General features: G+C 43.5%; 3 protein-coding genes across 3 annotated transcripts; all 3 read right to left on the bottom strand.

Moving 5' to 3' along the window:
* Nucleotides 1-8747: 8747 nt before the first annotated feature.
* On the bottom strand, nt 8748-10017 carry LOC123041291 (peroxidase 1-like). Its single transcript, XM_044463933.1, has 2 exons — nt 9506-10017; nt 8748-9414 (listed from the first exon to the last, which is right to left on the bottom strand). Exons 1-2 carry the CDS (start codon nt 9935-9937, stop codon nt 8842-8844), a joined length of 1005 nt encoding a protein of 334 aa, XP_044319868.1. The 5' UTR covers nt 9938-10017; the 3' UTR covers nt 8748-8841.
* Nucleotides 10018-42288: 32271 nt separating this feature from the next.
* Nucleotides 42289-43559, bottom strand: LOC123041290 (peroxidase 1). The gene is made up of 2 exons (XM_044463932.1): nt 43047-43559; nt 42289-42955 (listed from the first exon to the last, which is right to left on the bottom strand). The coding sequence occupies exons 1-2, from the start codon at nt 43476-43478 to the stop codon at nt 42383-42385; spliced, it is 1005 nt and encodes a 334-aa protein (XP_044319867.1). The 5' UTR covers nt 43479-43559; the 3' UTR covers nt 42289-42382.
* Nucleotides 43560-48879: 5320 nt separating this feature from the next.
* LOC123045148 (peroxidase 1) lies at nt 48880-50264 on the bottom strand. The gene has a single exon (XM_044468090.1). The coding sequence runs from the start codon at nt 50202-50204 to the stop codon at nt 49191-49193; it is 1014 nt and encodes a 337-aa protein (XP_044324025.1). The 5' UTR covers nt 50205-50264; the 3' UTR covers nt 48880-49190.
* Between the last annotated feature and the right edge of the window lie 4136 nt (nt 50265-54400).

Here is a 54400-nt window from a genome sequence, read left to right as displayed (position 1 = left end):
TTCCTTCCTCCCCTCTCTCCCTTCCTTCCCCCTCTCCTACTTGGACAAGGAAAGGAGGGAGTCCTACTCCCGGTGGGAGTAGGACTCCTCCTGGCGCGCCCCCTCCTGGCCGGCCGCCCACTCCCCCTTGCTCCTTTATATACGGGGGCACCTCTAGACACAACAACAATTGATCCTTGAGATCTATTAGCCGTGTGTGGTGCCCCCCTCCACTATATTCCACCTCGATAATATCGTAGCGGTGCTTAGGCGAAGCCCTGCGTCGGTAGAACATCATCATCGTCATGATGCCGTCGTGCTGACGAAACCCTCGCTCGACACTTGGCTGGATCGGAGTTCGAGGGACGTCATCGAGCTGAACGTGTGCAAGAACCTGGAGGTGTCGTGCTTTCGGTGCTTGATCGGTCGGGCTGTGAAGACGTACGACTACATCAACCACGTTGTGCTAACGCTTCTGTTTTCGGTCTACAAGGGTACTTGGACAACACTCTCCCCTCTCGTTGCTATGCATCACCATGATCTTGCGTGTGCGTAGGAATTTTTTTGAAATTACTACGTTCCCCAACAAAAAGGAGGCCTTAATATCCCTTAGTTACCTTATGGACCCCGCTACCACGGGAGGGTAGGACAAAAGATGTCATACAAGTTCTTTCTATAAGCACGTATGACTATTTACAGAATACATGCCTACATTATATTTATGAACTGGAGCTAGTTTTGCATCGCCCTAGGTTATGACTTTTATATGATGAATATCATCCAATGATTCACCGATCCAATGCCTACGAGTTTTTCACATATTGCTTTTGCTAAGTTACTATTGTTATTGCTACTTTCACAACCGCTACAAAATCAATGCTATCACTGTTACCATTACTATTACTGTTACCACTGCTACCAAAATTATCATATTGTCGTGCTACTGATTATCTTGCTGCAGATATTTAATCTCAAGGTGTGGTTGAATTGACAACTCAACTGCTAATACTTGCAAATATTCTTTGGCTCCCCTTGTGTTGAATCAATAAATTTGGGTTGAATACTCTACCCTCGAAAACGGTTGCGATCCCCTATACTTGCGGGTTATCAATGGTGTCTAGATTGGATCTCGTGGTTCTGGAACTTGCGGCGGCTAGAATTGTGTTTCGTTGACTCCCCTAGGGGTTTTGAAATATTTGGGGATTTATAGGGCAAAGAGGTGGTGCGGGAGGCCACCAAGGTGGCCACAACCCACCAGGGCGCGCCTGGCCCCCTGGGCGTGGTACTTCTTTGGCCCATGTTAAAAACTCTCTAAAAAATTTCGTTGCGTTTGGACTCCATTTGGTACTGATATTCTGCGAAGTAAAAAACAAGCAAAAAAACAACAACGGGCACTAGGCACTATGTCAATAGGTTAGTCCCAAAAAATGATATAAAGTTGCTATAAAATGATTGTAAAACATCCAAGAAAGATAATATAACATCATGGAACAATAAAAATTTATAGATACATTGGAGACGTATCAACATCCCCAAGCTTAATTCCTGCTCGTCCTCGAGTGGGTAAATGATACAAACAGAAATTTTGATGTGGAATGCTGCCTAACATGTTCATCACATATTCTTTTGTTTTGTAGCAGGGACATATGGACTTTTATATGGTTCAAAGCAATAGTATAGTTTTTACATGAAATTTCAATACTCAAGCATATCAAAAAGCAACCATGTCTTTCAAAATATCAACACTAAAGAAAGTTATCACTATCCCATCATGTTCAATCATTGATCCATTCATGAAACACACTCGCATATTAGCTACATCCAATGCTCAAGTACGATCTTAGTGCCCCTTAGTTGTGCTTTATATGATAAGATGGAGACTCAAATAAAAAATAAAAATGGCATAAAGTAAATAGATAGGCCCTTCGCAGAGGGAAGTAGGGATTTGTAGAGGTGCCATGGCTCAAAGCCTAAATTGAGAGATTTTTTTTTGAGAGGCATACTTTTCCCGTCAACGAAAACGACTGAGTAATACCCAACACTTTCCATGCTAGATATATCATAGGCGGTTCCCAAACAGAAAATAAAGTTTATTCCTTTTTCCACCATTCTTTCACAATCCATGGCTAGCCGCGGGTGCCTTCCATACCAACACTTTCTAAGGAATTTATTATTTGACAACATAAAGTAAATTCTTTTTTCATTTCGGGACTGGGCATCCCTAATACCTTTGCCACACTCTTGGGCAATGACAAATGGATAAACACTCATCTTGAGAATAACACATCTAGCATGGAAAATATTGGCCACCCCTGCCGCTTCATGAGAGGTACGAGCACACAAAAAGGAACTTTATTTTGAAAATTAGAGATGGCACATACAAATTTGCTTAGAACAGCATGGGAATACCGCATATAGGTAGGTATGGTGGACTCATATGGCAAAACTGGTTTTAAGGATTTTGGATGCACAAATAGTATTTCTCCTTAATGCAAGTGGAGGATAGCAAATAGATTGAGAAGCAACCAACCAAGAAACGAGAAATCACATAAGCGAGCATTAAGCATAACTAACACCGAATAATGCACCACAAGTAGGATGTAATTTCATTGCATAACTATTATCTTTCGTGCTTGCATATGGAATCACAAACCTTAACACCAATATTCTTACTAAAGTATAATTATTCACCAACATGACTCACACATCACTATCATCATATCTCAAAACTATTACAAAGAATCAAGTTTATTTTGTCCAATGATCTTCATAAAAGTTTTTATTATATCCTTCTTGAATATCTATCACTTTGGGACTATTTTCATATATTGCAATTTCTTTTGACAAGGTCAAACAAATTTAAGTGAAGAACACGATCATAAATTTTTTCGTCTCTCAAAGTAATATAAGTGAAGCATGAGAGAATTTCTTCAAAAATTTACTAATTCTCAAATAAATCTAAGTGAAGCCTGAAAGCATTTATTCAAAAATATTAAATCACACCATGCTCAAAAAGATATAAGTGAAGCACTAGAGCAATTCCATAGCTCAAAAAATTTAAGTGAAGCATAAAGAGCAATTTTAACAAATCATAGCATAATTTTGGCTCTCTCAAATAGGTGTGTCCAGCAAGGATACTTATGATAAACTAAAAAGCAAAATAAGCAAAGACTCATATAATACAAGACGCTCCAATAAAAACTCATGATATGTGATGAATAAAAATATAGCTCCAAGTAAAATACCGATGGTCGTTAGAAGAAAGAGGGGATGCCACTCGGGGCATCCCCAAGCTTAGTTTCTTGATTCTCCTTGAATAATAACTTTGTGTGCCATGGGGCATCCCCAAGCTTAGGCTCTTCTCACTCCTTATTCCTTCATCCATCGTGATCTCACCCAAAACTTGAAAACTTCAATCACACAAAACTTAACAAAACTTTCGTGAGATCCGTTAGTATAACAAAGCAAATCACCACTCTAAGTATTGTTGCAAACCCATTCATATTTTCTTTTTGCATTATATCTACTATATTCCAACTTTACCATGGCTTATACCCTCCAATACAAACCATAGATTTATCAAAATAAGCACACAATGCAAAGAAAACAGAATCTGTCAAAAACAGAACAGTTGGAAGTAATCCGGAAAATTCATATACTTCTGTAATATCATAAATTCTGAAAAATTAGGACAAGTTGGGAAATTTGCATATCAACCGTGTGTAAAACACTCGGAATTTTATCGTGCTTCTGTGATTTTACAAAATTCTGCTACTGGTCGCAAAACTTTCTATTTTTCAACAAGATCAAGTCAACTATCACCCAACATGATCCCAAAGGCTTTGCTTGGCACAAACACTAATCAAAACATAAATAACACAATCATATCAGTAGCATAATTTTGCAAATACTCAAGAACAGAAAGAAAAAGGCAGAAATAAATTTTATTCATTGTGTTGCCTCCCAACAAGCGCTATCGTTTTATGACCTTAACTAGGTATAAGATTTCAATGATGCTCACATGAAAGACAAGAATTGAAGCACAAAGAGAGCATCATGTAGCATGTGAAAATCACATTTAAGTCTAACGTACTTCCTATGTCTAGGCACTTTATAAGAAAACAAATTATCAAGGCAAACAAAAATTAGCATATGCAAGGAAGAAGAAAGAAACAATAGCAATTTCAACATAATGAGAGGTAATTTAGCAACATGAAAATTTCTACAACCATATTTTCCTTTATCATAATAATTATATGTAGGATCATATTCAAATTCAACAATATAGCTATCACATAACATTTTCTCTTCATGATCCACATGCATAAAAGTTGTAAAATCTTCCAAATAGTGGGATCAACATCAACTAAAGTCATCACCTCTCCAAACCCACTTTTATCAAAAATTTCACAAGATTGAACACTCTCCAAATATGTGGGATTATTTTTACCTAGAGTTGACACTCTTTCGAACCCACTTTTAATATTATTGCAAGCATATTCATCATGAGATTTACATAAATTTTCAAGATCATAAGAATCATTATCACCCCAATCATGATCATTGCAATAAGTTGTGGACATAGCAAAACAAGCATCCCCAAGCTTGGAGTTTTGCATATCATTAACACAATTGACATTAATAGAATTTATAATAACACCATTGCAATCATGCTTTTAATTTCAGGAGCTATCATGAATCACTTTATAAGTTTCTTCGTTACACTTCATCACAATTTTCAGATTCATGAATCTCCAGCAAAACTTCATAAAGATAATATAGTGAACTCAATTCACTAGCGATTTGTTCATCATATAAGATTAGCAAGTGGATGGGGATCCATATCAATAGATTTTTAGCAAGCGAAGATGCAAGCAAATAGAAGAAACACAGCAACACAAGCAAACAAAAGATCAAACAAAAAAAAAGGTAAATATATTTTTGTGAAGTGGGGGAGATGAAAACGAGAGGCAATTGGCAAATGATGTAAATTGAAAGGAGATAATATTTGTGATTAGGAACCTGATAGATGTTGATGATGTCTCCCCGGCAACGGCGCCAGAAATTCCTTTTGATGTCGCTTGAACTACGTCGGTATTTCCCCAAAGGGGAAGGATGATGCAGCACAACTACGTAGGTATTTCCCTTAGTTATGAAACCAAGGTATCAATACAGTAGGAGAGCCAAGCAACACTATGTAAACGGTACCTACACACAAAGAACAAATACTTGCAACCCGACGCTTATAAGGGGTTGTCAATCCCTTTTTTCGGGTAACGGCGTGAGATAATGTCAAGTTGACAGGATAAAATTGTGATAGATTGGATAAATAGATCTCGATAAAGTGCAGAATAAAATAAATAACAAAAAAATGCAGCAAGGTATTTTTGGGTTTTTGGAATAATAGTTCTGAAAACAAAAGCAATTAAAAATAGATCTCAAAGCAAATATGATAAAGAATAGACTCGGGGGCCGTAGATTTCACTAGTGGCTCCTCTCGAGAAATAGCAGATGGTGGGTAAATAAATTACTGTTGGGCAATTGATAGAAAATTAGATAGTTATGATGATATCCAGGCAATGATCATTATATAGGCATCACGTGCAAGATTAGTAGACCGACTCCTGCCTGCATCTACTACTATTACTCTACACATTGACCGCTATCCAGCATGCATCTAGTGTATTAAGATCATGAAGAAATGGAGTAATGCAATAAGAATGATGACACGATGTAGACAAGATCTATTCATGTAGGTATAGCCCCCATCTTGTTATCCTTAATAGCAACGATACATGCATGTCTTGTTGCCCTTTTTATCATTGGGAAAGAACACCGCAAGATGAAACCCATCACAAAGCACCTCTTCTCATGGCAAGAATATTCGATCTAGTTGGCCTAACTAAACCAAAGATTTGAAGAAGAAACACGAGGCCATAAGTAATCATGCATATAAGAGATCAAAAGAAGACTCTAATAATATTCATGGATATAGATCTGATCATAAACTCAAAGTTCATCGGATCCCAACAAACACACCGCCAAGAGAGTTACATCAAATAGATATCCAAGAGACCATTGTATTGAAAATCAAAAGAGAGAGAGCAAGCCATCTGGCTACTGTCTATGGACTCGTAGGTCTATGATGAACTACTCACGCATCATCAAAGGGCACCAATGAGGATGATGAACCCCTCCGTGACGGTGTCTAGATTGGATCTCGTGGTTCTGGAACTCGCGGCGGCTAGAATTGTGTATTTATAGGGCGAAGAGGCAGTGCGGGAGGCCACCGAGGTGGGCACAACCCACCTGCGCGTGCCCTGGTGGGTTGTGCTCCCCTCGGAGCCCCCTCTGGTACTTTTTGGCCCACTGGATGTCTTCTGGTCCAAAAAAATCTCCAAAAAGTTTCGCTGCGTTTGGACTCCGTTTGGTACTTATGTTCTGTGAAGTAAAAAACAAGCAAAAACAACAACTAGCACTTGGCACTATGTCAATAGGTTAGTCCCAAAAAGTGATGTAAAGTTGCTATAAAATGATTGTAAAACATCCAAGAATGATAATATAACAGCATGGAACAAGCAAAAGTTATAGATACGTTGGAGACGTATCAACAGCTTTTTCAAAAACGCGGTCATGGCGGCAATTTTAGAAAATGGTTCCATGGCGACCGTTTCAAAAACATTATCGTGACACCAAATTTACAAAACAGACTGTGACACGGAATTGTTAGCGCATCCTCCTGGGCCTTGTACACCTCCTCCATGTCGGGGTTCTCCGTGTACACTTGCCACCATCACCTGTAACCTGTAGGCTCTATCTACATCTATTTCCTTAAAAGTGGCATTCTCGTGGCTCGAGCCATCATACCATGACACACATGCCACTTAACATTACAACATATAACCATCTCATACAAAAACTCATTATCATGACGATGGCTATACCACATCATATGCAAATCTGCAAAACCAAGTTAGACGTCCTCTAATCAGTTTGGCAAATTTCAATTACGTGGATTCTAGGCTTTCTATATAACACTAGCTACCTACATACACAATCAAGGTGATACTTCTTGTTGCTAGATTAACTTTCTAGGTGTGTGAGCGAAGATACCTAATTGTAAAATCTCTAACCCCACACTAATCTTTGTCAAATACACATGACCCCCCAGAAGATCGTTCATCTTCATCACCCTCTTGTGTTTGCGACGATTCACTATTCTTGACTATGATGAAGCCCAAAGAACTGTTAGCCGATCGTCGACAGTCAGAGGCAACCGATTATCAGAACTTTATACAAAGCTACTCATGATGTCATTGAACTGAACCGAAGCAACACTCAAGGGAAGCATAGCAAGAACATCAAATCCTCACATCCACATGCGATTCTTAAGTGCAAAATTTTCGCATGGCTGGCCGTTCAGTACCACATTTGGATATCCGATCACAGGGCATATGGCATGGCCTCCAAGAGCAGTCGTCCGCTCGCTACTCATGCCTGCAAGACGAAGACACAGTTGATCACATTATCGTTCAGTGTGTGTACGCAAGGGAAGTTTGGCATCGTTGCATTGTGGCCCCGGATGAAAACCTCTCACTCATCAGGTGGTGGGACAAAGCGAGGAGCGGCTTCCTTGACGCCAACAAGAGAGGTTTCGACATCCTGTTCGTTGCCATCACTTGGTCTTGATGAACAACGCAAAGCGAGAGTGTTTGGGAGAATGACCAATCATAGATGTCCAAGACTTTTGGTTGATCAAATCCTCGATGAAATCAAGGAATGGTCCAATACCGGTGTAGAAAGTTTACATCGTTTTGTGAGAGAGTAGTTTTTTCTTCTCTAGGTGTGGGTGTGGGTGGATCTACCACTGCTAGCAATGTTTGATCCATCTTGTATATATTTTGCTCCCTTCTACAAAATATTGTTCGTGTACTCTTGAAAATACAACGCAACAAACTAACGAAGCAAATTAACATCAATATGTATATAGCTAGCTCATGATAATAAACAAAGGACAACGCTAACGCCCACATGTGTGGTGGGAGTCAAACCCACCTACACGCCCTATACTATACAGACTACGCCATGTCACCGCATGCATGCATGTGAAAATCTTTTTGGATTTTTAGTTTTTAAAATCTTTTATCTCTTAAATGAAAATTCGATTGAAGATCCGTTTTCACCATTAAATCCCTCGCGACGAGATCTTCAAAACTAGATCTCATATCAATATATTTTGACAAAATCTTTTTTTGGTTAAAAGTTGCCATGTCTATTGCACATGAATTACCATGATGTTTACACTAAAGTTGACATGTTATGTTTCAGCTATTTTCTTCTATATTAAAAAGTAATTTTTGACATATTATAAAATGGAGAATTAAGAAACTAGACTTGTCATGCACCATAAACTAAAATTGCCATGATACATGCACTTAAAATTGCCATGGTTCATGCAAAAAAATATTTTCATAGTCAAAGTATTCGAATTGCCATTATCAAAAACTAAAATTGTCATGGTCTACAAACTAAAATTGCCACGTGGCAACTTTAGTTTAAGCATCATGGCAACTACACTGCAAACATCATGATAACTTTTGGTCAAAAAAAATTCGTCGAAACATATCAACATGGGGTCTAGTTTTGAAGATCTCGTCGAGACGGATTTAATGGTGAAAACGAATTTTTAATTAGGAAATAAAATATTTTTAAGCCAAAAACCAAAAAGATTTTTGCTGATGTCATCTATTCATACGTGGCAAAATGAATGGTGATGAAGGCGTGTGGGCGCGTGAAGAGTAAAATATATCGTGGCACAACCTAGTTCGTGACAATGCAATCATGCGTGAGCCTAGAGTACATTCAGTTGACAAGGTTGCACTTGGTCCTGATCTTCCCTTGGTTGCCGGTGAGCACGCCGATGGCGCCCATCTTGGCCATGGAGACGCGGAAGTCCCGGAAGAATTCCCCGTCGTACCTGCCAGTGGCGGCGCGGCGGACGTAGGCACCGGCGAAGGGATGCTCCATGAGGCCGGCGTCCGACCGGAGCAGCCCGCGCCTCCTGGCCACCTGCCGATAGTAGCTCGTGTCGAATGTCCCGCAGCTACCGGCGTCCATCTCTGCTGCCGCGCTGCTATCGCTGGGGCCGCGGCAGCGCATTCTCAGCCTATCGGCGTACCTTCCGTCCAGGGTCGGGTCGGTGCTGCGGATGCTGCCATTGTAGAGGCGGTCGGCGAAGGATGAGCAGTGCGCCTTCCCAAGCGTGTGCCCGGCCGAGAGCACGACGAGGTCCTTGACATCGAGGCCCTTGGCCGCGAACACCTCGATCATGACCGTGATGTTTCCGTAGAGCGGCGGCAGCTCGCCGCAGTTTTCGGCGCGGGACGTCCGGCCGTCCCTCCGGCCGAGCGCCACGGGCCAGGATGGGCCTTTGCTCTGGGGTCGACGGATCAGATCCAGAGTTTCAGATACAGAAAGACAAGTTGGCAGTACGCGATGAGACAAGAGGCAAGTTCTTGTGATGTACCAGAACGACGGCGTCTCGTGCCATGAGCACGAGGAGGTCGGCGCAGGAGACGGTGGCCGGGCACGCCTTCTCGAGCTTGTCCTTGACCCGCGCGACGGCGTCGAAGCCTCGGAGACTCTCGTTGGGTATGGCATCCTTCTCCGTGGGGCTCCCGTCTGCGGAGTCGAGCAGCACAGATGCATCGCAGCCCTGCACGAAGCAATCGTGGTAGTGCAGCCGGAGCAGGGACGCGGCCAGGTCCGGCGACGCCCTGACGATCCTCGTCGTCTCCCTGAACACGATCCTTTCCGCTCCCGGGCACGTCTTGTCGTAGTAACCGAACCTGATGCCCGGCTGCGCCGCGCATCCAGACAGGAGCGCAGCTAGAGCAAGTGACAGCCTTGTCACCAGTGCGGCCATCTCTCGAGCCTCCACTCGCTGGCGGCGAGCCATTGCCGGCACTACTGGTAGGCTACAGTGAAACTGGACACTTGCTCTATGTCTGCGTGGCTGCTGCCTTCAGTATTTATGGCTGATCTGCTCTGCATCTGCAGTTAAAATGGTTTTCGTTTCAGCCCCGACGAAAGGCTTCCATTTGACTATAGATTAAGAGCTTCGATTCTTGCATAGGGCGAGTTGACTTTGCCATTACGATATGCATATGCAGCAGATTCGTTGCGTTTCCGTTGCGTGCGGCGCCGTCCACTGTTTTAACTAGCTGTACACCGGTGCCGTAGCTGTGTCCATGCACGCGGCAAGCCTACAGCGTGACCCTAGCCCGAATCTTTGGTTTGAACGCAGATTCAGAAGAAATGAAATGACGGCAATATGCTACTCCTACTCCCGATCACGATGCCCTTATCTCAAGATCCAAAGCCTCAATCTTTAACAGATAATTCCTCGTTCCACAAGACTACATAATTTTCCATCACATTGTAAATCCACAAAACTACATAAGTTTCCATTACATTGTAAGAGAGGCATAAATGTTTCAGTAGGTTAGTCTGTGATTCATTTGCCTATGTTAATTTTTTTTTAGAAAAGGAGGACGACCCCGGCCTCTGCATCTGGGCGATGCATACGGCCATTTTATTAATTATTGACACAAGACCGTACAGAGTCATACAACAATAAGTCTAAAGCCACCAAAACAAGCAACAACTGTCGCTATCCCTATCCAGTTGATGTAGGGGCGCTGAAAGTCTGGGCCTAATACCAAACAGACCACGCAGCCAAACCTAAACATCTAAAGACTTGAGGTCCCACCCAGGACGCCTGCCTGGTATGGGCACCCACCAGTCCGGCGTGCTTCTCAACCAAGACCCCTGCCGGGTATGAGGCCGCCGCAGCCGCCTGCCACCAATCCATCTTCAGAGCTGTACTGTTGCACCGACCTTGCCAGGCCTATCTGCCATCAACGCCACCATGACGCCAGACAGCTTCCACCTCCTGCACGAGTCCATCTCCGCGCATCAGACGCCGAGTCTCCACAGCGCCACGCCGCCGAGATCCGCCACCATCAATGTGTAAGATGAAGCACCGCTCCACCAAAGTCACCGTCCTCTAGTCCCTCGAGCCCGTGTGCACCTCCAAGAATGACGCCCCCAGGGGGGAAACGACACCAGCGAGCCGCCGTCATCCGATCTACTGATCTAGGGTTTCCCCCGGAGGTAGCAGAGAGTGGCCTTGAACTTCTCCACGACGATGCCTTCAGGAAGGAAACGACGCAGACAGCGTCGCCATCGCCGGCCTTGGCAATCGCCAATAGCAGGTTTTCACCTGGATTTGATCGAAGACCTCCATCCCTCGTGCACGGGTCGCCAAACCGCCGGGCACGCACCACCGAAACCACAATCCGTCGGCCAACCCCAAAGCGTTGCCGCCGCGAGGTCAGCTTTGGCTGGGGCGCCGGCAGCCATCCCCGACCCCCGGCCCATCCCACCTCCTCCCCCCCGGATGAAGAAGAGGAGGGGAAGGCCGAGGCCGAGGCCACCACTACTGCGCCGACCCCTCCGCCAGCCGGCCACGGCGGAGGAAGCCGCCCGCAGCCCGCACCGCCAGCAGCCCGCCCCAACCAGATCTGGATCGAGCCGCCGCCGTCACCACACCAGCCGAGCACCACCGAGGAGCAGCCCATCACGCCACCCGCACACCCGCGCGCCAACCTGCGCCGATGAGGGGCCGCGTCGCGGCGCCCCGCGAGAACACCGTGACCAGATACAGGTCGGCCGGCCCGCGCCAGCCCTCCCGAACGAGGCGATGAAGACGCCCCGCCGCCGCCGGCGCCGGCCGGGCTTCGCCCGGTCGCGCCCTCTGGCGGCGGCGGGAGGAGGAGGAGGAGAAGAGAGGTGGAGAGGCGGCCGGCGGCTAGGGTTCCTCCCCTGCCGCCCGCGGGAGCGCCAGAGGAGGAAGATCTGGTTTCTGTAGTAATGCAAATAGGGATGTGGATTGTACCAAGTGTCTACAAACATAGCAACATCAATAACTTTCTTGTAAGCACCTATAGGCTTGTAAGCACTTTCTTGTAATTATATAAAAATGTAATCCCTATGTTAATGTAATTATATAAAAATGGATTTTGTACTATGTAAACACTTTCTTGTAAGCACCTATAGGCTTGTCAAAGAAAACATAATTTTATTTGGTAAATCAATAGAAGATGGGGCAGTTGAATCACCCTGGGATCGGTACTATGCAAATCTAGCGCATATGCTAGCCTCCACATAATAACAATCCCGAGTCATCACTTTCGCACAACATATACGCCATGTGGGTGGAACGGTCGGTATCACAACATAATTCTATACAAACCCGCAACAACAATAAATGAATACATTATGAGGGTCATACGACTAAGATGCAACTCATAAGATGGAAGCAAATATACCCTAGAAAAGTGAAGAACACAAGTGTCCTAAGAAGGCTCAAAATAAAAGTATATGATGTTCATATCGAGAAAAAGGCTTTCGCCCCGCTATATAGATATACTCATAAAAGTATAAGAAAGCAGGGATATGGTGTTCATATCCTTGCCCAGGCCCAGGTTCGACCCTACGTGCGATAACTAGCTAACGTCGTCCAACAACAAACATGTTACCTGAATTGTTGTTGGCTGGATTGCAACACTCTAGGGAAAAGAGTAAATTAAGCAAGATGAGTACGCAGTCGTATTCATAAGACTTGCATCAGATCTACACTAAGTATGAATCATTCTCAAGGAAGAGGATATATGAGTCAAGCCACGGCAAGTGCTAAAGCAACCTAGAGAGACATGCTACAAATTGTGTCAGAGCTAAGAAAAGAGAACATATAAGAGAGCCATCTACACTAATAGCCGTGCGATGCAACCGCACAGGTCCACATCGACGGGTGTCTGCCTGACCATTTCCTATTAGGGGCTTAAGGCGCCAGTTACAAGCTATTCTACTAACTGCCGCCCACGCTCAATCCCCTATCACTAGCAAATGGGTCGGGCCATATATGGATCATAGCAGGAGTTCGTTCTATTCCCAACCGATTTTGGGAAACTTCTAGAACTTGTCTGGTCAGTTTTTTGTTCTGTCTTTTCTAGACTAGGTCTTCTGTCTGTTTTTTTTATTTTTTATTTCCTTTTTGAATGTGTGAGCTTTATAAAAAAATTGAACATTTTCTCAATTTCATTTTTTTCCATTTTTTAATTGTATGTTCTTTTTTTTCAAATTTGTGAATAATCTTTTAATTATGATGAGCTTTTTCAATTTTTATGACTTATTTTAAATCCATGAGTTTTTTTCAAATTAAAGAACTATTTATTTGAACTTTTTCAAAAAGCTGAAGTTCTTCAAATTTGTGAACAATATTTTAATTTTGATGAGATTTTTCAATTTTTATGAACTTATTTTAAATACGTGATTTTTTCAAATTAATGAACTATTTGGAATTTTTTTTGAACTTTAAAAAAATTGAAGTTCTTCAAATTTGTGAACTATTTCCAATTATTGAACCTTTGAATCAAATTTTTATGAATATTGTAGTTTTTCGATGGTGAACAGTCAACCAGTTTTTCGTACCTTTACCAAAACTGCCTGGTTCTTCGACTTTGTTATTTTGTTTTTGATTGCACGAATTATGTTAGTAACACAAGAATAGCGAACAAAAAGAAAAAAACAAAGCTAGCGAGTGAGCAAGAGGGCGGAAGGGTAATTGGGCCATGGCCCATGAATCAGCCTAGCGATTTCGGTGCACCTTTTAGGCGGCATTTCCTATTTGGCGCCACATGCGCCAGTTAACGTGCATTTTGTAAACTGGCGCCTGTGGCATCTGTAAATGGGCCGCCCATCTAGGCGCCGGTTGACCATTTTTTTTAAAAAATCTGTGAACTTTTTTGAGATTGATGAACTTTTTTGAATATTGATGAACATTTTGTATTGAAAATGGATAAACATTTTTTTTAGTTCCATGAACTTTTTCTAAAAATACGTGACATTTTTCAATTTTTATGAACTTTTTTTGAAGAAATTCTCTCATGCTTCACTTAGATTTATTTGGGAGTTAGTAAAATTTTCAGAAATTCTCTCTTGCTTCACTTAGATTATTTTGAGAGAAAGAAAAAATTATGCTCATGTTCTTCACTTAAATTTGTTTGAGCTTATCAAAAGCAACATATGAAAATAGTCCCAAAGTGATAGATATCCAAGAAGGATATAATAAAAACTTTCATGAAGATCATTGGACAAAATAAACTTGATTCTTAGTAATGGTTTTGAGATATGATGATATGATATGTGAGTCATGTTGATGAGTAATTGTGCTTTAGTAAGAATATTGATGTTAAGGTTTGTGATTCACTATGCAATCAGAAAGTCAATAGTTATGCAATGAAATTTATATCCTACTTATGGTGCATTATTCAGTGTTACTTATGCTTAATGCTTGGGTACGATTTTTTTTGCTTTTTGGTTGGACGCTTCTTAATCTTTTTGCTAGCCTTCATTTTGCACTATGTATGATCACTACTTGTGCATCCAAAACCCTTTAAACTAGTTTTGCCTTATGAGTCCACTATACCTACCTATATGCGGTATTTCCATGCCGTTCTAAGAAAATTTGCATGTGCCATCTCTAACTTTCAAAATAAATTTCTCTTTTGTGTGCTCTACAGCTCGCGAGGTGGTGAAGGGTGGCCAATATTTTCCATGCTAGATGTGTTATTCTCACGATGAGTGTTTATTCACTTGTCATTACACGAGAGTACGACAAAGGTATTAGGAATGCCCAGTCCCGAAATGAAAAATGAATTTACTTTATGTTGTCAAATAATAAGTTCCTTGGACAGTGTTGGAATGGAGGGCAATCATGGATTCGATAGCCATGGAAAGTGAAAGTAATGGTGGAAAAAGGAATAAACTTTATTTTCTGTCTGGGAACCGCCTATGATGTATCTAGCATGGAAAGTGTTGGGAGCTCTAAGTCGTTTTCGTTGGTGGGAAAAGTATGCCTCTCAAAAATGTTTTTATCTCTCAATTTAAGCTTTGAGCTCTGGCACCTCTACAAATCCCTACTTCCCTCCACGAAGGGCCTTTCTTTTACTTATGCAATTTTTATTTTTGAATTTGAGTCTCCATCTTCTCTTATAAAGCACCAACTAAGGGGCACTATGATCGTATTTGAGCATTGGGTGTAGCTAATATTTGAGTGTGTTTCATGAATGGATCGATGATTGAGCATAATGGGTTAGAGATAACTTGCTTTAGTGTTGATATTTTGAAAGACATGGTTTCTTGTTGGTACGCTTGAGTATTAAAGTGTTCATGTCAAAACTAGACTATTGCTTTGAATCATATAAAAGTCCAAATGTCCATGCTATAAAGAAAAGAAATGTGAAAAAAAACTGTTTTTATCATTTACCTACTCGAGGACAAGCAGGAATTAAGCTTGGGGATGCTGATACGTCTCCAATGTATCTATAATTTTGATGGTTCCATGCTGTTATATTATCATTCTTGGATGTTTTACAATCATTTTATAGTCATTTTATATCATTTTTTGGTACTAACCTATTGACATAGTCCCAGTGCCAGTTGTTGTTTTCTGCATGTTTTTTACATCACAAGAAATCAATACCAAATGGAGACCGAACGCAGTAAAATTTTTTGAGGATTTTTTTTGGGCCAGAAGACATCTAGTGGGCCAGGGAAGCACCTGGAGGGTGCTATGAGGGGAGAACAATCCACCAGGGCACGCCTGGAGGCCCAGGCGCGCCCAGCTGGGTTGTGCCCACCTCGGGTGCCCCTTGAACCGCCTCTTTGCTCTATAAATACCCCAATATTCCACAAACCCTAAGGGAGTCGACGAAAATCAATTCCAGCCGCCGCAGAGTCCAGAAACACCAGATCCAATCTAGACACCATCTCGGAGGGGTTCATCATGTCCATTGGTGCCTCTCCGATGATGCGTGAGTAGTTCTTTGTAGACCTACGGGTCCGTAGTTAGTAGCTAGATGGCTTCCTCTCTCTCTCTTGATTCTCAATACAATGGTCTATTGGAGATCCATATGATGTAAGTATTTTGCGGTGTGTTTGTTGGGATCGATGAACTTTGAGTTTATGATCGGATCTATGTTTTTATCCATGAAAGTTATTTGAGTGTTCTTTGATCTCTTATGTGTGTGATTTCTTATAGCCTCGTATTTCTTCTCCGATATTCGAGTTTTGTTTGGCTAACTTGATCTATTTATCTTGAAATGGGAAGATGTGCTTTGTCGTGGGTTTGATCTTACGGTGCTTGATCCCAGTGATAGAAGGGGAACCAACACGTATGTATTGTTGCTACTAAGGATAACAAGATGGGATATATATCTACATAAATAGATAAATAGATCTTGTCTACATAATGTCATCGTTCTTATTGCATTACTCCGCTTTCCCATGAACTAAATACACTAGATGCATGTTGGATAGCGGTCGATGTGTGGAGTAATAGTAGTAGATGCAGGCAGGAGTCAGTCTACTAATCTTGGATGTGATGCCTATATAATGATCATTGCCTGGATATCGTCATGATTATTTGAAGTCTATCGATTGGCCAACAGTAATTGTTTTCCCACCGTTTGCTATTTTTATCGAGAGAAGCCACTAGTGAAACCTATGGCCCCCGGGTCTCTTTTCTTCATATTTGCCTTTGCGATCTATTTTCCCTTGCATTTATTTTCAGATCTATTAAACCAAAAATACAAAAGTACCTTGCTGCAATCTATTTATTTCGCGATCTATTTATCCTATCTACCACTTTTATCTCACGCCATTTGCCTATCTTGAGGCGTCGTACCCAAAAGGGACTGACAACCCCTTTAACACGTCGGGTTGCAAGTATTTGTTATTTGTGTGCAGGTGATGTTTACGTGGTGTGATGAGGTTCTCCTACTGGTTCGATAACCTTGGTATCATCATCGAGTGAAATACCTACCGTCGCTATATTGCATCATCCTTTCCTCTTTGGGGAAATACCGACGTAGTTCTAGCAGACATCACTACTTTGAAGCACAAGTGTGGAAAAAGGATAGTAATGTTTCCCCTTCTGTCTTTTTCTCTCATTTTTTATTTGGGTTTCTTTGGCCTCTTTTTTATTCGGGCTTCTTTGGCCTATTTTTTTAATTTCCTCACATGGGACAATGCTCTAATAATGATGATCATCACACTTCTATTTACTTACAACTCAAAAAATTACAACTCAATGCTTAGAACAAAATATGACTCTATGTGAATGCCTCTGGCGGTGTACCGGGATGTGCAATGAATCAAGAGTGACATGTATGAAAGAATTATGAAAGGTGGCTTTGCCACAAATACGATGTCAACTACATGATCATGCAAAGCAATATGACAATGATGAAGCGTGTCATAATAAACGGAACGGTGGAAAGTTGCATGGCAATATATCTCAGAATGGCTATGGAAATGCCATAATAGGTAGGTATGGTGGCTATTTTGAGGAAGGTATATGGTGGGTGTATGGTACCGGCGAAAGTTGTGCGGTACAAGAGAGGCTAGCAATGGTGGAAGGGTGAGAGTGCGTATAATCCATGGACTCAACATTAGTCAAAAAGAACTCACATACTTATTGTAAAAATCTATTAGTCATTGAACGAAGTACTACGCACATGCTCCTAGGGGGATAGATTGGTAGGAAAAGACCATCGCTCGTCCCCGACTGCCACTCATAAGGAAGACAATCAATGAATACCTCATGCTCCAATTTTGTTACACAACGGTTCACCATACGTGCATGCTACGGGACTCACAAACCTCAACACAAGTATTTCTCAAATTCACAACTACTCCACTAGCATGACTCTAATATCACCATCTTCATATCTCAAAACAATCAAACTTCTCATAGTCTTCAATGCACTTTATATGAAAGTTTTTATTATATCCCTCTTGGATGCCCATCATATTAGGACTAATTTTATAACCAAAGAAAATTACCATGCTTTTCTAAAAGACTCTCAAAATAATATAAGTGAAGCATTAGAGTTCATTAATTTCTATAAAATAAAACCACCGTCGTGCTCTAAAAAGGTATAAGTGAAGTACTAGAGCAATATTGCCTAGCTCAAAAGATATAAGTGAAGCCCATAGAGCATTCTAATAAATCACGATTCATGTGTGTGTCTCCCAAAAGGTGTGTACATAAAGTATTATTGTGTTAAACTAAAAAGCAAAGACTCAAATCATACAAGACGCTCCAAGCAAAACACATATCATGTGGTGAATAAAAATATAGCCTCAAGTAAAGTTACCGATAGACGAAGACGAAAGAGGGGATGCCTTCCGGGGCATCCCCAAGCTTAGGCTTTTAGTTGTACTTGAATATTACCTTGGGGTGCCTTGGGCATCCCCAAGCTTAGGCTCTTGCCACTCCTTATTCCATAGTCCATCAAATCCTTACCTAAAACTTGAAAACTTCACAACACAAAACTCAATAGAAAATCTCATGAGCTCCATTAGTATAAGAAAACAAATCACCACTTTAAGATATTGTTGCAAACTCATTCTTTATTTATATTTGTGTAATATCTACTGTATTTCAACTTTTCCATGGTTCATACCCCCCGATACTACCCATAGATTCATCAAAATAAGCAAACAACACGCAAAAACAGAATCCATCAAAAACAGAATAGTCTGTAGTAATCTGTAACTCTTGAATACTTATGTAACTCCAAAAATCCTGGAATATTAGGAAAATCTGAGAATTGTTTGTATCAATTAAGATCAAAAAGAATCAGATCAAAAGCACGTTTCTGTGAATTTTGAAAACTAATTTACTAGGCGCAAAAGTTTCTGATTTTCAGCAGGATTAACACAACTATCACCGTAAGCTATCCTAAAGGTTTAACTTGGCAAAAACACTAATTAAGACATAAAACCACATCTAATCAGAGGCTAGATGAATAATTTATTACTAAACAGGAACAAAAAGCAAAGAACAAAAATAAATTGGGTTGCCTCCCAACAAGCGCTATTGTTTAACGCCCTTAGCTAGGCATAAAAACATGAATAGATCTAGGTATTTTCATCTTTGGTATGCAATCCATAAGTGGCTCTCATAATAGATTCATATGGCAATTTAATTTTCTTTCTAGGAAATTGTTCAATGTTTTTCCTTAACGGAAATTGGAATCTAGTGTTTCTTCTTTCATATCAATAATTGAACCAATCATTCTAAGGAAAGGTCTACCAAGAATAATAGGACATGTAGAATTGCAACCTATATGAAGAACAATGAGATCTATGGGCACATAATTACTATTTGCAACAATAATAACATCATTAGTCCTTCCCATAGGTTTCTTAATAGTGGAATCCGCAAGATGCAAATTTAAAGAACAATCATCAAATTCACGGAAACCCAACACATCACACAAAGTTTTTGGGATCGTGGAAACACTAGCACCCAAATAACAAAAAGCATATCATTCATAATCTTTAATATTAATCTTAATAGTAGGTTCCCACTCATCATAAAGTTTTCTAGGGATATAAACTTCTAATTCAAGCTTTTCTTCAAAATATTGCATCATAGCATCAACGATATGTTTAGTGAAAGCTTTATTTTGATTATAAGTATGAGGAGAATTTAACACGGATTGCAACAAGGAAATACAGTCTATTAAAGAACAATTATCATAATTAAATTCCTTGAAATCCAAAAGAGTGGGTTCATTGCTACTTAAAGTCTTGACCTCTCCAATCCCGCTTTTATCAATTTTGCATCTAGATCTAAAAACTCTGAATCATTGGGACGTCTTTTAACTAAAGTTGACTCAACTCTAGTCCCATCTTTATCAAGATTAATATTGGAAAACAAAGAATCAATAGGTGTTACATTAATAGATTCATCATTATTATTTAGAGCCTCAGGTTTAGCGGCCATCTTATTAACTAAGGTGGCTTGTTTATCAAAAATTTGGCCTACTAAATTTTCAACATGAGCAAACTGAGATTTCAAACCATAAAATTCTTTAGACATATCATCAGGCTCTTTATTCATATACTCCATAAAACTTTTTTATTCTTTAAGCTCATTTCTAAAGAAATTGCTATGATGGCTCCCCCACCTCCCACCTCCCACCTCTCCCTTCCACCTGCTCCACCCTCTCCAATGGCGATTTCCACTAGGGATCTCCATGATGGAAGGCTTGCTACATTGGGATTTTGCTCCTGGCCTAGCCCTGGCCGATCAGGTGAGGAGAAAATTTGGTTCTACGGTTCACTTCTCTCCTTCTCGGGATTCCAAGGAGTTCTTCTTGGTGGTCTCTTTTTCGTCTGCCTCTTTTCCTCTCTCGGTGGAATCGGTGGGCATTGCTCTTCAATGTTGCATTGGTGGAATTGCTGCTGGTTTTAAGGTCTCTCATTTGAGTTCTCGGAGTTTTCGATTTTCGGTGGCCAATAACAAGGTCGGTCATTTTATTTGTGGACTCAAAGATCGTATCTGGCCGGACTTCATCTGCCATTTCCACTTGTTCAATGGTAGATTCAACCGTAGCCATCTTGGCAATTTTGGTTGGCATGCTGATGAAGATCTCACTTGCGTTTCGGCCCGTAAACCGATGGCCATTTCACCTTGTATCTCTAGCCATACTACTGCTGATGTTTTCAGTCATGACTCGATGAAAGAATTAAGCAAATTTGAGTTGTTGCCGATCAAGCAGATGGCATTTTCCAACAAACATTCTAAGGAAGCATCCACGTCTGTGTCTGGTCATCATATTCCTTCGGATCATATCCCTACACATGTTCATCATGAGCCTCGACCTATCAGATTTGGTTCTTTTTCTCAGATATTCAATGCTGACGCGGTAACAGCGCCCCGGGAGGACCGTTTACGGCTCAGGGACATTTATCTCGCCCAGGCAAAATTTGCGGACAATCAACCACGATCATTTTTGATGCTTGGGGCATTTAAATGCCCGTTATGGCTTGCTTATCCACCACTGCCACAGAGCTTTTTATCCTCGGCTTTCAAATATGCTCCTCCGCATAAGTATTGGCCCCCTATTCTATCAGCCCATCATAAAGCTGATTTGGCCCAAGCTGATTACTTCGAGAAAGATATCTCTACGTTAGCGGATTGCTGGGCCGCACTTTGCGCTCGTTGTTTACAATGGGGGCACAACCGATCTTACTGCACCGCCAGGATAATTTGCATTAATTGCTCAGCCCCGGACCATAAGGCTATCAATTGCCCTGCCCGCTACGCTCAGAATCCTCAGCCAGCCCAAAATACTGACAATCAATTTCTGCAGCATGGAAAGTTGATTAATCACTCCGAGATCTTGGCATCGACTTGCCACTCTCCAACACAGCGTTTTATTTCTTGCTCCAATATAAGATGCACTTTTTGTGGGGCTTACAGACACGTGGCTTCTAATTGCCACTCTAGACGGTGGCATGAACAATGGAAATGGGTCCCAAAAAATATCAACCCTTCTAAAAATACCCCGGACGGTCGCCATTCTTCCTCGAGTTTCCAAACGTCCCTGCCCAATGCCATCCTCGCCCCCTTGCCACCACCTTCCCTCCACACATCACTTCCATCGACATTGACTACTCGACCCCCGCTCCACCTCTCCACCATGGCCAACTACCCCCTCAATCTGGTGCCTTTCTTGCCGCCGGGCTTCGCCGTCGAGCCGGGACCTGCTGATCGCTTGGTGCACAGTGGGATGGTGGTCGGACCCATTTCGCCTCTGAACCACGACTTCTTGGCGATTGCCGAGACCAGCGCCTATGTTCCTCTTCACCGACGCGCTGCCGTTCGCACCGTCGTGCAAGGTTTGCTTCATGAGGCCCACCTCTTTACTACTGAAGAAAGTGACCACCCCTTTGGCATTGGAATCTTTGGATTTGCGGACTCTTTTCTTCGTGATTCTGCGGTTGCAACTCCCCTTGAGCTTGAAGATGAGGATTTACTCATTACCTTTGTCCCACATGATGAAGCTCTCAATAGGCGCACTACTACTTTTGGTCCTGTTGTCTGGATTATGTTCTTTGGTTTCCCATATGACTACCAAACTGATTACTATATCACCAAAGCACTGGGGGGTTATGGATCGTTGATTACTTGGTACAATCCGAGGCAAGACAGGAGGTTTATGCTCATTAAAGCTCAAGTTATCCATCTCAGATTGATTCCCAAGAGCTTTGTTGTATGGCAGCTTGGTGGGGCTAGAGACTGCTGGACTGTGCAGGTGACAATCCTCCGCAGCAGGGACTGGAACGCTACGTTGGCTGAAGTTCCTCCGGCGGGAGAAGAACCACCGCCCCCAGATGGCAATCCCTACCCACAGTTTGGACCTAAACTGATAGCTGAGCAGCTCTATCAACAGCAGGTTCACAATTGGCTTGTCCAAAATGCTGCTCCCAACAATGACGCCCCTGCAGGACATGATCAAGCTCCTCCTCATGAGGGCTGGGGTGCCTGGCCCCCTTCCCCACCTGCGCAACCTCTTGCCATGCCTGCACATTTGATGAACTTCCAATCCTGGCTAGCTGCTCAGGGCCTCTCTGTCATGGATGGCATAGTCCCAGAAGACAACGTTACTGATAATGCTGCTGATGCTTGGAACGATTCAATCACTCTGTCTGATAGCTCTAGTATGGCAAGCTCGGGCGACGCCCTGATCATAATGGACAATGCAAATATGTTTGTCAGTCCTGAACTCAGCCAGGAACTTCTGTCGGTCTCTGTGGAATTACACAACCAAGGTATTCGCTTTGCCCTTTCCAACCAAGGTAACCAGCTGTTGTCTCTCCTGTTGTCTGAACCAGTTCCTCGCCAACAACTTAACCTATCAATATACAATGCTCTCCACCCATATTTGGCCTCTATGGGTCCGTGGCGTCAAGCATACGGTGTTCGGACTGAATCTGTGTGTGTGGAGATTCAGATCACTGCAGTCAACAATACACTGCACTTCACTCAGATAGAGGGATCTATGCTTTCAGCCAACACCAACTCTACGATGCTTTCTGCCATAGATGCGGCTGCTGATACTACGGAGGGTCCACTACTACTCACCGATGCGTCCTCCCAGGTGGAACACCTAGATGCTACCTCACCACAACTTGCAGAACAGGTGATCTCTGCCCCAAGTTTCTCTGCACTTTGTGATGGTGCTATTACACCGGATCCACTCCAAGTGCCAGAAGTTTCTGAACAGCTCCCATTGGTGACAGTTTCCGAACCGCCTCAAGTGTATGAAATTACTGAATTTGCACCTGGCCATCAATCTGCTCCCGTTGTTCTGATGGTCCCAGTGGATTTTATGCCAGTGTCTGTGGGCACTGATCCCATGCCCCTTGGCCTTCAGTCAGTGATACCTATGCAGGAGAACCTAGCTCCTTCTTCCTCTATAGATGAAACTAGAGTGCTTGGCCGCAAAGGGAAATCCGTTGCTCCCCTCAGCACTGCTCCTCTTCGTCGAAGCACCAGGCAGAACAAATATGATGGCTTCCGTGTCAATCACAATCAGGATTCTCGCCCTTCCAAGTCCAAGGTGAAGCCACGGGTTACTCCCTGTGTTGTGCCTGACATCACCTCCTCGTCTGATATCTATACTGCGGAGATCCCTCCTCCCACTGCCATATCCACAATGCAGCAAATTGGAGTTCAACTTTGTGCAGTTCCAGATGAGGAGCTCACTGAAGAAGCGCTCAATGGGACCGTCGCGAAGCCGGCTTCACCCACTACCTAAGATTCACACCTTATCTTCGCGCTTTTTATGTCTCTTTTGCATAACTGGAACGTACTGTGTTGGAATGTTCGGGGCTTGAACTCTCCTAAAAAGCTCTTAGCGTTGTCTAATGCGATCAGCTCTTCGGGCTGCTCTATCATTTGTTTGCAAGAATCGAAGATGCAAGACTTTAATGCTAGTGTCCTTAAGACTATTTGTCCACCGCGTTTTGATTCCTTTGTGTTTATTCCCTCAATTGGCGCCTCGGGAGGGATTATAACGATCTGGTGTAGCTCTTTATTCTCGGGTCACATCTTTATCCAAGAACAATTTGCGTTGGGTGTAACCTTCACCTCCACGATGTCATCGCACACTTGGAAATTGGTGAACATATATGGCCCTTGCCAGGGAGAAATGCGCGATAGATTTACCCAATGGCTTTTCGATATTGATATACCCCAAGCAGAAGACTGGCTAATTCTTGGCGACTTCAACTACATTCGCTCACCTGATAACATGAACAAGCCCGGTGGCAATGTTCACGATATGTTCACTTTTAGTGACTTCATCAGAGAGCAAAACCTCACAGAACTACCAATCAAAGGGAGACACTATACTTGGTCTAATATGCAACAAAATCCATTACTTGAGCAACTTGACTGGTTTTTCACCACCCTCAATTGGACCTCCTCTTTTCCGAACACCATGGTTAACCCCCTTGGGCGTCCAGTCTCAGATCATACGCCTTGCTCTGTGGTCATTCAAACCAACATTCCTAAAAGCAAAATTTTCAGGTTTGAAACTTTTTGGATTGCACGCCCTGGTTTCATGGAGGTTGTTTCCAATGCTTGGAGTAGACCACTCAAATTTGGTAAATCTGCTAATGCTGCTACAAGCCTCTGCCAAAAGCTTAAAAATTTGAGACATGCCCTCAGTCAGTGGAGCAAGAAAATTTCAAGGCTTAAGACGGCCATTGCTAATACTAATAAAGCTCTCCTTGAGATAGACCACATTGCTGATCGCCGGGTGTTGACACGACAAGAGCATAACTTTCAATCCATTCTCAAAAAACATCTGATCAGACTCCTTCAACATCAAAAAGATTACTGGAAGAAATGATGCACTATTCGTTGGATTAAATTTGGGTATGAGAACTCTAAATTCTTCCAAGCGGTGGCCACGGAACGATACCGCAAAAACTTCATTTCTAGCTTGAAAATCAATGATGACATCGTGGTAGAGGACCATGCTGGAAAAGAGTCTATTTTGTTTGAGGCATTCAAAGCTCGTTTGGGGGAAACGAAGCCACCACAAATGAAATTTAACCTCTCCCAGATGCTACGTGACAATGTGGATTTCGACAGCCTCACCACTCCCTTCACTACGCATGAGATTGATGCTGTAGTTAATGAAATGCCTCCTGACCGGGCCCTGGCCCCGACGGCTTCAACGGTGCCTTTCTCAAAGCTTGTTGGCCGGTGATAAAAGACGACTTCTATCGTCTTTGTGCGGAATTTCATGAGGGCGATCTCAATCTGGAAACCCTCAACTATGGTCATATTACCCTCATCCCAAAGACCAGATCTCCAGAAATGGTCAATGATTTCCGACCTATTACGTTACTCAACTGCTGCATTAAGTTGATCACAAAACTACTCGCTAATCGCTTACAGAAAAGCATCCTGCAAATCGTACATCAGAATCAATATGGCTTCCTTAAGGGCCGCACCATCAATGATTGCTTAGCCTGGGCCTTTGAGTACATACATCAATGCCAAGCATCTAAGCGAGAGATTGTTTTGCTTAAAGTCGACTTTGCCAAAGCTTTTGACACGGTGCAACACTCAACGATAATACAGATTATGAAGAGTATGGGATTCAATGACAAATGGATTGCCTGGTTTAAATGCATCACCTCTTCAGGTAAATCCTCCATGCTACTTAATGGGGTCCCAGGCAAACATTTTTGGTGCAAATGTGGCGTCCGTCAAGGTGACCCGCTGTCCCCCTTGCTCTTTGTACTCGCCACGGATTTGCTCCAAACGGCCATTAATGACACCACATAACAACAATCTACGTCTGCCGATTCCCTCTGGCCGTGCCAATCAATTCCCGGTCATTCAATACACGGACAACACAATCATTGTAATGACGGCCTATCGTCTCCAAGCGACCTGCATGAAACAGATTCTTACAGATTACGCGGATTCGGTGGGGCTGCACATTAACTTCCACAAGTCAACACTTATTCCTTTGAACACTCCGGAGGAAACATACAAGGATATTGCTGACATCTTCGGATGTGCCTGTGTGCAACTGCCATTCATGTATCGGGGCTTACCTCTGGGCACGTCCAAACCCACAGTCCTTGACTTAACTCCATGGGTCTGCAAGGCTGAGAGAAGAATCACTGCAGCGCTGTCGCTTATGTCGTATGCGGGCAAACTGGCTCTCATGAATTCTCTCGTCACCTCGTTGGCGATTTACCCCATGGGAATCCTTAAACTCCCACCTAAGATCATTGAGCAATTTGACAAGATTCGAAGACATGGCCTTTGGACCAAGAAAACTGAAGATGGTGAGAAAAGTAACTCACTTGCGGCCTGGGATATGGTGTGTCGACCAAAACAAAACGGTGGCCTCGGAGTTCTCAATCTCAAGGTTCAGAATGATGCAATGCTTCTAAAGCTACTCCACAAGTTCTACAACAAGTTTGATGCACCCTTGGTGCACCTCGTCTGGGACACGTACTATGCTTCCACTGTCCCCCATGCAGCTGCCCCTTGTGGCTCTTTCTGGTGGCGACAACTCATTCAGCTCATGCCCATCTACCGAGGGATCACAAATGTTAAGATTGGTGCGGGTGATACCGTTTTATTCTGGAAGGACGATTGGAACAACTACATTTTGGCAGACACATACCCGCGTGCTTTCTCCTTCTCGAGTAATGAAGATGCCTCAACGAGGGAATTTCTCTCCATCACCCATCTTAACCAGGCTTTTGTCTTGCCCCTCTCGGTACAAGCATTTGATGAATTGCGAGCTCTCCAAACAAATGTTAGCGCCACCACAATAACTGACTCCAAAGATGCCTGGTTCTGCACTTGGGGGTCGGCAGTCTTTAAAACCACGGCCTACTACACCTTATACTTCAGAGAGATAATTGCTCATGATGCCTACCATTGGATGTGGAAGACCAAGTGCATCCCTAAAATTAAGGTCTTCGGTTGGTTTCTCCTCTCGGATCACCTTAATACAAGAAACATGCTAAAAAGAAGACATTACAACATTGGCACCAATTTGGACTGCCTACTTTGTGGACAAAATGTGGAAGAAACGGTTGAGCATCTCTTTTTCCATTGCACCTTTAGTGCCACATGCTGGAACAAGCTCAACATCCTCTGGCCGTTGCAAGGTGACAGACTCGACCTCATGACACACTTCAAGACCTTAAATCCTAGGAAGATGGCCATGGAAGTTTTCTTGGTGGCAGCGTGGAGCCTTTGGAAAGGAAGGAACAACAACTACTTTCGCAAGATTGACCCATCAATTCCATCCTGGGAGGCAAGATTCAGGAGAGATTTTGCTAACATTGCCTACAAGATGCCCAACAACAAAAAGAAGCTGGTGGCTGACATACTTAGCTCTATAGCTTAGTTGTGTTGTACATTCGATCGACTGCGCCCCCCTTGTTTCTTTTCTAGCATTCCACTCTTCCCCCACTTGTACATACGCAATGTAACACTTGTAACCTTGGCTGGTTGTGAATTAGCAATACAAATGCAGTAGGAGCCTTTCCTACTGTCTAACCCCCTCAAAAAAAATTGCTATGCTCAAATTGTAAAGACATAAAGCTTCTAACATTATTTTCAATTTCTTCCAACCTCCTAAGGTGGGGATCAACACTTTTTGGCTGCGCCATCAAGAAAAACAGGCACACCAGCACACAAGAAGCAAGCAAAAAGACGAACGAAGAGGGGCGACGGAAAGGCAAATCTTTTCGAAAATCATTTTAGAAGTGGGGGAGAGGAAACGAGAGGCAAATGGTGAGTAATGTAATGCAAGAGAGAAGAGTTTATGATGGGTACTTGGTATGGCTTGACTTGACGTATATCTCCCCGGCAACGACGCCAGAAATTCTTCCTGCTACCTCTTGAGCTTGCGTTAGTTTTTTCCTTGAAGAGGAAAGGGTGATGCAGCAAAGTAGAGTAAGTATTTCCCTCAGTTTGAGAACCAAGGTATCAATCAAGTAGGAGACAATGCACAAATCACCGAATACCTGCACAAACAATCAACAACTTGCACCCAACGCGATAAAGGGGTTGTCAATCCCTTCACGGTTACTTGCAAAAGTGAGATCTGATAGAGATAGATAAACGGTGAAGTAAATAATTTTGGTATTTTTGGTTTGTAGATTGTAAAGTAAAATATTGCAAAATAGTAGATCGGAAACTAGTATGATATAAAAGAGAACTTTATATGATGGAAAAGAGACCCGGGGACCATAGATTTCACTAGTGGCTTCTCTCAAGATAGCAAATAGTATGATGGGTGAACAAATTACTGCCGAGCAATTTATAGAAAATCGCAAATTTATGACGATATCTAAGGCAATGATCATGAACATAGGCATCACGTTCGTGTCAAGTAGACTGAAACAATTCTGCATCTACTACTATTACTCCACACATCGACCGCTATCCAGCATGCATCTAGAGTATTAATTTCATAAAGAACAGAGTGACGCATTAAGTAAGATGACATGAGGTAGAGGAATTAACTCAAGCAATATGATGAAAACCCCATCTTTTTATCCTCGATGGCAACAATATAATACGTGTCTTGCTGCCCCTACTATCACTGGGAAAGGACACCTCAAGATTGAACCCAAAGCTAAGCACTTCTCCCATTGCAAGAAAAACCAATCTAGTAGGCCAAACTAAACCGATAATTCGAAGAGACTTGCAAAGATATCAAATCATGCATATAAGAATTCAGAGAAGACTCAAATAATATTCATAGATAATCTGATCATAAATCCACAATTCATCGGATCTCGGCAAACACACCGCAAAAGAGTATTACATTGAATAGATCTCCAAGAACATTGCGGAGAACATGGTATTGAGAATCAAATAGAGAGAAGAAGCCATCTAGCTACTAGCTATGGACCTGTACGTCTGTGGTAAACTACTCACGCTTCGTCGGAGAGGCAATGGTGTTGATGTAGAAGCCCTCCGTGATCGAATCCCCCTCCGGCGGGATGCCGGAAAAGGTCCATAGATGGGATCTCACGGGTACGGAAGGTTGCGGCGGTGGACAAGTAGTTTTGTGGCTCCCCTGGATGTTTTCAGGGTATAAGAGTATATATAGGCAAAGGAACTAGGTCAGGAGACCCACGAGGGGCCCATGAGGTAGGAGGGTGCGCCCTCCACCCTCGTGGCCGCCTCATTGCATCTCCTACTTCATCTCCAAGTCTCTTGGTTTGCTTCTGGTCCAAGAAAGATTATCGCAGAAGTTTCATTCTGTTTGGACTCCGTTTGGTGTTCCTTTTGTGCGAAACTCTAAAACAGGCAAAAAAACAGAAACTGGCACTGGGCTCTCGGTTAATAGGTTAGTCCCAAAACTAATATAAAATGGCATATAAATGCCTATTAAACATCCAAAACAGATAATATAATAGCATGGAACAATAAAAAATTATAGATACGTTGGAGACGTATCATACCCTATAGTGCAGTTAGTGGGATAAGCTTCACCAAGAGTATTGTGAAGCAGAAACATGTAGCGAAACAAGCATATTATCAAAGTTATGATTCTAGTTGGGCATGATAGGATGCTCGTCAAGAAACCCAGGGACGAAATACATGGTAAGACCATTCTGGCACTTTATCTTGCGTCCCACAAGATGTTTTAGGTCCCCAGCACGTCAGAAGTCTTTGATTTCCGGTTGGAGACCTTTCCCTTGGCACCTAGTGCCATGAAGCAGTAAGTTGGAGCAGAGTCATCCTCATCATTAGCTTCAGCTTTGGCGATGTGACAATTGTCTTCAGTGTTGAAGATGGACTTGGCGACGAATGCCGAGGCAAGAGCCAGGCTTACCATGCCTGAATTAGACTCCTCCTGAGACTCCACCTCCGCCTCCTCCACTTCTTCTTATTTGATTCCTTGTCCCACTGAGGACACTAAGAGATGTAGTGGCCAGTCTTCTTGCATTTGTGGCATGTTCTCTTCTTGTAGTCACGAGATGACGCCTCATCGTTCTTTGAGCTGGATCTTGAAGACTTGCTGAAGCGATTCTTCTTGGAGAACTTCTGAAACTTCCTCACAAGCATTGCAAGATCTTTGCCAATGTCTTCAGGATCACCAGAAATGCAATCGGATTCTTCTTCAGATGAGGAAACAACCTTAGCCTTCAAAGCACGGGATCAACCATAGTTGGGACCATAGATGTCTCTTTTCTCAGATAGCTGGAACTCATGTGTGTTGAGCCTCTCAAGTATGTCACATGGATCGAGGTCTTTGAAGTCAGGACGCTGTTGTGTCATCAAGGCCAAGGCGTCGAAGGAGCTGTCAGGTGATTTCAGAAGCTTCTTCACTATTTCATGCTTGGTGATCTCATGGGTGCCAAGAGCGCGAAGCTCATTTGTGATATCAGTGAGGCGATCGAACATGAGCTAGACATTCTCATTGTCATTCCTATTGAAGCGCTTGAAGAGATTGTGAAGAACATCAATCCTTGAGTCTCTCTGAGTTGAGACGCCTTCGTTGACCTTGGAAAGCCAGTCCCAAACCAGCTTAGCAGATTCCAGTGCACTCACACGGCCACATAGCCCTTTGGTCAGATGACCACAAATGATGTTCTTGGCAGTTTAGTCTAGTTGCATGAACCTCTTGACATCAGCAGCGGTGACGCCTTCACCGACCTTGGGAATGCCTGTCTTGACGACATACCAGAGGTCAATGTCAATGGCTTCAAGATGCATGCACATCTTATTCTTCTAGTAGGGGTAGTGCCATCAAAGACTAGGCACGTAGCAGAGACCTTGATTATCCCTGCAGTCGACATAGCTAAAACTCCAGGTGGTTAAACCGAATCACACAGAACAAGGGAGCACCTTGCTCTGATACCAATTGAAAGTGCTAGTTATCAACTAGAAAGAGGGTTAACAGGCGATTTTTATGAAAGTCTTCAAAACACGAGTGCTTTGAAGACAAACTGGTAATCTGAACCTATAGGATATGCAGCGGAAAGTGAACTACACTAGGCAAGCAATAGTCAAGCAAGCAATACAGTGAAAGCACGAAGACTAACATCAGCTAGGTAGAAAGGATCAGAATGGAAGACAATATGAAGCCAAATAGTTACAAGTCTTCACACAGTGAAGTCAAATGGATCAGGCAACAAGCAATGACTTCACGAAGACAAACTGAAAAGTAAGGAGGGTAGGGGATAGAACTAGTTGCTTGGTGAAGACCGGGATTTGGTAGACCAGTTCCAGTTGCTGTGACAACTGTACGTCTGGTTAGGGAGGCTGAGATTGAACTCAGAAGACTGTGTCTTCACCTTATTCCCCTAGAGCTAAGGACACTTAGTCCTCGCTCTATCACTCAGGTAAGTCTTCAAGGTAGACTTCCAAACCTTCACAGACTTCGTTCACGGGCAATCCACAATGACTCTTGGATCCTCAAACCGTGACGCCTAACCAGCTGGAGGATGCACAGTCCTCAAGTGTAATAAGTCTTCAGATCACGCGGGCAGAAAGACTTCAATGGTGCCTAACACTCTTTGGCTCTGGGTGTTTTGGGCTTTGTCCTCGCAAGGATCTCTCTCTCCCAAAGGCTTCGAAGGTGGGTTGCTCTCAAACGACAAAAGTCATGCACTAACTCTAAGCAGCCACCAATTTATGGATCAGGGGGTGGGCTATTTATAGCCAAGTGGCAACCCGACCTGATATGTCCGAAATGACCCTGGGTTACTAAGGAACTGACATGTGTCCAACAGTCAGATTTCAAACACACACAATAGCTTGGCTTGGGCTACAAGCAAAGTTGAATCATCCAGCTTTGGATAAGATTTGCTCTCATTGTCTTTGCTCGAAGACATAGGATTTGGTTGAGCATCACTTCAGTCATCTGACATTGTTCACTTGGACCCCACTTAATAGTGCGGTGGTCCCTATGACTCAAGAAAGAAGACAGAAACTGTGAAAGTAACTTTGTCTTCGCACTCCATAGTCTTCAAGTGAATGTCTTCATCGTCATTATCTTCAAAGTGAATGTCTTCATGAACCATCATTGTCTTCAATGTCTTCATACATTTTTAGGGGTCATCTCTGGTAGGTAAACCGAATCAATGAGGGACTACTACCTGTGTTATCCTGCAATTCTCACAAACACATTAGTACCTCAACCACTTTTGTCGTCAATACTCCAAAACCAACTAGGGGTGGCACTAGATGCACTTACACTATGTTCTAGATCTGATCTTGCAATTTATATGCACCTGCTACGTGTTATGATACGCAAACCCTGGAGTGACAATAGTCGGGATACTTTCCGTTGATGACCGTAGTTTGAGGAGTTCATGTATTTCACTATGTGTTAATGCTTTGTTCCAGTTCTCTATTAAAAGTGAAGGAAATATGCCCTAGAGGCAATAATAAAGTTATTATTTATTTCCTTATATCATGATAAATTTTTATTATTCATGCTAGAATTGTATTAACCAGAAACATAATACATGTGTGAATACATAGACAAACATAGTGTCACTAGTATGCCTCTACTTGACTAGCTCGTTGATCAAAGATGGTTATGTTTCCTGACCATAGACATGAGTTGTCATTTGATTAACGGGATCACATCATTAGGAGAACGATGTGATTGACTTGACCCATTCCGTTATCTTAGCACTTGATCGTTTAGTATGTTGCTATTGCTTTCTTCATGACTTATACATGTTCCTACAACTATGAGATTATTGAACTCCCGTTTACCAGAGGAACACTTTATGTGCTACCAAACGTCACAACGTAACTGGGTGATTATAAAGGAGCTCTACAGGTGTCTCCAAAGGTACATGTTGAGTTGGCATACTTCGAGATTAGGTTTTGTCACTCCGATTGTCGGAGAGGTATCTCTGGGCCCTCTCAGTAATGCACATCACTATAAGCCTTGCATGCAATGTAGCTAATGAGTTAGTTACGGAATGATGCATTATGTAACGAGTAAAGAGACTTGCCGATAACGAGATTGAACTAGGTATTGAGATACCGACGATCGAATCTTGGGCAAGTAACATACCGATGACAAAGGGAACAATGTATGTTGTTATGCGGTTTGACCGATAAAGATCTTCATAGAATATGTAGGAGCCAATATGAGCATCCATGTTCCTCTATTGGTTATTGACCGAAGACGTGTCTCAGTCATGTCTACATAGTTCTCGAACCCGTAGGGTCCGCACGCTTAAAGTTAGATGACAGTTATGTTATGAGTTCATGGTTTTTGATGTACCGAAGATAGTTCGGAGTCCCGGATGTGATCACAGACATGACGAGGAGTTTCGAAATGGTCGAGACATGAAGATTGATATATTGGATGACTATATTCAGACACCGGAATGGTTTCGGGGGTTATCCGATATATACCGGAGTATCGGGGGGGTTACCGGAACCCCCCGAGGGGTTAATGGGCCTCATGGGCCCAAAGTGGAGAAGAGGAGGGGCGGCCAGGGGAGGCCGCGCGCCCCTCCCCCTCTAGTCCAAATAGGACAAGGAGGGGGTGGCGCCCCCCTTTCCTTCCTCCCCTCTCTCCCTTCCTTCCCCCTCTCCTACTTGGACAAGGAAAGGAGGGAGTCCTACTCCCGGTGGGAGTAGGACTCCTCCTGGCGCGCCCCCTCCTGGCCGGCCGCCCACTCCCCCTTGCTCCTTTATATACGGGGGCACCTCTAGACACAACAACAATTGATCCTTGAGATCTATTAGCCGTGTGTGGTGCCCCCCTCCACTATATTCCACCTCGATAATATCGTAGCGGTGCTTAGGCGAAGCCCTGCGTCGGTAGAACATCATCATCGTCATGATGCCGTCGTGCTGACGAAACCCTTGCTCGACACTTGGCTGGATCGGAGTTCGAGGGACGTCATCGAGCTGAACGTGTGCAAGAACCTGGAGGTGTCGTGCTTTCGGTGCTTGATCGGTCGGGCTGTGAAGACGTACGACTACATCAACCACGTTGTGCTAACGCTTCTGTTTTCGGTCTACAAGGGTACTTGGACAACACTCTCCCCTCTCGTTGCTATGCATCACCATGATCTTGCGTGTGCGTAGGAATTTTTTTGAAATTACTACGTTCCCCAACAAAAAGGAGGCCTTAATATCCCTTAGTTACCTTATGGACCCCGCTACCACGGGAGGGTAGGACAAAAGATGTCATACAAGTTCTTTCTATAAGCACGTATGACTATTTACAGAATACATGCCTACATTATATTTATGAACTGGAGCTAGTTTTGCATCGCCCTAGGTTATGACTTTTATATGATGAATATCATCCAATGATTCACCGATCCAATGCCTACGAGTTTTTCACATATTGCTTTTGCTAAGTTACTATTGTTATTGCTACTTTCACAACCGCTACAAAATCAATGCTATCACTGTTACCATTACTATTACTGTTACCACTGCTACCAAAATTATCATATTGTCGTGCTACTGATTATCTTGCTGCAGATATTTAATCTCAAGGTGTGGTTGAATTGACAACTCAACTGCTGATACTTGCAAATATTCTTTGGCTCCCCTTGTGTTGAATCAATAAATTTGGGTTGAATACTCTACCCTCGAAAATGGTTGCGATCCCCTATACTTGCGGGTTATCAATGGTGTCTAGATTGGATCTCGTGGTTCTGGAACTTGCGGCGGCTAGAATTGTGTTTCGTTGACTCCCCTAGGGGTTTTGAAATATTTGGGGATTTATAGGGCAAAGAGGTGGTGCGGGAGGCCACCAAGGTGGCCACAACCCACCAGGGCGCGCCTGGCCCCCTGGGCACGCCCAGGTGGGTGGTGCCCCCCTCGGGGAAACCCTCTGGTACTTCTTTGGCCCATGTTAAAAACTCTCTAAAAAATTTCGTTGCGTTTGGACTCCATTTGGTACTGATATTCTGCGAAGTAAAAAACAAGCAAAAAAACAACAACGGGCACTAGGCACTATGTCAATAGGTTAGTCCCAAAAAATGATATAAAGTTGCTATAAAATGATTGTAAAACATCCAAGAAAGATAATATAACATCATGGAACAATAAAAATTTATAGATACATTGGAGACGTATCAACATCCCCAAGCTTAATTCCTGCTCGTCCTCGAGTAGGTAAATGATACAAATAGAAATTTTGATGTGGAATGCTGCCTAACATGTTCATCACATATTCTTTTGTTTTGTAGCAGGGACATATGGACTTTTATATGGTTCAAAGCAATAGTATAGTTTTGACATGAAATTTCAATACTCAAGCATATCAAAAAGCAACCATGTCTTTCAAAATATCAACACTAAAGAAAGTTATCACTATCCCATCATGTTCAATCATTGATCCATTCATGAAACACACTCGCATATTAGCTACATCCAATGCTCAAGTACGATCTTAGTGCCCCTTAGTTGTGCTTTATATGATAAGATGGAGACTCAAATAAAAAATAAAAATGGCATAAAGTAAATAGATAGGCCCTTCGCAGAGGGAAGTAGGGATTTGTAGAGGTGCCATGGCTCAAAGCCTAAATTGAGAGATTTTTTTTTGAGAGGCATACTTTTCCCGTCAACGAAAACGACCGAGTAATACCCAACACTTTCCATGCTAGATATATCATAGGCGGTTCCCAAATAGAAAATAAAGTTTATTCCTTTTTCCACCATTCTTTCACAATCCATGGCTAGCCGCGGGTGCCTTCCATACCAACACTTTCTAAGGAATTTATTATTTGACAACATAAAGTAAATTCTTTTTTCATTTCGGGATTGGGCATCCCTAATACCTTTGCCACACTCTTGGGCAATGACAAATGGATAAACACTCATCTTGAGAATAACACATCTAGCATGGAAAATATTGGCCACCCCTGCCGCTTCATGAGAGGTACGAGCAAACAAAAAGGAACTTTATTTTGAAAATTAGAGATGGCACATACAAATTTGCTTAGAACAGCATGGGAATACCACATATAGGTAGGTATGGTGGACTCATATGGCAAAAACTGGTTTTAAGGATTTTGGATGCACAAATAGTATTTCTCCTTAATGCAAGTGGAGGATAGCAAATAGATTGAGAAGCAACCAACCAAGAAACGAGAAATCACATAAGCGAGCATTAAGCATAACTAACACCGAATAATGCACCACAAGTAGGATGTAATTTCATTGCATAACTATTAGCTTTCGTGCTTGCATATGGAATCACAAACCTTAACACCAATATTCTTAGTAAAGTATAATTATTCACCAACATGACTCACACATCACTATCATCATATCTCAAAACTATTACAAAGAATCAAGTTTATTTTGTCCAATGATCTTCATAAAAGTTTTTATTATATCCTTCTTGAATATCTATCACTTTGGGACTATTTTCATATATTGCAATTTCTTTTGACAAGGTCAAACAAATTTAAGTGAAGAACACGATCATAAATTTTTTCGTCTCTCAAAGTAATATAAGTGAAGCATGAGAGAATTTCTTCAAAAATTTACTAATTCTCAAATAAATCTAAGTGAAGCCTGAAAGCATTTCTTCAAAAATATTAAATCACACCATGCTCAAAAAGATATAAGTGAAGCACTAGAGCAATTCCATAGCTCAAAAAATTTAAGTGAAGCATAAAGAGCAATTTTAACAAATCATAGCATAATTTTGGCTCTCTCAAATAGGTGTGTCCAGCAAGGATACTTATGATAAACTAAAAAGCAAAATAAGCAAAGACTCATATAATACAAGACGCTCCAATAAAAACTCATGATATGTGATGAATAAAAATATAGCTCCAGGTAAAATACCGATGGTCGTTAGAAGAAAGAGGGGATGCCACTCGGGGCATCCCCAAGCTTAGTTTCTTGATTCTCCTTGAATAATAACTTTGTGTGCCATGGGGCATCCCCAAGCTTAGGCTCTTCTCACTCCTTATTCCTTCATCCATCGTGATCTCACCCAAAACTTGAAAACTTCAATCACACAAAACTTAACAAAACTTTCGTGAGATCCGTTAGTATAACAAAGCAAATCACCACTCTAAGTATTGTTGCAAACCCATTCATATTTTCTTTTTGCATTATATCTACTGTATTCCAACTTTACCATGGCTTATACCCTCCAATACAAACCATAGATTTATCAAAATAAGCACACAATGCAAAGAAAACAGAATCTGTCAAAAACAGAACAGTTGGAAGTAATCCGGAAAATTCATATACTTCTGTAATATCATAAATTCTGAAAAATTAGGACAAGTTGGGAAATTTGCATATCAACCGTGTGTAAAACACTCGGAATTTTATCGTGCTTCTGTGATTTTACAAAATTCTTCTACTGGTCGCAAAACTTTCTATTTTTCAACAAGATCAAGTCAACTATCACCCAACATGATCCCAAAGGCTTTGCTTGGCACAAACACTAATCAAAACATAAATAACACAATCATATCAGTAGCATAATTTTGCAAATACTCAAGAACAGAAAGAAAAAGGCAGAAATAAATTTTATTCATTGTGTTGCCTCCCGACAAGCGCTATCGTTTTATGTCCTTAACTAGGTATAAGATTTCAATGATGCTCACATGAAAGACAAGAATTGAAGCACAAAGAGAGCATCACGTAGCATGTGAAAATCACATTTAAGTCTAACGTACTTCCTATGTCTAGGCACTTTATAAGAAAACAAATTATCAAGGCAAACAAAAATTAGCATATGCAAGGAAGAAGAAAGAAACAATAGCAATTTCAACATAATGAGAGGTAATTTAGTAACATGAAAATTTCTACAACCATATTTTCCTTTATCATAATAATTATATGTAGGATCATATTCAAATTCAACAATATAGCTATCACATAACATTTTCTCTTCATGATCCACATGCATAAAAGTTGTAAAATCTTCCAAGATAGTGGGATCAACATCAACTAAAGTCATCACCTCTCCAAACCCACTTTTATCAAAAATTTCACAAGATTGAACACTCTCCAAATATGTGGGATTATTTTTACCTAGAGTTGACACTCTTTCGAACCCACTTTTAATATTATTGCAAGCATATTCATCATGAGATTTACATAAATTTTCAAGATCATAAGAATCATTATCACCCCAATCATGATCATTGCAATAAGTTGTGGACATAGCAAAACAAGCATCCCCAAGCTTGGAGTTTTGCATATCACTAACACAATTGACATTAATAGAATTTATAATAACACCATTGCAATCATGCTTTTAATTTCAGGAGCTATCATGAATCACTTTATAAGTTTCTTCGTTTAACACTTCATCACAATTTTCAGATTCATGAATCTCCAGCAAAACTTCATAAAGATAATATAGTGAACTCAATTCACTAGCGATTTGTTCATCATATAAGATTAGCAAGTGGATGGGGATCCATATCAATAGATTTTTAGCAAGCGAAGATGCAAGCAAATAGAAGAAACACGACAACACAAGCAAACAAAAGATCAAACAAAAAAAAGGTAAATATATTTTTGTGAAGTGGGGGAGATGAAAACGAGAGGCAATTGGCAAATGATGTAAATTGAAAGGAGATAATATTTGTGATTAGGAACCTGATAGATGTTGATGATGTCTCCCCGGCAACGGCGCCAGAAATTCCTTTTGATGTCGCTTGAACTACGTCGGTATTTCCCCAAAGGGGAAGGATGATGCAGCACAACTACGTAGGTATTTCCCTTAGTTATGAAACCAAGGTATCAATACAGTAGGAGAGCCAAGCAACACTATGTAAACGGTACCTACACACAAAGAATAAATACTTGCAACCCGACGCTTATAAGGGGTTGTCAATCCCTTTTTTCGGGTAACGGCGTGAGATAATGTCAAGTTGACAGGATAAAATTGTGATAGATTGGATAAATAGATCTCGATAAAGTGCAGAATAAAATAAATAACAAAAAATGCAGCAAGGTATTTTTGGGTTTTTGGAATAATAGTTCTGAAAACAAAAGCAATTAAAAATAGATCTCAAAGCAAATATGATAAAGAATAGACTCGGGGGCCGTAGATTTCACTAGTGGCTCCTCTCGAGAAATAGCAGATGGTGGGTAAATAAATTACTGTTGGGCAATCGATAGAAAATTAGATAGTTATGATGATATCCAGGCAATGATCATTATATAGGCATCACGTGCAAGATTAGTAGACCGACTCCTGCCTGCATCTACTACTATTACTCTACACATTGACCGCTATCCAGCATGCATCTAGTGTATTAAGATCATGAAGAAATGGAGTAATGCAATAAGAATGATGACACGATGTAGACAAGATCTATTCATGTAGGTATAGCCCCCATCTTGTTATCCTTAATAGCAACGATACATGCATGTCTTGTTGCCCTTTTTATCATTGGGAAAGAACACCGCAAGATGAAACCCATCACAAAGCACCTCTTCTCATGGCAAGAATATTCGATCTAGTTGGCCTAACTAAACCAAAGATTTGAAGAAGAAACACGAGGCCATAAGTAATCATGCATATAAGAGATCAAAAGAAGACTCTAATAATATTCATGGATATAGATCTGATCATAAACTCAAAGTTCATCGGATCCCAACAAACACACCGCCAAGAGAGTTACATCAAATAGATATCCAAGAGACCATTGTATTGAAAATCAAAAGAGAGAGAGCAAGCCATCTGGCTACTGTCTATGGACTCGTAGGTCTATGATGAACTACTCACGCATCATCAAAGGGCACCAATGAGGATGATGAACCCCTCCGTGACGGTGTCTAGATTGGATCTCGTGGTTCTGGAACTCGCGGCGGCTAGAATTGTGTATTTATAGGGCGAAGAGGCAGTGCGGGAGGCCACCGAGGTGGGCACAACCCACCTGCGCGTGCCCTGGTGGGTTGTGCTCCCCTCGGAGCCCCCTCTGGTACTTTTTGACCCACTGGATGTCTTCTGGTCCAAAAAAAATCTCCAAAAAGTTTCGCTGCGTTTGGACTCCGTTTGGTACTTATGTTCTGTGAAGTAAAAAACAAGCAAAAACAACAACTAGCACTTGGCACTATGTCAATAGGTTAGTCCCAAAAAATGATGTAAAGTTGCTATAAAATGACTGTAAAACATCCAAGAATGATAATATAACAGCATGGAACAAGCAAAAGTTATAGATACGTTGGAGACGTATCAACAGCTTTTTCAAAAACGCGGTCATGGCGGCAATTTTAGAAAATGTTGCCATCGCGACCGTTTCAAAAACATTATCGTGACACCAAATTTACAAAACAGACCGTGACACGGAATTGTTAGCGCATCCTCCTGGGCCTTGTACACCTCCTCCATGTCGGGGTTCTCCATGTACACTTGCCACCATCACCTGTAACCTGTAGGCTCTATCTACATCTATTTCCTTAAAAGTGGCATTCTCGTGGCTCGAGCCATCATACCATGACACACATGCCACTTAACATTACAACATATAATCATCTCATACAAAAACTCATTATCATGACGATGGCTATACCACATCATATGCAAATCTGCAAAACCAAGTTAGACGTCCTCTAATCAGTTTGGAAAATTTCAATTACGTGGATTCTAGGCTTTCTATATAACACTAGCTACCTACGTACACAATCAAGGTGATACTTCTTGTTGCTAGATTAACTTTCTAGGTGTGTGAGCGAAGATACCTAATTGTAAAATCTCTAACCCCACACTAATCTTTGTCAAATACACATGACCCCCCAGAAGATCGTTCATCTTCATCACCCTCTTGTGTTTGCGACGATTCACTATTCTTGACTATGATGAAGCCCAAAGAATTGTTAGCCGATCGTCGACAGTCAGAGGCAACCGATTATCAGAACTTTATACAAAGCTACTCATGATGTCATTGAACTGAACCGAAGCAACACTCAAGGGAAGCATAGCAAGAACATCAAATCCTCACATCCACATGCGATTCTTAAGTGCAAAATTTTCGCATGGCTGGCCGTTCAGTACCACATTTGGATATCCGATCACAGGGCATATGGCATGGCCTCCAAGAGCAGTCGTCCGCTTGCTACTCATGCCTGCAAGACGAAGACACAGTTGATCACATTATCGTTCAGTGTGTGTACGCAAGGGAAGTTTGGCATCGTTGCATTGTGGCCCCGGATGAAAACCTCTCACTCATCAGGTGGTGGGACAAAGCGAGGAGCGGCTTCCTTGACGCCAACAAGAGAGGTTTCGACATCCTGTTCATTGCCATCACTTGGTCTTGATGAACAACGCAAAGCGAGAGTGTTTGGGAGAATGACCAATCATAGATGTCCAAGACTTTTGGTTGATCAAATCCTCGATGAAATCAAGGAATGGTCCAATACCGGTGTAGAAAGTTTACATCGTTTTGTGAGAGAGTAGTTTTTTCTTCTCTAGGTGTGGGTGTGGGTGGATCTACCACTGCTAGCAATGTTTGATCCATCTTGTACATATTTTGCTCCCTTCTACAAAATATTGTTCGTGTACTCTTGAAAATACAACGCAACAAACTAACGAAGCAAATTAACATCAATATGTATATAGCTAGCTCATGATAATAAACAAAGGACAACGCTAACGCCCACATGTGTGGTGGGAGTCAAACCCGCCTACACGCCCTATAATATACAGACTACGCCATGTCACCGCATGCATGCATGTGAAAATCTTTTTGGATTTTCAGTTTTTAAAATCTTTTATCTCTTCAATGAAAATTTGATTGAAGATCCGTTTTCACCATTAAATCCCTCGCGACGAGATCTTCAAAACTAGATCTCATATCAATATATTTTGACAAAATCTTTTTTTGGTTAAAAGTTGCCATGTCTATTGCACATGAATTACCATGATGTTTACACTAAAGTTGACATGTTATGTTTCAGCTATTTTCTTCTATATTAAAAAGTAATTTTTGACATATTATAAAATAGAGAATTAAGAAACTAGACTTGTCATGCACCATAAACTAAAATTGCCATGATACATGCACTTAAAATTGCCATGGTTCATGCAAAAAAATATTTTCATAGTCAAAGTATTCGAATTGCCATTATCAAAAACTAAAATTGTCATGGTCTACAAACTAAAATTGCCACGTGGCAACTTTAGTTTAAGCATCATGGCAACTACACTGCAAACATCATGATAACTTTTGGTCAAAAAAAATTCGTCGAAACATATCAACATGGGGTCTAGTTTTGAAGATCTCGTCGAGACGGATTTAATGGTGAAAACGAATTTTTAATTAGGAAATAAAATATTTTTAAGCCAAAAACCAAAAAGATTTTTGCTGATGTCATCTATTCATACGTGGCAAAATGAATGGTGATGAAGGCGTGTGGGCGCGTGAAGAGTAAAATATATCGTGGCACAACCTAGTTCGTGACAATGCAATCATGCGTGAGCCTAGAGTACATTCAGTTGACAAGGTTGCACTTGGTCCTGATCTTCCCTTGGTTGCCGGTGAGCACGCCGATGGCGCCCATCTTGGCCATGGAGACGCGGAAGTCCCGGAAGAATTCCCCGTCGTACCTGCCAGTGGCGGCGCGGCGGACGTAGGCACCGGCGAAGGGATGCTCCATGAGGCCGGCGTCCGACCGGAGCAGCCCGCGCCTCCTGGCCACCTGCCGATAGTAGCTCGTGTCGAATGTCCCGCAGCTACCGGCGTCCATCTCTGCTGCCGCGCTGCTATCGCTGGGGCCGCGGCAGCGCATTCTCAGCCTATCGGCGTACCTTCCGTCCAGGGTCGGGTCGGTGCTGCGGATGCTGCCATTGTAGAGGCGGTCGGCGAAGGATGAGCAGTGCGCCTTCCCAAGCGTGTGCCCGGCCGAGAGCACGACGAGGTCCTTGACATCGAGGCCCTTGGCCGCGAACACCTCGATCATGACCGTGATGTTTCCGTAGAGCGGCGGCAGCTCGCCGCAGTTTTCGGCGCGGGACGTCCGGCCGTCCCTCCGGCCGAGCGCCACGGGCCAGGATGGGCCTTTGCTCTGGGGTCGACGGATCAGATCCAGAGTTTCAGATACAGAAAGACAAGTTGGCAGTACGCGATGAGACAAGAGGCAAGTTCTTGTGATGTACCAGAACGACGGCGTCTCGTGCCATGAGCGCGAGGAGGTCGGCGCAGGAGACGGTGGCCGGGCACGCCTTCTCGAGCTTGTCCTTGACCCGCGCGACGGCGTCGAAGCCTCGGAGACTCTCGTTGGGTATGGCATCCTTCTCCGTGGGGCTCCCGTCTGCGGAGTCGAGCAGCACAGATGCATCGCAGCCCTGCACGAAGCAATCGTGGTAGTGCAGCCGGAGCAGGGACGCGGCCAGGTCCGGCGACGCCCTGACGATCCTCGTCGTCTCCCTGAACACGATCCTTTCCGCTCCCGGGCACGTCTTGTCGTAGTAACCGAACCTGATGCCCGGCTGCGCCGCGCATCCAGACAGGAGCGCAGCTAGAGCAAGTGACAGCCTTGTCACCAGTGCGGCCATCTCTCGAGCCTCCACTCGCTGGCGGCGAGCCATTGCCGGCACTACTGGTAGGCTACAGTGAAACTGGACACTTGCTCTATGTCTGCGTGGCTGCTGCCTTCAGTATTTATGGCTGATCTGCTCTGCATCTGCAGTTAAAATGGTTTTCGTTTCAGCCCCGACGAAAGGCTTCCATTTGACTATAGATTAAGAGCTTCGATTCTTGCATAGGGCGAGTTGACTTTGCCATTACGATATGCATATGCAGCAGATTTGTTGCGTTTCCGTTGCGTGCGGCGCCGTCCACTGTTTTAACTAGCTGTACACCGGTGCCGTAGCTGTGTCCATGCACGCTGCAAGCCTACAGCGTGACCCTAGGCCCGAATCTTTGGTTTGAACGCAGATTCAGAAGAAATGAAATGACGGCAATATGCTACTCCTACTCCCGATCACGATGCCCTTATCTCAAGATCCAAAGCCTCAATCTTTAACAGATAATTCCTCGTTCCACAAGACTACATAATTTTCCATCACATTGTAAATCCACAAGACTACATAAGTTTCCATTACATTGTAAGAGAGGCATAAATGTTTCAGTAGGTTAGTCTGTGATTTATTTGCCTATGTTAATTTTTTTTTAGAAAAGGAGGACGACCCCGACCTCTGCATCTGGGCGATGCATACGGCCATTTTATTAATTATTGACACAAGACCGTACAGAGTCATACAACAATAAGTCTAAAGCCACCAAAACAAGCAACAACTGTCGCTATCCCTATCCAGTTGATGTAGGAGCGCTGAAAGTCTGGGCCTAATACCAAACAGACCACGCAGCCAAACCTAAACATCTAAAGACTTGAGGTCCCACCCAGGACGCCTGCCTGGTATGGGCACCCACCAGTCTGGCGTGCTTCTCAACCAAGACCCCTGCCGGGTATGAGGCCGCCGCAGCCGCCTGCCACCAATCCATCTTCAGAGATGTACTGTTGCACCGACCTTGCCAGGCCTATCTGCCATCAACGCCACCATGACGCCAGACAGCTTCCACCTCCTGCACGAGTCCATCTCCGCGCATCAGACGCCGAGTCTCCACAGCGCCACGCCGCCGAGATCCGCCACCATCAATGTGTAAGATGAAGCACCCCTCCACCAAAGTCACCGTCCTCTAGTCCCTCGAGCCCGTGTGCACCTCCAAGAATGACGCCCCCAGGGGGGAAACGACACCAGCGAGTCGCCGTCATCCGATCTACTGATCTAGGGTTTCCCCCGGAGGTAGCAGAGAGTGGCCTTGAACTTCTCCACGACGATGCCTTCAGGAAGGAAACGACGCAGACAGCGTCGCCATCGCCGGCCTTGGCAATCGCCAATAGCAGGTTTTCACCTGGATTTGATCGAAGACCTCCATCCCTCGTGCACGGGTCGCCAAACCGCCGGGCACGCACCACCGGAACCACAATCCGTCGGCCAACCCCAAAGCGTTGCCGCCGCGAGGTCAGCTTTGGCTGGGGCGCCGGCAGCCATCCCCGACCCCCGGCCCATCCCACCTCCTCCCCCCCGGATGAAGAAGAGGAGGGGAAGGCCGAGGCCGAGGCCACCACTGCTGCGCCGACCCCTCCGCCAGCCGGCCACGGCGGAGGAAGCCGCCCGCAGCCCGCACCGCCAGCAGCCCGCCCCAACCAGATCTGGATCGAGCCGCCGCCGTCACCACACCAGCCGAGCACCACCGAGGAGCAGCCCATCACGCCACCCGCACACCCGCGCGCCAACCTGCGCCGATGAGGGGCCGCGCCGCGGCGCCCCGCGAGAACGCCGTGACCAGATCCAGGTCGGCCGGCCCGCGCCAGCCCTCCCGAACGAGGCGATGAAGACGCCCCGCCGCCGCCGGCGCCGGCCGGGCTTCGCCCGGGCGCGCCCTCTGGCGGCGGCGGGAGGAGGAGGAGGAGAAGAGAGGTGGAGAGGCGGCCGGCGGCTAGGGTTCCTCCCCTGCCGCCCGCGGGAGCGCCAGAGGAGGAAGATCTGGTTTCTGTAGTAATGCAAATAGGGATGTGGATTGTACCAAGTGTCTACAAACATAGCAACATCAATAAATTTCTTGTAAGCACCTATAGGCTTGTAAGCACTTTCTTGTAATTATATAAAAATGTAATCCCTATGTTAATGTAATTATATAAAAATGGATTTTGTACTAGGTAAACACTTTCTTGTAAGCACCTATAGGCTTGTCAAAGAAAACATAATTTTATTTGGTAAATCAATAGAAGATGGGGCAGTTGAATCACCCTGGGATCGGTACTATGCAAATCTAGCGCATATGCTAGCCTCCACATAATAACAATCCCGAGTCATCACTTTCTGCACAACATATACGCCATGTGGGTGGAACGGTCGGTATCACAACATAATTCTATACAAACCCGCAACAACAATGAATGAATACATTATGAGGGTCATACGACTAAGATGCAACTCATAAGATGGAAGCAAATATACCCTAGAAAAGTGAAGAACACAAGTGTCCTAAGAAGGCTCAAAATAAAAGTATATGATGTTCATATCGAGAAAAAGGCTTTCGCCCCGCTATATAGATATACTCATAAAAGTATAAGAAAGCAGGGATATGGTGTTCATATCCTTGCCCAGGCCCAGGTTCGACCCTGCGTGCGATAACTAGTTAACGTCGTCCAACAACAAACATGTTACCTGAATTGTTGTTGGCTGGATTGCAACACTCTAGGGAAAAGAGTAAATTAAGCAAGATGAATACGCAGTCGTATTCATAAGACTTGCATCAGATCTACACTAAGTATGAATCATTCTCAAGGAAGAGGATATATGAGTCAAGCCACGGCAAGTGCTAAAGCAACCTAGAGAGACATGCTACAAATTGTGTCAGAGCTAAGAAAAGAGAACATATAAGAGAGCCATCTACACTAATAGCCGTGCGATGCAACCGCACAGGTCCACATCGACGGGTGTCTGCCTGACCATTTCCTATTAGGGGCTTAAGGCGCCAGTTACAAGCTATTCTACTAACTGCCGCCCACGCTCAATCCCCTATCACTAGCAAATGGGTCGGGCCATATATGGATCATAGCAGGAGTTCGTTCTATTCCCAACCGATTTTGGGAAACTTCTAGAAGTTGTCTGGTCAGTTTTTTGTTCTGTCTTTTCTAGACTAGGTCTTCTGTCTGTTTTTTTTATTTTTTTATTTCCTTTTTGAATGTGTGAGCTTTATAAAAAAATTGAACATTTTCTCAATTTCATTTTTTTCCATTTTTAATTGTATGTTCTTTTTTTTCAAATTTGTGAATAATCTTTTAATTTTGATGAGCTTTTTCAATTTTTATGACTTATTTTAAATCCATGAGTTTTTTTCAAATTAATGAACTATTTATTTGAACTTTTTCAAAAAGCTGAAGTTCTTCAAATTTGTGAACAATATTTTAATTTTGATGAGATTTTTCAATTTTTATGAACTTATTTTAAATACGTGATTTTTTCAAATTAATGAACTATTTGGAATTTTTTTGAACTTTAAAAAAATTGAAGTTCTTCAAATTTGTGAACTATTTCCAATTATTGAACCTTTGAATCAAATTTTTATGAATATTGTAGTTTTTCGATGGTGAACAGTCAACCAGTTTTTCGTACCTTTACCAAAACTGCCTGGTTCTTCGACTTTGTTATTTTGTTTTTGATTGCACGAATTATGTTAGTAACACAAGAATAGCGAACAAAAAGAAAAAAACAAAGCTAGCGAGTGAGCAAGAGGGCGGAAGGGTAATTGGGCCATGGCCCATGAATCAGCCTAGCGATTTCGGTGCACCTTTTAGGCGGCATTTCCTATTTGGCGCCACATGCGCCAGTTAACGTGCATTTTGTAAACTGGCGCCTGTGGCATCTGTAAATGGGCCGCCCATCTAGGCGCCGGTTGACCATTTTTTTTAAAAAAATCTGTGAACTTTTTTGAGATTGATGAACTTTTTTGAATATTGATGAACATTTTGTATTGAAAATGGATAAACTTTTTTTTAGTTCCATGATTTTTTCTAAAAATACGTGACATTTTTCAATTTCTATGAACTTTTTTCAAATTTAATGAACTTTTGCGAAATTGGATGAACTTTTTTTCATTTTGAATGAACTTTTTTTTCAAATTGATGAACTTTTTCAAAATTTATGAACCTTTTTTAAAGATATGAACATATTTTTTCAAATGGATGAACTTTTTTTCTTCAAATCTGTAAACCTTTCTTCATTTCATATTTTTATTTTCGCAAAAAAAACTAAAAATAATTAGGGCAGCACGTGAGTGGGCCGGCTCATGCTAGCAGCGCTGCAGGCGCCGGATTGTTAACGGGCGCCTGCAGCGCTGTATAGGAGCTCCCCTTTTAGGCGCCTGAAGCACCGAATAGGATGTCTCTAAAGCAAAGCCCATAGCTGCTTGTCGATGGAGGACATTCATCAATTGTGTTTGGCCTTTGGGCCGGCTGGGCAAACCTTTATGTAGTAGACAGTCGGGAAGTCGTGCTGCTAAGGCCACATAGGACCAGCGCACCAGAACAACAAGCTCCACTGATGAAGAGAAGTATAGATCGGAAGGATCTAACCTGTTGACACACGAACATAGACGAACGAAGACAAGATCACGTGGATCAACTGAAGACAAACGCCGACCGAATTCTACAAGATCCGCCGGAGACAAACCTTCACACAACCTCCGACGATGCTAGAAACACCACCGAGACGGGGACTAGACGGGGAGAACTTTATTCCATCTTCAGAGAGCAGTCGCCGCCTCGGCTCTGTGAGCAAGACGCAAACCCTAACAAAACTCAAAAAGCAAGAAAAACAAAGCCCCCCACCGGCAAGGGCCAGGATCCTCCACGCCTTCATGGCCTAAGACCACAGAAGACGAGGTGGACCAACGGGAAGCCCGAGGAACACTAGCCAAAGGGCCCTCTTTCTTCCACTGGAAGAAATAAAACATGTCCTCAGTCAACTGGATCTTCGAAAGTGTTGTATGCTAATTTTCTTTTCACATCTATAGGAGCACCTGTCTTTCACGTGAAGAAACAATGTTTACTCGTCGTTTTAGTGGGAACAACTTACTTGGTATCGATCTTTGGTATAGGTGTTGCCGTTTCTGTGATAAAATCCCATTTCTAAGTAAAGGATATCTGGGTTATGAGGACTTGGCGGCAAAGATTGAAACATAACGGCTTGTTTTAGAAAGCACAAATGAAGAAAAAAACTAAAGTTTACAAATGGTCGTTCATAACCCGTGTTGATACCGGCGATAATATACCAACGAAGAGGGGAGTGGGACCAAGAGTGGAACACTCAAGATGCAGCCCAAGTCCAGCGATTGTTGGGAGAAAAAAAGAATATTTCTAAGGAATTACAAGTTCCTGCGAAGGATTCATCTATCTATGATAAATAAGAGAAGATCTCATACGAGAAAATGTTTATTAATTTCGTTGCATCGTTACCGTTACATGATGCCAATACATGATGAACTGAAAAACCCCCTTAAAATGGAAATAAAAACAAGAAATTAAGCGGCACTCTACAATCAATATCAGTTACAAACATAGCCACCAGTGAATACACCGATAAAAGAAATAAGTGCGCGTAAATATATGACAGGTCAAGTTAATTAACCACGATTATATGTATGAACCAATGCAATCAAGCAAGCAAGCAATCATAGTACCGAGTTAACCATGCATGCACTTTGCACTACCCCGATGGTTGAATCGATGATTATTTGTTGACGGCGTAGCACTTGTTCCTGATCTCGCCCTGTTCTCCGGTGAGCACGCCGATGTTGCCCATCTTGACCATGGACTCGGCGAAGTCGCGGAAGAACTCGGCGGCGAAGAGGCCGGTGGCCTGGCGCCCGACGTATGCCCTGGTGGTCGGGTGTTCCAGGAGCGCGGAGTCGGAGTGTAGGATTCCTCTGCGCTTTGCCACGAGGCGGTAGTAGCCGGCGTCGAAGGTGAGGAAGCTGCCGGGGTCCATCTCCGCGAGCGTGGTGTTGTCGGCGAGGCTCCGGCACTGGGACCTCAGCCTGGCCACGTATGCGCCGTCCAGTGCTGGGTCGACGTCGGCGGGGTTATTGGCGCCGGAGAAGTTGTACAGCCGGTCCGTGAAGGAGACGCAGCGCGCGGTGCCGAGCGTGTGGCCGCCGGAGAGCACGACGATATCCTTGGCGTCGAGGCCCTTGGCGGCGAACATCTTGGAGAGGCGGGTGAAGTTGGAGGTGGGTGGGGGAAGCTGGTTCGTCTCGCTAGCGATGGACACGCGGCCGTCCCTCCGGCCGAGCGCGACGGGCCACGTGGGGCCTCCTGCGAGCACGACGGCGTCGCGGGCCATGAGGGCGAGCACGTCGGCGCAGGACACCGTGTTAGGGCAGGCGGACTGGAGCCTGTCCTTGACGCGCTGCACGGCGCCGAAGCCGCGGAGGCTCTTGTTGGGCGGCGCGTCCTTCTCTGCTGGGCTATTGGCGACGTCGGTGGAGTCGATCAGCACGGAGGCGTCGCATCCCCGGACGAAGCAGTCGTGGAAGTGGAGGCGGAGGAAGGGTCCGGCGAGCGTGGGCGCCTCCTTGAGGATCCCGAGCATCTCCTGCCGGACGATCTCCTCCACGTGCGGGCACGTCTTGCTGTAGAAGCCCACGTCCAGCTGAGCCACGGCGGAGGCCGTAGACAACAGCAGGAGCAACGCGCCGGCCAGCATTGCGCCGATGCGACTGCTGAGAGACCTTGAGGAGGCCATGGTCGCTGGAGTTGCTTGCTAAGTTATGGCTAGAGGGAGAGGGGGAGATTGTTACTTGGGATGCCTGTATGCCTCCGGGATGGCCGCCGCTTTATATAGTGTCTACCTACAAATTAGGATTGGGATTAGTGAAGAGTTCGCAATTAGCGCGCAGTGTAATGGTAGTAAGTACGTAGGGCATGCAGCTTTGTATGGCTGGTCCAGCTGCGCCCGCGGATGATTAAGCAGTACGTTGACGTCTACTGTTTCGTCAACCTTTTGTGTGTTTGGTCGGTGTGTGTTCACCTGTCACACGTTGGACCTTGCTACGTACCTAGCTAAGCACACTGAAGTCCGCGATCAGTGATTGGTATGAATATACCATCGATTATTCAATTCTTGTAGGAATGTGTTGGGAAGGCGCCCTTGTAGGAATCATTTGAGGGATCATTTGTCGTAAGAGGTAACTAACTGGAATTAGTCTAAGTAATTTTAACATGGTCCGTCTATATTAACTTTTCACATGAGAGATAAGAGTAATACTCATCTACGCCATTAATTTTACCTAAATGATAAGTGCCACACGTGTGACACGAAGTAATACGACATTTTTTACACTAATTTTAACATGGTCCGTCTATCTTAAACTTTACTGCAAGTTAGTTTTTTTACTGCATTGGGAGAGCCCTCATAGGAGTACATGGCAGAAAAGAAACGAGTCTACCAGAGAGCTACGTAGCAGCGAGCTTGCCCGTAGCATAAGGAAGGTATGCCCCAGAAACTGCAATGCTTGTAGTAAGGTTTTCATGGTTGGTAGCTGGCAAGTTTCAGTCACTGCCAAAGGGTGAAAACTCAACCACACGAATGCACGCATGGCGACACGGAGATCGGTCGACGACGGTGAGATTGATCTCCGTGGCTAGCCGGCCGGTCGGCCGGGCCGTAGCTTCGAAGGGAACAAACTAACACTTCTGGAAATTGCATGCACAGTTTTGGGACCAATTGAAATGTAGATTTTCTTCAGAAAAGAAAGAATCGAAACATAGGTGTGGATTGCTTCGAGGTGCACGTTGCTTCCAAGGCAACAAATACTCGCAACATCCCAGGGCGTGCTACAGATGCTTAGTCGCTGTTTGGGTTGGTACCCTTGCCGTTGCTCCTGGCTGTTGCTCTGCTCGGCTCAGAAACGATCGGACTCACTGTCAGGTTCGATTGGCATGGTGTTAAGGATTGTGTTACATGGATGGGACAGACTGCATCATCGAGTGGATTTTACTGCAAGTTAGTTTTTTTACTGCAAGCTGTTACTTCTATTAGGGCTCTCCCAATGCAGGTTTTTTTAACATGGTTTTGTAAGTATTTTGCGGATATGTCATAGTAGTAGTTAATGAAGAGAGAAAGAGGAAGACTCCATCTTAAGCTCTCCCAATTTCATATTTATTGTAGTATCTATCCGCGTGCATATAGCTAGACTCTTGCATGAGAGCCCATTCCTTCCAAATTTTTTATACCTCTCTCCTCCACATAGGCAAGATTGCCATGTGTAAATAGGCTATGAGCCTATTATTGTACTTGCTCTTAGATGGGGTGCTAGGTGCATTAAAAAGTTTAGCAAATAAAGTCCCCAATACATAGATGCTTAGTTTGTTGTTGCCAAGCTTCTTTCAATTAATTGTTTAACAACTAAACTCTTCCGTGCATAAGGCTAGACATAGTGAGAGTAACTTAGCTAGGAACACAACGCGCTCCAAGAAATTTTTGCTTATGTGGCATGTAGTTAATAAGAAGTGCTAACATAATATATTAATGTAACATAGCGCTTCTCAAGATAGGATGAGTCTACAAGCTAATAAATAAAGACCTCTACTGACACTAGTATTATGTTACTTTGCATTATGAAGGTAATAAGTTAGACTAGTGTCATATGCATGACACTAGTATAACTTACTCCCCACTATGACCAGCCTAAGACAAACTTCTTTCATTTATTCCCTCCATCCATATATATAGGGCCTAATGCCTTTTTTGAGACTGTCTTTGTCTATTGATAAGATTAATAGTACTCCATTGGAACCTTCTTTGTCCATTGGAGTATATGAGATGTATAATGCAAAAATTATATCATTGGAACCTTCTTTCATGTAAAAATTTGACGGTATGCTTTGTGTAACTTGAATGTCATATCACCAGCAAAAAAAAACTTGTATGTCATATATTATTGTTGTAACATGTGGTCAAAGTTAGTCTCAAAAGACGCATTAGACCCTATATATGGATAGAGGGAGTAAGTGTTTTGCATAGGTTCGTGTGCTTGGTATTGATTCTTTCCGAGTCACTAAACTCCTCTCTGTCAGATATCGGTATGCCCCTACCTACCACCCTCCTGCGACGCGCCGCTCTGGCGACCGCAGCCTCCATACCAGCCGCGTCAGACACCCCCGCCCCTCGCCCCCCTCGCGCCGGCTCGACCTCGCCGCGGTTCCCCCCCGGCTTCCCCTCACCGCGGTTCTTCCGGCCGGATCTGGTTGCGGGCCTGTTCCCGCAACTGGTGGGGATTTCCCCAGATCCGAGGAGCTCGTCGCCTGTGACGCCTGCAGCCGCCGCGGATTCGACCATGTGCCCAAGACTGGCGAGCTTCGCAATCAATGCTTCTGTGCTGGAGGGCATGCCACCGCCCCCTATTCATGGTGCCCACCGGCCGTGCCTCAAGACTCCTGCTATCTCATTCATGGCGCCTGGCCAATGCTCGTCACCCGAAGCTCCCTCGAGTCATGCGCGCCCTGTTGTACTGATAACCCGCAAGTATACGGGATAGTTGTAGCCTCTTTTGATAAGTAAGAGTGTCGAACCCAACGAGGAGCTAAAGGTAGAACAAATACTCTCTCAAGTACTATCGGCCACTGATACGACTCTACGCACGTTTGACGTTCGCTTTACCTAGAACAAGTATGAAACTAGAAGTACTTTGTAGGTGTTGTTGGATAGTTTTGCAAGATAATAAAGAACAAGTAAATAAAAAGTAGGGGCTGTTTAGATAAAGATGTAATAAAGTAAATATAGCGAGTGTGGAAAAGTGGTGGTAGGATTTGTGGAATTGTCCCTAAGCAATTGACTACTTTACTAGACCAATAGCAAGTTTTATGTGGGAGAGGCCACTGCTAGCATGTCATCCCTGACTTGAAATTCTATGCACTTATGATTGGGACTATTAGCAAGCATCCGCAACTACTAACGTTCATTAAGGTAAAATCCAACCATAGCATTAAGATATATTGGCCCCCCTTCAATCCCGTATGCATCAATTTCTATGCTAGGTTGAAGCTTCTGTCACTCTAGCCCTCCAATACATAGTCCTATCAACATACAACTAACCCTATGGTGTGATCCACGCGCGCGCTCATATGATGGGCACCAAAGGACAACAACATAACCACAAGCAAATTAAATCAATCATAGCAATTCATCAACCACCAATAGGACAACGAAAATCTACTAAGACATCATAGGATGGCAACACATCGTTGGATAATAATATGAAGCATAAAGCACCATGTTCAAGTAGAGGATACAGCGGGTTGCGGGAGAGTGGACCGCTGTAGATAGAGGGGGGAAGGTGATGGAGATGTTGGTGAAGATGGCGGCGGTGTTGGTGAAGATCGCAGTGATGATGATGGCCCCCGGCAGCGCTCCGGCGCCACCGGAAGCAAGGGGGACACTACAAAAAAAAGACACATCTGTGACATTTTGGGCCGAACAAATTTTTTTCTGCCATACATATGACACTTCTATGACGATAATTGTGACAAAACCTGGTATCATCATAGATGTGGTGGGCTCCTACTTCTATGACAAAAAATCATGACAGAAAATGGGGTTTTCATCCTGGGCGGGCCGGAGACGCAGCTGCATGGCATTCTTTGGGCCGTCCATGATGGAAAAAACCATGGTAGAAGCGAGGGGGAGGAAAATTTCGGGGAGTTGCCGGTTACGGTGGGAGGTCGGGGGCCGAGCGATGCGCGTTTCTCTCGTACACGTGCGAGGCGTTGGCTCTAACTGAACCCGAGCGAGGCGTTGGGCTCTAACTGAACCCGAGCGATTGCACTGCAGGCTACGCGTTACTGAACCCGAGCGATCGATCGATGGCTGTTAACTGAACCCGATGGAGCGATTCCTTCGCTACTGCTGCTAATTGACGCCGATCGATTGGATGAACAGTG

This window comes from Triticum aestivum, chromosome 2B (assembly GCF_018294505.1).
Source record: "Triticum aestivum cultivar Chinese Spring chromosome 2B, IWGSC CS RefSeq v2.1, whole genome shotgun sequence".
NCBI lineage: Eukaryota > Viridiplantae > Streptophyta > Magnoliopsida > Poales > Poaceae > Triticum > Triticum aestivum.
Note: the sequence above shows the minus strand (reverse complement) of the source record. Positions and strands in the feature narration are given on the sequence as shown.

What these genes read in the sequence shown, in the direction of transcription:
- LOC123045148 (XM_044468090.1), bottom strand. Translation starts at nt 50,204, where the DNA reads ATGGCCTCCTCAAGGTCTCTCAGCAGTCGCATCGGCGCAATGCTGGCC.
- LOC123041290 (XM_044463932.1), bottom strand. Translation starts at nt 43,478, where the DNA reads ATGGCTCGCCGCCAGCGAGTGGAGGCTCGAGAGATGGCCGCACTGGTG. An exon ending in CACGAGACGCCGTCGTTCTG is followed by an intron (nt 42,956 to 43,046) that starts GTACATCACAAG and finishes CGTCGACCCCAG; the next exon opens with AGCAAAGGCCCATCCTGGCC.
- LOC123041291 (XM_044463933.1), bottom strand. Translation starts at nt 9,937, where the DNA reads ATGGCTCGCCGCCAGCGAGTGGAGGCTCGAGAGATGGCCGCACTGGTG. An exon ending in CACGAGACGCCGTCGTTCTG is followed by an intron (nt 9,415 to 9,505) that starts GTACATCACAAG and finishes CGTCGACCCCAG; the next exon opens with AGCAAAGGCCCATCCTGGCC.